Source organism: Rhipicephalus microplus, chromosome 3 (assembly GCF_043290135.1).
Source record: "Rhipicephalus microplus isolate Deutch F79 chromosome 3, USDA_Rmic, whole genome shotgun sequence".
Lineage (NCBI taxonomy): Eukaryota > Metazoa > Arthropoda > Arachnida > Ixodida > Ixodidae > Rhipicephalus > Rhipicephalus microplus.
In genome coordinates this window covers 156057476-156129564 of record NC_134702.1, presented here as the reverse complement: position 1 = coordinate 156129564, position 72089 = coordinate 156057476, and the positions used below count along the sequence as shown (strand labels likewise).

The 72089-nt window shown below is 45.9% G+C and overlaps 1 protein-coding gene across 1 annotated transcript; it reads left to right on the top strand.

Moving 5' to 3' along the window:
* The first annotated feature begins 28348 nt into the window (after positions 1-28348).
* Positions 28349-42784, top strand: LOC142803025 (uncharacterized). Its single transcript, XM_075888125.1, has 5 exons — positions 28349-28755; positions 28813-29457; positions 29640-29772; positions 39898-39985; positions 42585-42784. Exons 1-5 carry the CDS (start codon positions 28349-28351, stop codon positions 42782-42784), a joined length of 1473 nt encoding a protein of 490 aa, XP_075744240.1.
* Positions 42785-72089: the final 29305 nt, after the last annotated feature.

The window sequence follows — 72089 nt, the reverse complement described above, 5'->3', positions numbered from 1 at the left end:
TAAGCATTACATTTGTATTGCTATGATTCAGCTAGCTATATTCAAGTATTGCTCTACCCCGGGGGAGCATGCCAACGAATCCAACGAAAGTTACGTGTGATATTCAGATTGTGACACCATAAAGCACACTTTGTTTTGATGATACCAATTCCTCTGTCACGTGAGTGCTGACGTTATGACGGACCCTAAGTTACTCAGTGTATTCACCAGTAGACAGCAATGTAGGTACCGTATTTTCCGGTGTATAAGACGCGTTTTTTTTCCAAAATTTTCGGAGGTGCGTCTTATACAACGGTGCGTCTTATACGCACTTTTTTTTGGTAGTTTTTTGGGAGAAACTCGTGTTGATGCTCATTAGTCTTTTTTTTAAACCACTGGAGCAGTCCAATGCGAATTATGCATCATAATTATAATAACGAACACTCAACGTGCCGGTACTACAGTTTTAAAACAAAACCAAAGTACATAAAACGAAAAAATTTAAAAAAGTATGTCGTCGTGCGAGTTCTCAGCTCACTGAAGCTGCGCGAGTTTCGGAGGCTGTACTCAGTGAGTGAAATCGGCGTAAGACGGCAATAGGTGCGCGACGGGTTCGGCGGTTTGGTTCGGATTCGGCCGCTACTGCCGCTACCACCGCTACGCTGTCGTTCAGCGAGTTGGACTAGTCGCCATTTGCAACTTCATTCGTTCGGTTGGTCCGCGCCTTTGTTACCTTCACCTGCAGCATGCTGGCTAAACGGAAAAGTTACACGGCGAAGTTTAAGCTTGCTGCTGTGAAGTATGCAGAGGACTACGGAAACCGGGCAGCGGGCCGTCATTTCGACGTCACGGAGAAGATGGTCCGCACATGGCGACAGTCGACTGCTAAGCTTCAGGCCATGAAGAGTGACAAGAAAGCTGACCGCGGCAAGAAAGCACGATGGCCAGACCTTGAGGGACGTCTGCACTCATGGATACTGGAGCAGCGTGCCCAAAGTAGGGCGATGTCAACGGTGCAGCTGCGTCTCAAAGCGCAGGCACTAGCTAAGGAGGTGGGCGCCGTTGATTTTGTTGGCGGGCCGTCCTGGTGCTCCAGATTTATGCGCCGCAAAGCGCTGGCGATGAGGGCCCACACAAGCATGTGCCAGAATCTGCCAGCAGATTTCAAGGACAAGCTTGAAAGATTCCAGGCTTTCGTTAAGAAAGCCATTGAAGACGATGGCATCGGCAACAGCCATATAATAAACATGGACGAGGTGCCACTTACGTTTGACATCCCAATGGAAAGGAGTGTGGCACCGAAAGGTGACAAGTCTGTCACCATCAAAACTACCGGCCACGAAAAAGCGCACTTTACGGTTGTGCTGGCATGTTGCGCCGACGAGCAAAAACTTCCGCCAATGATTATATTCAAGCGGAAGACGATGCCGAAAGAGTCTTTCCCGCCTGGTGTCGTCATAGAAACGAACGTGAAAGGCTGGATGGACGAAGAGATGATGGGCAAGTGGCTTGAAAAATGCTTTTCTAAGCGACCGGACGGTTTCTTTTATGCGAAGAAGGGCCTCCTGGTATTGGATAGCATGCGGGCGCATATAACGGAGCTCACTTTGAAGCGCATCAAGGCAAAAAACTGCACCGCTGTGGTTATCCCAGGCGGGATGACAAAAATGCTTCAGCCGTTGGACATCTCGGTGAACCGCAGTTTCAAGGCTATTCTGCGGCGCCTGTGGGAGTCATGGATGTCCGACGGCGAGCATAGCTATACCGCAACTGGACGCATGAAGCGTGCTTCGTTTTGCGAGGTCGCAAAGTGGGTGCGCGAAGCCTGGTGTGCGGTGTCACAGGCCACCGTAACTGCGGGGTTCCGCAAGGCAGGCCTGCTAGCATCCTCAGCCCCTGGCCTCGACGACGACGACAGCAGCAGCAGCAGCGATTCCGAAGAGGAAACAGAGGAAGTCCCAGCGTCACTGCCGCCAGAGCTCGCTGAACTATTCTAAAGCGCGTCGGAGGACGAGGACTTTGAGGGCTTTGAGGAAAAAAATGTTTTCCTGCAGTCGTGCGGAACGTTTCAGTGGGTGCGCATTATTTTTTCTCACAAGTTCGGTGTAGTATAAGTTTTCTTACGGACTGGCGCTCAGAAACGTAAGTACGGCATTTTACAATGCTCGCTCAACTGCACGTTATGAAGTTTCTTTGCGGAAAGTGAGTGAATGTAGGTGCGTCTTATACACCGGTGCGTCTTATATATTAATTTTTGCATGAAAACTTGCGAAAACTGGGGGGTGCGTCTCATACAAAGGTGCACCTTATACGCCGGAAAATACGGTAGTTGACATTTCTAATAAATGCATGATGTGCACCCAGCTAGTGCCCTTAACGTCCATCCACCTAGTAACACTTGGCTCAAAGCAAAAAAAATACAGCATAGACATTTATTTGCTTGCTAGCTGCTTTGCGTGAAACTGATTTCAATGAAAGGTGGATCTGCTGAATTTTTTGTCAGTGCCATCCTTTGTAGTTTACAGTGCAGCTTGCTGGTGTGAAGCTTTATAACTCAGATTGATTGCAAACATGTGGACTAAGGCCTATGAAACGTTTATCACAGAAGAACAATGGAGTATGCTTGTGCTTTTCCTCATGTTTGCCTCATTTCAAAATGTTTCTTTCTTTTTGAGAGACACTCCTGGGTAATTTTGTTTCTCGCTGTGAGGCACTGTACAGTACTGCATTCATGACATTCAACGTGCACGCTTTGCAGCACTTAGGAAACTGCGTTCGATCACTTGGTCCACTTTGGGCACATTCGGCCTTTGTCTTTGAGGGAGAAAATGGAGACATAGTGCGCCTAGTGTCTGCTGCCCATGGACTGCCACAGCAGATTACTGAGCGCGTCATAATGATTCAGAAGCTGCATCAACTTATGAAAAGCCCTCTCCTCTCTTCCTCCGAGAAAGAACATTGCGAAACTCTTATTGGGTATCAACCACTGAAAAGTGCACTAAATGTGTGTAATGTGACATTGCTGGGAAAAGGAAAAGAGCAAGCTCTTAATTCTCATGAGAGAGAGACACTTATGCACTCTTATGGTATCTGCATAACACAGGTCATAGAGTATGAGCGTTTCATCATGAGGAGACAAGTTTTCAACAGTACCACTTATAAGAGAGCATCAGTCGGACACCACATTTGTCAAGACAGAAAGTGGTTTTTATAAGCGTATTGAACGCATACTGTTTGTAAAAGAAGTAGACATGTGTGTTCTCTTCTGCCGGCCACTAATAATTGCTGATACAGCTGCAGTGCCTCCTCATGTGAAGGAATGCTTCCTGTCACCAGACAGAGCTTTGGAGTCGTTGTTACCAGGAGAAGTGAGTGACTGTTGTCTGTACATAAGTTTTTCGCATGAAGAGAAGACCTTTATTTGCGACCTGCCTAACAAAATTGAAAGAGACTGAAAGACTTCACATGTTTTGCACAGATGTTTAGCCTTTTGAGGAGTGAACGTTATGTCCCACAAAATTTTCTTTTCTTTGACAGTTTAAACAATAATAATTGTTCCAAATTAAGGTTCCAAAACCATAATTTCATTTTTAAAGACACTGTATAGTGAAAGGATCGGGAAATTTTGACCATCCTGTGTTCTTTATGGTGCACCTAAATCAAACTACAGGAGCCTCAAGCCCCTTTGCCTACATTGAATGCAGATGCTGTGGCCGCAATATGACCCCACGACCTGCGAATCAGTAGTCAAGCATCGTAACCACAAGACCAATGTGGCGGGTATTTTTACAGTCTTGTTATTAGTGCCAAGGTCAATCCGGTCTGTGATCGAGGAATTTAAATAGTCTTTAAATTCCAAAGCTTGGCTGCGTAGTCAGTCATGTGCAAAACAATGTAGTACAGCAAAGAGCGCAAATCATCACTAGTTTGTTGAAGATAACCGCTTGGATGGCTACTGCCTCAAGAAACGTGTGAAGTGATAAATGTGTGAAGGCTGTTTTTTTATTTGAACACCACTGGATGATGCAATCACATCATCTCGGTTCTTTGGAAAAATGATGTACCTGTGTACGAAGTTGGTGTGTTTCGATTTTTAAGTGTGTTTGTTGAACACAGCACTACTGTTAGTGTATGTTTGTGTAAAAGTTCTTGGATGTCGTCAAGGTTTCTCAGCAGTCCTCTGATGTTACATTGTAGTATTTGTGTCATTTTAAAGTTGTGTGGTACTCTGTGTACAAGTGTTGCCTTAGGTGACGGGGCCTTTTGGGTGCCCTGTAATGCAGGATTTTTCTTTTTTGGTGCGCTTCAAAGAGCTGTGTCTGTCTTTCGGCGTCTGAGGTGCCGGACGAGTGTGGCTTGTATTCATCACATCTCTGTGAAAGTGCCATCACAGGCACTTTCACAGAGGTTTCGGACCTAACCATAATTGCAGTGTTCCGTGGTCCGGCGGACTCCTAAGTCTGCTAAGCCTGTTAGGCAGAGGGCAGAGTAGCACAAGTTACTCCAGCCTTGGGCGCAGATGGCGCGAATGTGCTCCCACTGATGCGCTAGCCGCAGATGCAGTAAGATGTGGCGCGGTGCCCTGACTCGTCACATTGCTGCTGTGTTAGAAACACTGCAGCACCAGAAAAGTTGTATTTACATGGTTGGTGCAATATGGTTAAGCTCCTGCACTGTAAGAGTAATGTTACCACTATTCGAGAATGCAAGTGCTTCTCTTGTTGCGCTCTGTGTATTGTACAAAGGCAAGCCTAAATTGATTTAAACATTGCTCATGTTTCTGCAAGTGCTACCACAAAAAGAAAATGTATCCCACTGTATGACCCATGTCACAAGGTTTAATGCGTATCAATAAATTCCGTGTGTCTCATGTAACCTTACATGAGAAAGTGAAGGGGTCAGTTACCCTTTTATGGTTCGTCAAAAGAGTTTTTTCCATACATGGATCCAGAATTTTGGCCTGGGCATCGGGCTTCCATCTTAAAAGCAGGAAGGAGTGGCAATCTTCGTTCAATAGCTGTTTAATGGCTTTCTATTCACATGCTGTACGTTTAAAAGACATGCAATAATTTTTTCTGAGGATAGTGCTTACGTAGGTCTACTTTTTTTTTCAGTTGAACGGCAATCTTGCTATCTGGAATATCGGAGTTAAAAGAATGCTTCATAATCCATGTTTGTGCCTCTTTTTTTGTGATGTTGAGGTAACTTTTTCTTGCATAATGCTAGCACATATTTTAATAATTGTTGTATATACTGTAATTTTATTTGTTATACATCTTTCATTGTATGTTGTATATACAGCAATTTCATTGTTATAGAATTATATAATTATATTTTCACTTGTGCTTTCAAGGTGTGTCTAAAATGCAACATTTTGTGTAACATTGTAATGTGTGATATCGTATTTTGTTCACCATGAGAAACATTATCTCACTGCCTACTACTGTTTAAGACATTGTTTTTTATATACCTTCAATGTTCCTAATGAATTTATAACTGCCATGATGGCACAAAAAATGCTAATGAAGTTGGTCATAAAGCTGGACTATGAGGGCTAACATTGACAAGACTTCACTTAACAGGTGAATATTACAAAAGGGAACACATCTTTCTCTTAAATCGTGCCTAGAACTGCAAGAGTTTGTGAGCTGTGACAGAGTTTGAGTGAAATACAGAAATATAAAGCTATTAAACTGCTCCATTATCCAAGTTTGATGATGATGAGTAGTTTTTAGTGGCGCAAGGGCCAATGGATGGCCAAAGAGCGCCATTTCAATTGACTACAGATATGAACAATGATATGGTGCGTGGCTGTAAAGGGGCCTAAAAATTCCTCGCTCTAACGCGGGTTAAAACATGAAAGTAATAAAATCATGACAGTGGCGTGACATATGTGTGGTGATAGCTGATGGCAAAATGTCATGATAATAAAACCATGATGAAGATGTAGTCACCGCAGCCACGACCACTCTATAGAGGTCGTGCTACGGATGACCTCGAAATATCGGGTGATAGCTTTGCACATCTTTTAAAAACGTAAAAAGTGTTTGCAGTTTAAAAAGCCGATCCCTACCGATGAGCATCCCAGGGTGTAGAGGGAGCTGCTGTCAGTAGGGCAGTAAAAAGTGCTTTTTTCTTAGAGAATCTAGCTCATTGCATTGGACGAGAATGTGGAGAACCGTAAGGGGCTCTCCACATCTCTCACAATATGGTGGATCCCCAGTAGACAGAAGAAATGAATGTGTAGAATGTGTGTGTCCTGTTCTAAGCCTTGTATTACTTCCGTGTGTCGTGATTTTGATAGTGGCGGCCAATAACCTAGTTGCGGCTTAATAGCATGGAGTTTATTATCTGTGTGTTTGTCCCACATGCTCTGCCAATACCCCCTGAGCTTTCGTTTTATAAAAGGTTTTAAGTCAAGTGCAGGGACTGGTGTTGATGCATTGGCAGTAGTGACATTGGCGCAAGCAGCCAGATTGTCGGCCAAAACGTTCCCTTGTATTTCACGGTGCCCTGGAACCCAGCAGACAACGACATGCTGTTTTGATGTGTAGAGTGTGCACAGAAGTGAGTAGAGTGACACCAGCACGGGGTTTTTGTGTTTTTTTAAGAGTTTTCAGGGCTTTGACCACGCTTAGGGAATCTGTGTATATTACCGCCTTTTGTAATTTTATCTGTTTAATGTGTTTTACGACCGCCAGTATTGCGTAAGCTTCTCCTGTGAAAATGCTTGCATTACGATGGAGAACGCCGGCCTCGGAAAAGGATTGGCCTATTGCTGCATATGACACAGAAGTGTTTGACTTTGACGCATCGGTAAAAAACTCAGGGCATGTGTATTTATGTTGTAGTTCTAAAAAGTATGTATGTATGTGTGCAAGTGGTGCGTGCTTTGTGACATCAACAAAAGAGACATCACAGTCTATAAGCTGCCACTGCCACGGTGACAGATATGTTGCAGGAGCCATCAAATTGTGTTCAAGAGGCACACCTGTTTCTTCGGCCAGGCTCCTTACACGCAGCGTGTAGGGCTGCCTAAACGAAGGACGGTTCTTGAGCAAGCCAGAACAAGACAAATCATTAATTGTGAAATGGGAAGGGTGTTTCTTGTCTGCCTTCACCTTCAAAAAGTACAAAAAGGACAGGGAACATCTTTGTAGGTGGAGCGACCATTCATTCGAATCCACGTACAGGCTCTCCACAGGGCTGGTGCGGAAAGCACCCGTAGAGAGGCGAATGCCTAGATGGTGGACAGGGTCGAGAATTTTCAAGGCCGATGGTGTTGCCGACTGATAAATTATAGCACCGTAATCTAGGCGTGTGCGTACGAGGCTTTTATATAAGTTAGTTAAAAATTTCCTGTCACTACCCCATGTAGTGTGTGACAACACTTTCAAAATGTTCATTGTTTTTAAGCACCTGTCCCTTAAATACTTGATGTGTGGGATGAAAGTTAGCTTAGTGTCTAATATGAGACCGAGAAACTTGTGCTCGGTCATCACTGACAGAGGTTGACCATGCAGGTCAATGTCGGGGTCAGGATGGAGGCCCCTCTTTCGGCTGAACAAGACACAAGTGCTCTTTTGCGCGTTGAGTATAAAACCATTCTCGTTTGCCCATTGAGATACCTTGTTCAACCCTAGTTGAACTTGATGTTGGCACATTGAGATGTTGCAAGATTTGTAACCAATCTGCACATCATCGACATATATGCAGTAAAAAATATTTCGTGGGAGAGACAGGTGCAAGGAATTCATTTTAACTATGAAAAGTGTACAGCTCAATACACCTCCTTGTGGCACTCCTGTTTCTTGGACAAATACTCGAGATAAGACAGTGCCAACTTGGACACGGAATGTACGGTTGGACAGGTAGCTTTCGATAACTGTCAGCATTCTACCCCGCACACCTAAATGTGACAGGTCTCGCAATATGCCGAAGCGCCATGCAGTGTCATATGCCTTTTCCATATCGAGAAACACAGAAAGAAAAAATTGCTTATGAACAAAAGCGTCGCGAATTTGTGCCTCGATACAGACAAGGTGGTCAGTGATGGACCGAGCCTCTCGAAACCCACACTGGTATGGGTCAAGTAGGCCACTAATTTCAAGGAAGTGCATCAGGCGCCTGTTAATCATTTTTTCAAAGACTTTGCAAATACAGCTGGTTAATGCTATTGGCCTGTAGCTGGTAACTGAGGCCGGGTCCTTGCCTTGTTTTTGGATTGGGATAATGATAGCTTCCTTCCAGGCTGAGGGTAGCTTGCCAGAAGACCATATCGCATTATAATAGAGAGAGAGGAGAGCTTTCTGGGTTTCAGTGGGCAGGTGTTTCAACATTTCATATGCCACACCGTCCGGGCCTGGGGCAGATTTATTGCAGCAGGCAAGTGAGGCCTGCAGTTCAGCAAAACAGAAAGGTTCGTTGTATGCCTCATGTGTTCTGAGCTTGCGCTCTAATCTCTGTGTTTCTATTGCGGTTTTGTATCGTCGGAACGCTTCACTATAGTGTGTTGAGCTGGAGACCTGTTCAAAGTGCGCTCCGAGAGTGTTTGCCTGGTCTTCCAAACTCTCCACTTGTGTGTTCACTAGAGGAAGCGAATGTGATCCTCGTCCTACCACCTTACCAACCATGCTCCAAACTCTCGACTCATCTGTGTATGAGTTAATGCCCGATACGAATTTGTGCCAACTTTCTCTTCTCGCCTGTCGGCGCGTCCTCCTTGCTTGCGACTTGACGTTCTTAAAGTTTACAAGATTCTCGGCTGTGGGCGAGTCTCTAAGCAACCTCCATGCTTTATTTTGTTTTTTTCGAGCATCACGGCACTCATTATTCCACCATGGGACTCGTCGTTTGCTTGACGGTCCACATGTTTGGGGAATACATTTTGCTGCTGCATCAACCAAGAAAGCTGTAAAGTAGCATACAGCAGCCTCTATGTTCAATGCCGCCATGTCACTCCAAGATAATAAAGTCATTTTTTGAAACTTTCCCCAATCAGCTTTGTCGGTGAGCCATTTGGGAACTTGTGCAGGACATGTATTTGTTATTGATGAGCTGATAACGATAGGAAAATGATCACTACCATATGGATCATTGATAACTTCCCATTTAAGTAGAGGCAGGAGTGATGGGGATATTATGCTGAGGTCTATTGCTGAGTACGTATTGTTAGCGATGTTGTAGTATGTTGGCTCTTTCCGATTCAGCAGGCACGCACCGGAAGAAAAAAGTAGCTGTTCAATCAGGCGACCTCGAGCATCACAGCGAGAGTCACCCCATAGATTGCTATGTGCATTGAAATCTCCAAGGAGGATATAAGGTTCTGGAAGTTCCTCTATGAGGGACTCGAATTCAAGACGGTGTTGTGGAGGTATGTAGAGAGAGCAGATGGTGACGAGCTTATTCAAAAGAACTGTTCGAACAGCCACCGCCTCAAGGGATGTTTGTAGTGATAGGTGTGTGCATGCAATCCCTTGATTGACTATAATGGCAACACCACCGGATGGCAAAATGGCATCATTTCGGTCTTTCCGAAAGATAACGTATTGACGTAAAAAGTTGGTGTGTTTAGGTTTCAGGTGTGTCTCTTGTACGCACAGCACCTTAGGTGTATGTTTGTGTAAAAGTTCAAGGATATCGTCGAGGTTTCTCAACAGTCCTCTGACGTTCCACTGTAGAAGTTGTGTTATTTTAATGTAGTGTGGTGCTGTGTGTACAGAGGTGTTGCGTTAGTTTACAGGGCCTTTTGAGGGCCCTGTGATTCGAGGTTTTTCTTTTTTGGCGCGCTCCAAGGAGTTGCGCCTATCCTTCGGCGTCTGAGGCGCCGAAGGAGTGGGACTTGTATCCATCACCTCTTGTGAGGTGGTGGATGGTGCCTGCTGGGCAGGCACATTCACTGAACTTTTGGACCTAACTGCGCCTGCAGTGGTCCCAGGTTCGGCAGACACCGGGGTCTGCCGGCCCTGTTTGTCAGGTGGCGGAGCAGTACAGGCTGCTCCAGCCAGGGGCGCTGGCGGCACGACCGCGGCCACACACTGTGCGACATTCGCGGGTGCCCAGGCATGTGGCGCGGCGCCCCGGCGCGTCACATCTGCAAAGGAGGGATAAGATGGGTTGTGTATTGCAAAACGTTGGCGTGCTTCTTGGAATGTGAGATTGAATTTAACCTTGAGTTCTACTATTTGTTTCTCTTTTTTCCATGCGGGGCATGATCGTGAGTAGGCAGCGTGATCTCCTTCACAGTTCGAACAATGAGTTGTTTCTGAGGTGCAGTTGTCCGATATGTGTTGAATGGATGCGCACTTTGCGCAAGTGGCACGCCCTCTGCAACTCTGCGATCCATGACCGAAACGTTGGCACTTGAAACATCGACGAGGGTTGGGAATGTATGGTCTTACACGAAGCTTACAATAGCCGGTTTCGATTGATTCTGGTAGGTCACTTGTTCCGAAGGTAATTATTACGTGTTTTGTAGGAATCAGTCTGTTGTTGCGCCTTATTGTTATTCGTTGGACTTTGACCACGTTCTGGTCCTGCCAACCTTCGAGCAGCTCACTTTCAGAAAGCTCAGTAAGATCATCATCAGAAATTACGCCACGGACAGTGTTCATGGACCTGTGTGGGCCCACCGAAACAGGGGTTTCCCCAAAGGCTACAAGCTTAGACAGCTTTTCATACTGAGCTTTGTCACGAACCTCCAAAAGAAGATCGCCACTTCCCATCTTTGTCACTTTATAACCTGGGCCTATTGCTTCTGTGAGGGTTTTGGAAACGAGGAAAGGTGAAATGGCTCGGACTGTCTTGTTTTCGTTTTGACTGTGGATTACATGGTACTTTTGGAATGTCGGCTTTGGTGTGTTAAGCAGGAAAGTATCATCGGTGCGCCACCTTTTTAGGGAGCGATCAGGAAGGAGGGGAAAAGCTTTTGCCATAAAAATGCTATAAAGTTCGGCGGCGATGGTGGCCACCCACCACCGAGCCCAACAAGGGGACACTACAAGGTTGACTAATAAACACTTGGAGACGCCAGCCATGCATCGCCGCTATAACCGAATATAACTACCCAAGGTTGGGTAACTACACAGGGTTAACCCTCGCCGCCAGGAAATTCGGAAGTAAACGGAAAAGAGAAGATGACAGGACAGATAAAAAGAGAGAGATAAAGACGAAGATGTAGGAAGAGAGTGATAGGAAAAGGCGACTGCCGATTTCTCCTGGGTGGGTCAGCCCAGGGGTGTCGTCTACGAGAAGCCGGGGCCAAAGGGGTGTGTTGCCGCCGCTGGGGGGCCTTAAAGGTCCAATCACCCAGCATTAGCTCAACCCCCAGGATCCCCTTTTCCTCGGACACGGCAAAGCCACGCACGGCTAGGCATGGGAGGGAGTCGAAACTCCCCCGTTAGCTCGGGTCCGTGGTGTCGCTACACACCAAACGCCTGGTTTCACAGGCGCCCCTGCGGGGTAGCTTTTGTAGATGATTGTTCGCAGTGAAGGACATGGTATTTTGGGAAAGTTTCTCTGTTTTTAGGCCAAAGTAGTAAAGTTGCGTCGGTGCGTACCCTTTTCGAGGCACGATCAGTTAGAGAGGGGGTCGAGGGTCCCATGGGAAAATGTGGATTTTTCGGTAACGGCGCCTACCACCCACCATGGAGTCCAACAAGGGGACGTGGCAGAGCATGTGGGCATGTCTGCGCAACGCCAGCAGTACGCAGTTACTATAACCCAATATGGTTTACCCTGGTTTGGATAGCCACACAAGGTTAACCCTTGCCGCCAGGAAAAATTGGAAGTAAAATGAAGTGAGGAGGAGACAGGAAAGATGTAAAGTGATGATGATGATGATGATGATATATGGTCTTTTTGGCGCAAGACCATTTGATGGCCAAAGAGCGCCAGTTCATGCGACAAGGAATGTGGACAATGATTCTGATTAGCGGCTGTATAAAGGCCATAAAATTCCTCGCATTAAGGCGGGTAAAAACATACAAGTAATAAAATCATGACCATGCCGTGAAAGGTGTCTGTGGTGTGAATAGATAACAAAAGTTGGTGATAATAAAAAAACGATGGTGTATATGTATGGCATTAGCACAAGTGCCTCACTGGTTCATACCCTTGCGTGCAAGGGCCGTGAGGCAAGTGCTTTCTTGTGTAGCCACCGCAGCGAAAACCTCCCTGGAGAGGTCGTGCTACGGGATGCCCGGGTAAATGATATGAAAATTACGAATTTCTTTTAAAAACGCTAACAATGATTTATGACTAAAAAGCGGTTCCCTACCAACGAACATTGCAGGGTGTAAAGGTATATGTTGTCAGTAGGGTAATGGAAAATGCTGTTTTCTTATAGTTTCTAAGTGTTTACACTGGATTAACACGTGAAGGACGGTTAATGGTTCACCACATATGTCACACAATGGTGGATCGCCACCAGACAAAAGATGTGTGTGTCGTGTATATGTGTCCTATCCTGAGTCTTGTTAGTATAACCTCTCTATGACGCGATTTTGATACTGGCAGCCAATGACCAAGGTGTGGCTTAATAATGTGTAGTTTGTTTTGTGTGTGTGTATCCCACTTGCTCTGCCAGTAGTCCCTGATGTTTCGTTTGAGAGACGGCTTAAGATCAAGGGCCGAAATTAATATGAGTGTAGGGCCAGTGCTTTTGTGGACGGATGCAGCAAGCTGGATGCAGCAAGCAAGCACCTAGCACACTACAACATGTTGTTTCAGTGTGTAGAGTGTGCACAAAATGGAGTAAAGTGAGACAAGGACCGGGTTTTTTTGTTTTTTAGGACTGTGCAGAGCCGTTACCACACTGAGGGAGTCTGTATAAATTACTGCTTTTTCTATTTGTAGTTGTTTGATGTGTTTAGCTGCCACAAGTATCGCGTAAGCTTCTGCTGTGAAAATACTTGTGCTTGGATGCAGAGGGCCAGCATCCGAAAAGGATGGGCCGACAGCAGCGTAGGACACAGAGGAGTTGGACTTGGAAGCATCTGTAAAGAACTCAGGACGTGTGTATTTGTGTTGAAGTTCCAGGAAGTATGTTCGGATATGGGCAATAGGCGCATGTTTTGTAACTTCTAGAAAGGACACATCGCAGTCTATAGTCTGCCATTGCCACGGTGGCGGATATGCTACAGGAGCCATTAAACTGTGTTCTAGTGAGACTCCAGTTTTCTCGGCTAGACTTTTCAGTTTGTTAGTTAGTTATGTTGGGTTTAGTGGCGCAAAAGCAACTAAGGCTATGCTGCGCCAGCCACATGGTGAAAAAAAAAAAAAAAAAAAAAAAGGAGAGAAAAAAGAGCAAAAGAAAACGTCACTAGTTAGCTCGGCATACATTGTGCTGTGAAAGTCTGATTGAAAAACTATTTTCTCTGAGGGAGTAAATCCGTCAGTCAGGGGAAATTGTGCTTCGTCGTCCAAGTGATTTTTCCTTTACAATGGTCATGACTATGAATGCGCGGTTAACGATGACTAATGGAATAAAATGAATAATGTTGTGCGGCTGTATAGAGACCTAAAACCAATCGCGTAATGTGTATACTTTTAAAATTATGGACATGGTACATGGTGTGGTCAATGGGTATGGTATGTGCGTGAGGTGATTTTGTCAAAAAATGTAAGGGGATCGCTCCAGCACTCCCGCCTCACCTGTGTCCTTGTGCGCAAGGACCAGGAGGTAAGTGCTGTGTTCAGAAGAAGCTGTCACAGCACTGACCTCTCGCAAGAGGCCGTGCTGTGGCCACACAGGTTCGTGAATCTTGCAGATCTGTACCGTACAAATACGATGGCGTGCTTCTTATAACTTATTTAGAAATTTGGTGTCATCCAGGAAGTTGACAACGTCAGTTAGGGGTATCAGCGCGTCATCTCCTAGAAGGAACATGGGGTGACGTGGAATGCGTAACTTGTACAAGGTGTAAAAATGTTTTCTTCGATGTGCTTCCAAATGTGCGCATGTAAGCAAGATGTGCAACACTGTTAGAGGTTCATCGCATTTATCACATGTTGGCTGTTTTTCTTGTTTTAACAAGTAATTATGAGTGATGTGCGTGTGACCAATTCGAAGACGGCACAGGATTACTTCGATAAAACGTTCTTGGTGGTAGCATGACTTCCATTCACTTAGGAATGGCTTGATTAGTTGAAGTTTGTTGTTGCCTGTCATATTCCATTCCCGTTGCCATTTAGATGTTAGCGCTGTACGGATTGCGCGGATACTATCCCTAACGGGAACATTTACTTGCGAGATACTTAAGTTCTTTGCTGCTGCTGCGCACTGATCTGCCCTTTCATTTCCGGGTATCCCGACGTGACTTGGGACCCAGCAGAACCGGATATTTTGTCCTTCACTTAGACGCGATAATACGCTTAAAATGTCGCCGATGAAGGGTTCGTATTGAGAGCGTATATGGAGGGCCTTCAATGCACTCAAGGAATCCGTAAAAAGTATTGCTTTCTTGTATCTAGCACTTTCAATTCTTTTTACTGCCATCCACAAGGCATAACATTCAGCAGTAAAAACTGAAACAAACCGTGGTAATCTGACTGTTTCTTCCCACGCACCTTGGACGACACTGCTACCGACATAGCTAGCCGCTTTGGAGCCATCAGTGTAAAATTCTTTGTATGTGCTGTACCTTTCTTGAACGATGCGAAATTCTTGCAGTATGTGTTCACGTGGTGTACCTTGTTTTTTGAGATGTGTCAATGAGAGGTCAAGAAATTGCGTAAAGTTTTTCCAGGGAGGCAGCCTTCTTGGCCTTTTAGTAACAGAAAGGGCATCTGTAGGGACGTTACACTCGCGACATTTTTCTTCGAATCTGAGTATAAGTGGCCTTATTGCGTTTGGTTTGTTTGTGTAATGGAGTCGTTTGTCACAGTGTGTGATAATGTTGTAGCATATATGGTTTGGCGATGAGCGAACTCTTAGGACATATGTAAGCATTAGCTGCGTTCGTCTGCTGTCCAGTGCCGGTTCGTTACTCTCGGAGTACAAGCTGGGAAGCGGCGAGGTCCGGTATGCACCGGTTGCCAAGCGTATCCCTTTGTTATGTACGGGGTCGAGTCTCTTGAGGTAGGATTGTCTCGCTGAACCGTAAACTACACTTCCATAATCTAATTTGCTACGCACCAATGAACGATATATGTGCAGAAGGCACTTACGGTCAGCGCCCCACCGCTTCCGCGACAGAACTTTGAGGACATTGAGTGCCCTAGTCGCTTTAATTTTTAGACTGGTAATGTGTGATAGAAAGTTAAGTTTCTTGTCAAATATGACTCCTAGAAACTTGTGCTCTTGTTTAACTGGTAGGACTGTTTCATTCAGTTCAAGAATTGGGTCCGGCTGCAAGCCTCTTTTCTGAGAATACACTACGGCAACTGTCTTTTCCCCGGAGAAACAGAAGCCGTTTTTCTCCGCCCATTGTGTTAGTTTGTTCAACGTGATTTGAATCTGTCGTTGACATGTCACCATGTTAGACGCGCGGCACGCAATCTGGAGGTCATCAACGTACAGAGAATGCATCAGTGTGGATGGTATAACTTTGTTTACAGAGTTCATTTTCACAACAAAAAGTGTAGTGCTCAGAACGCACCCCTGAGGTACACCGTTTTCTTGAGTAAATACACGAGAGAGTGTCACGCCAAGGCGGACCTGGAAGGTTCGGTTGGACAAAAAGTCGAAGAGACAGTTAAGCATTCTGCCGCGGATTCCCAGATCCGCCAAGTCTCGTAAAATACCATACCTCCAAGTAGTGTCGTAGGCTTTTTGAAGATCAAAAAAGACTGCTAGGCAGTGTTGTTTGTGTAAGAAAGCTTCTCGTATTGTGTTTTCAAGCCGAACTAGGTGGTCAATTGTTGAACAACCTTTTTTGTACCCGCATTGATGGATATCTAGTGAGTTTTCTGTTTCGAGGACGTACGTAAGCCTGATGTTAATGACACTCTCGTAGGTTTTTGCAAGACAACTTGTAAGTGCGATTGGCCTATAGCTGTTTGCTAATGTAGAATCTTTTCCCGTTTTTAGGAATGGGATTATAATGGCCTTCTTCCAATCCGTGGGCATTCGACCAGTTTGCCAAATAACGTTGAAGAAAAACAGAAGGGCCTCGACTGTTTTTGGCGACAGGTGGGCAAGCATTGCATAGTGTATTGTGTCAGGACCAGGCGCTGTTTTTTACCTGTGGAGAGTACTGTGTTCAGTTCATGGATGGTTAAAGGCGCATTGTATGGCAAGTCTAAGAAACCTGCTGTAGGAAGCTTTTGTTTTTCTATAGATTGCTTGTGCCTTAGGAACGTTTCTGAATAGTTTGCTGAGCTAGATATGTTGTAAAAGTGAAGCCCTAATAGGTCTGCCTGTTCCTGTAGGGATGTCTGAGTACCTGTTGTTGAAAGAAAGGGGATGGTATAGGCAGCGTAGTTGCCATTAAACTTGCGAACCTGATCCCACATTCTTTTGGATGTGACCGAGCTGTTTATGGATGAAACGTAGTTTTGCCAGGAGATTTTCTCGGCTTGCCTACGAACATATCTAGCTTTCGCTTTCGCCTTTTTGAAGGAGATGAGGTTATCGTACGTCGGGTACCTCCGGAAGATACCCCAGGCTTTATTTTGGAGTTTTTTGGCTTCTGTACATTCGTGCGTCCACCAGGGCTTCAAATTCTTTTTTAAGCAACCAGAAGACTGAGGGATAGCTCTCTTTGCTGCCGCGATTATACACGTTGTAATCCTTTGATTCATTTCATCTACGCTCAGATTATCTAGACTCTCTTTATCCAGACTGGCTTGATCGGTAAAGAGAGCCCAGTCTGCCAAATGAAGTCGCCAGCGGGGTGGTCTGGAGGGTATGGTAGGAAGTGCTGTGGTTAGACTGATGAGTGCAGGCATGTGGTCACTACCGTATGGATTATCTATTACCTTCCATTTAAAATCTGTGAACAGCGCTGGAGAGCATAGCGCAAGGTGGCTAGACTTTTCAGGCGAACTGAGAATGATGATGATATATGGTGTTTTTTGGCGCAAGGGCCATTTGATGGCCAAAGAGCGCCAATTCATGGGACATGGAATGTGGACCATGATTGTGATTAGCGGATGTATAAGGGCCATAAAAATCCTCGCGGTAAGGCGGGTAAAAACATACAAGTAATAAAATGATGACCATGCCGTGAAATGTGTGTGTGGTGTGAATAGATGACAAAAGTTGGTGATAATAAAAGACGATGATGGATATGTGTGGCTTTAGCACAAGTGCCTCACACGTTCATACCCTTGCGTCCAAGGGCCGTGAGGCACGTGCTTTCTTGTGTAATCACCGCAGCAAAAACCTCTCTGGAGAAGTCATGCTACGGGATGCCCGGGTATATGACATGAAAACTATGAATTTCTTTAAAAAACGCTAACAATGATTTGTGACTAAAAAGTGGTTCCCTACCGACGAACATTGCAGGGTGTAAAGGTATATGTTGTCGGTAGGGTAATGGAAAGTGTTGTCTTCTAAGAGTGTCCAATTGTTTACATTGGATTAAAACGTGAAGAACTGTTAATGCCTCACCACATTTATCACACAATGGTGGATCACCACCGGACAAAAGATGTGTGTGTGTCGTGTATGTATGTCCTATCCTGAGTCTCGTTAGTGTTACCTCTGTATGACGCGATTTCGATACGGGCAGCCATTGACCAAGGTGTGGCTTAATAACGTGTAGTTTGTTTTGTGTTTGTGTATCCCACTTGCTCTGCCAGTAGTCCCTGAGGGTTCGTTTAAGAGACGGCTTAAGATCAAGGGCCGGGATTGATATGGATGTAATGGCAGTGTTCTCATGGACGGATGCAGCGAGCTGATCCGCCCTCACGTTGCCTTGGATCTCACGGTGCCCTGGCACCCAGCACACTACAACATGTTGTTTGAGTGTGTAGAGTGTGCACAAAATGGAGTAAAGTGAGACAAGGACCGGGTTTTTTTGTTTTTTAAGACTGTGCAGAGCCGTTACCACACTGAGGGAGTCTGTATAAACTACTGCTTTTTGTATTTGTAATTGTTTGATGTGTTTAGCTGCCACAAGTATCGCGTAAGCTTCCGCTGTGAAGATACTTGTGCATGGATGTAGAGGGCCAGCATCCGAAAAGGATGGGCCGATAGCAGCGTAGGACACAGAGGAGTTAGTCTTGGAGGCATCTGTGAAGAACTCAGGACGTGTGTATTTGTGTTGAAGTTCCAAAAAGTATGTTCGGATGTGGGCAAGAGGTGCATGTTTTGTAACTTCTAGGAAAGACACATCGCAGTCTATAGTCTGCCACTGCCACGGTGGCGGGTATGCTACAGGAGTCATTAAACTGTGTTCAAGTGAGACTCCAGTTTCCTCAGCTAGACTTTTCAGGCGAACTGAGAGGGGCTGCCTCATCGAAGGCCTGTTTTCAAACAGAGTTGAGCTCGACAAATCATTAATTGTAGAGTATGAGGGGTGCTCCTTGTCTGCTTTCACCTTAAGGAAATAAACAAAGGACATGTAAGTTCTCTGCAGATGAAGCGACCACTCATTTGACTCAACATAAAGGCTTTCTACGGGGCTGGTGCGAAAAGCACCCGTAGAAAGGCGGATGCCCAAATGGTGCACGGGGTCCAGCATCTTTAAAGCACTTTGAGTTGCAGACTGATAAACAACGGCCCCATAATCTAAACGGGTGCGAATAAGGCTTCGATACAGATTTATGAGGCATTGCCTATCACTACCCCAAGTAGTACGTGACAGCACTTTTATAACATTCATGGCTTTTAAACATTTTATTTTTAAATTCTTGATGTGCGGAACGAAGGTCAGCTTGTTGTCCAAGATTAAGCCTAAGAATTTATGTTCGGCTTTGACGGACAGACGTTGCCCGTTCAGTCGAATGTCAGGTTCAGAGTGCATGCCTCTCTTTCGAGAGAACAAGACAAACGTGCTTTTTTGTGCGTTAAGTCGAAATCCGTTTTCATCTGCCCATTTGGAGACCTTGTTTAAGCCCAGCTGAACCTGCCGCTCACACATTGCCAAGTTGCATGACTTGAAGCCAAGCTGAACGTCGTTGAGATACGTGCAATAGAACATACTGTGGGGGATGGACAAGTACAAAGAATTCATTTTCATAATAAAAAGTGTGCAACTAAGCACACCACCTTGTGGCACGCCTGTTTCCTGGACAAATGTTTGGGAGAGAACACTGCCCACACGGACACGGAATATCCGGTTTGACAGGTAACTTTCGATTATATGAAACATTCTTCCGCGCACACCAAGGTGGGACAGATCTCTTAGAATTCCAAAACGCCATGTTGCATCATAAGCCTTTTCGATATCGAGGAACACAGAGAGAAAATATTGTTTATGGACGAAGGCGTCTCTGATCTGTGCCTCGATACGAACAAGGTGGTCTGTGGTGGATCTGCTTTCTCGAAACCCGCACTGAAATGGGTCGAGCAAATTGTTTGTTTCAAGGATATGTACAAGTCGGCAGTTTATCATTTTTTCGAAGACTTTGCACAAGCAGCTTGTAAGTGCAATAGGCCTATAACTTGAAGCTAAAGAAGGGTCCTTGCCCTCTTTCAAAATGGGAATAATAATAGCCTCTTTCCAGGAGGTAGGGATAGTGCCAGAAAACCAGATAGCATTGTACAAAGTAAGGTTTTTCGTGTTTCGGCTGATAGGTTTTTTAACATTTCATACACCACACGGTCAGAACCTGGGGCAGAAGTACTGCAGGAGTTTAGAGATGTTCGGAGCTCAGCTAGACTGAAAGCTTGGTTATATGCCTCGCATCTAGTGGATTTGTGTTCTAGTTTCTGCTTTTCTATTCTTCTTCGGTATTTTTGGAAAGTGTCAGTATAGTGGGACGAGCTGGATACCCGTTCAAAGTGTGCACCGAGGAAGTTTGCCTGGTCTTCCAAGGTATCACCCTGAGTGTTTACGAGTGGAAGTGTGTGTACTTGTTTTCCTGCTATCCTACCGACCATGTTCCAGACTTTGGTCTCTTGTGTATATGAATTTATCCCTGATAAAAACTTGTGCCAGCTTTCTCTTCTGGCCTGCCGACGCGTTCTCCTGCCTCGAGATTTTATTTTCTTATAGCTCTCAAGGTTTTCCGCTGTCGGCGAGTTCCGCAGCAATCTCCATGCCCTGTTCTGTTCCTTTCGCGCATTCTGACACTCAGCGTTCCACCACGGGACGTGTCGTTTGCCGGGAAGTCCAGATGTTTGTGGAATGCACTTGGCTGCTGCGTCAGTAAGAAAGGCCGTGAAGTACTGCACAGCTTCATCTATGCCTAATCCGCATATTTCGGTCCAACTTAAGTGAGTAATTTTTTGAAATTGTTCCCAGTCAGCTTTATTTATCAGCCATTTGGGAACATGTGGAGGACATTCATGTATTATTGGTGTACTCAAAACCAAAGGAAAATGGTCACTTTCGTATGGGTTATTTATGACTTTCCACTGAAGTAATGGTACAAGTGAAGGAGATGCGATACTGAGGTCTATGGAGGAGTAAGTATTGTTTGCAAGGTTATAATATGTTGCCTGTTTCCTATTCAACAGACAAGCACCTGATGAAAAGAGGAACTGTTCGATCAGACGACCTCGTGCATCACATCGACAGTCACCCCATAAACCGCTGTGCGCATTCAGGTCCCCTAGAACTAGATAAGGTTCTGGTAACTCGTCTATTAAAGAGTGAAAATCATGTTTTTCCAGGTGGTGTTGCGGCGGTATGTATAGAGAGCAGATGGTGACGAGCTTATTCAATAGAACTGCTCGAACAGCCACTGCCTCTAGGGATGTTAGTAGTGGTAGATGGCTACATGCTACTCCTCGATTAACAATAATGGCTACACCACCAGATGATGCCACAGCATCATCTCTGTCCTTTCGAAAGACAACATATTGACGCAAAAAATTTGTATTCTTGGATTTTAAGTGTGTTTCCTGTACACACAGCACTTTTGGAGAATGTTTGTTTAGAAGTTCTTGAACATCGTCGAGGTTTCGAAGTAGTCCTCTGACGTTCCATTGTATAATTTGTGTCTCCATTATGGGAGTAAAGAAGTGCTGTGTGTACGAAATGAGTGTGGCTGGTGTCTAAAGAGAGAAGTGACTTATCTTACAGAGCCTTTAGAAGGCCCTGTAATTACCGTTTTGTCTTTTTTAGAGCGGTCGAGGGAACCCCGCCGCTCTTTTGGCGCAGTCTGCGCCGGTGCAGTTGATGTGTCCATCGCCTCAGGAGAGGCGACAGATGATGTTTTCGTTGAAGCTTCGTCGTGACAGACGGAGCCTTAAACCCCACCGGGCTGGAGGTCGATGGGACCTCTTTAGTTTGTGTGGTGCCCTGGCTGCTGCCAAGGTTCACAGGAGCCTTCGATGGGGCTGTATTCAAGGAGGGTGGGGCAGCCGAAGCTGCTCCCCCCATGGGGGCTTGTGGCGTTTGCCTCGGCACGCTAGGCGCGGTCCGGGCAACTGCCAAGGGCCTTTGTGGTGCCGCCCCTCGTTGCACCACTTCGGCAAAAGGTGTTTTTAGTGCTAATGATAACGAGACCCGTTGTCTTGCTTCCCTGAATGTGATATTTTCCTTAACTTTTATAGTGATTATTTCTTTTTCTCTTTTCCAGGCTGGGCACGCTCTGGAGTATGCGGGGTGACTACCTTCGCAGTTAGCACAGAGGACCTCGTCATGACTACATTCATCAGCGCTGTGGCCGGTTGTGCCACACTTAGCACACATCAGCTGTCCTCGGCAGCTCTGGGATGCATGACCAAATCGCTGGCATTTGAAACAACGCCTCGGGTTTGGAATGAAAGGTCGGACATGGAGTTTTACATAGCCAGTTTCGAGACTTTCAGGTAAAGTGGTTGAATTGAAGGTGAGTATCAAGTGCTTTGTTGCTATTTCATTGTTGTTACGTCTGATTTTGATGCGCTGGACATGTATCACACCTTGGTCCTTCCATCCATCAAGAAGCTCTTCTTCACTCAGTGTCATCAAGTCTTCGTCCGATACCACGCCCTTCACTGTATTCATAGTACGATGTGCGCTCACCGAGACGGGAATGTTACCAAAGGCTACAAGGTGCGAGAGTTTATTGTACTGTTCTTTGTCTTTTAGTTCGAGAAGCAGATCACCACTTGCCATCTTCGTGGCCTTATAACCGGTTCCAATGGTTTCTCTCAAGCACTTGGCTACAAGGAAGGGTGAGATTGTTCTAGCTTTTGTAGATGATTGTTCGCAGTGGAGAACATGGTATTTTGGAAAAGTTTCTCTGTTTTTGGGCCAAAGTAGTAGAGTTGCGTCGGTGCGTACCCTTTTCGAGGCACGATCAGTTAGAGAGGGGGTCGAGGATCCCATGGGAAAATGTGGATTTTTCGGTAACAGCGCCTACCACCCACCACGGAGTCCAACAAGGGGACGTGGCAGAGCATGTGGGCATGTCTGCGCAACGCCAGCAGTACGCAGTTACTATAACCCAATATGGTTCACCCTAGTTTGGATAGCCACACAAGGTTAACCCTTGCCGCCAGGAAAAATCGGAAGTAAAATGAAGTGAGGAGAAGACAGGAGAGATGTAAAGTGAGAACAAAAGACGAAGATATAGGGAGAGAGAGATAGGAAAAGGCGACTGCCGATTTCCCCTGGGTGGGTCAGCCCAGAGGTGCCGTCTACGTGAAGCCAGGGCCAAAGGGGTGTGTTGCCTCTGCCGGGGGGCCTTTAAGGTCCAATCACCCGGCGTCGGCTCAACCCCCAGGATCCCCTTTTCCCCGGACACGGCTCAACCACGCACGGCTAGGCGTGGGAGGGAGTCAAAACTCCCCCGTTAGCTCGGGTCCGTGGTGTCGCTACACACCAAACGCCTGCTTGCGCAGGCGCCCCTGCGGGGAAAGATGTAAAGTGAGAACAAAAGACAAAGATATAGGGAGAGAGAGATAGGAAAAGGCGACTGCCGATTTCCCCTGGGTGGGTCAGCCCAGAGGTGCCGTCTACGTGAAGCCAGGGCCAAAGGGGTGTGTTGCCTCTGCCGGGGGGCCTTTAAGGTCCAATCACCCGGCGTCGGCTCAACCCCCAGGATCCCCTTTTCCCCGGACACGGCAAAGCCACGCACGGCTAGGCGTGGGAGGGAGTAGAAACGCCCCCGTTACCTCGGGTCCGTGGTGTCGCTACACACCAAACGCCTACTTGTACAGGCGCCCCTGCGGGGAGAAGGGACCACCGAATCTTCCGACAACCCACCCCCTGACGCTTCAGCTGCAATGGAGGTAGTGAAGGAAGTTCTTACCAGTACCGCTACAGGGGGCAACACCCGAAAGGGAGCCCCTTATACGGCGAAAGACTTTCTCCTTGCACCATCAGCGGGGGCCACACCTACCAACCGCAGAAAGAAGGGAAAGAAGAAGCCGACAAAGAAGCAACCCCCGTTACTGCATCGGAGGGCACGGCTGCCAACCTCCCCCAACCTTTCGGCAAGGCCCCCACTGCAGTGGACACCACAAGGAGGCACAGCTGTGCAGCGGGGAATCCCCCAGACACAGAGGGCTTCCAGGTGGTCTCTACCAGAAGTGCCCGACGCAGTGCCAGGGACCTTGCTGCTGCTGCGGCCCTCCCGGCCAACCCTGCCATTGTGGGCACAGTTCTCTTCCGGCCGTCGGCCCCCGGAGGTACCTTCAGTGGATCTCCACGCCTGATCCTCGCACAGGCGCTCTCTGCAAGACCCGGAGTAGCCGCAATTCGCGTAAATCAAAAACGCAACATTGTGCCTGCTGACGCCACCACGCGATAGTGCCTGGAGCAGCTCCTGACCATTAAGGAGCTAAAGGGGATCCCTGTCACTGCCGAGGAACCCGCTGACCACAGGACCAGCACGGGTTTCTTACACGGTGTCGACGGGGAGCCTGCGGCGGACAGCCTTCTGCCTGGGAACCAGTCAGCCGTCTCGGTGCTCTCTGCTGCCTGGGAGGGGCGAAACGTGACGCTCCGCTTCGCCGGCCCTGTGACACCGGAGCACGTGTCACTCTTCTTGTTACGCTTCCCAGTGCGGCCGGCCAGACCCCGCCCCTTGCAGTGCCGGCAATGCAGTCGGTTCGGCCATGTCAAGGACAGCTGCAGCTGGCCAGGCAGCTGCATCAGATGTGGCCGGACCCACCCGAGAGAGAGGTGCAAACAGACCCGGCCGCGTTGTGTCAACTGCGGGGCCCACACTCTGCAGACACCCCGGAGTGCCCCCGGTGGCAGGAGAAGCGGAAGAGAGAGAGAAACAACTTTTATTGAAACGGCAAGTGTTAGAGGAGTTGACTCCCCTCCCTTAGATGGCAGCTAGGAGTCCTTGGGCCCTAGCGGCATCTTCGGCTTGCCTGATGACCTGTAGTTGGTCCTCGATGCTTGAGCTTAGCAGCGCGGTCTCCCACTGCTCCGTATTCATGTATGTGTTTGGCCCCTTCACGATGTTGGGGCAAGCCCAGATAATGTGTTTGAGGTCCGCCCGCTGATTGCAGTGTTTACATCTGTCTGAGTAGAGGTCCGGGTAACAATGATTATAAGCGATTGGGTTTGGGAACGTGTTTGTTTGTAATAGGCGCCACGCTGTCGCCTGCTGCTTATTTAATGAGGAGTGTGGTGGCGGGTAATGCTGCCTCCCTAATCTGTAGTGCTTGGTAATTTCGTTGTAACTGAACATGCGGTCTCTCTCCGCACGCGGGCTCCGCGTCATTCCTGCCCCTGCTCGGCTCGCTAACTCTCGAGCTAGGGTGTGTGCGGTTTCATTGCCCGGGAGGGAGGAGTGGGCGGGCGTCCATATAACATAAACGTCGCGCTCTCCGCGAAAGTTATTTAAGATTCTTAACGCCTCTTTCGAGACCCTTCCGTTAGCGAAGTTATGAATCGCGGTTTTAGAATCACTGATTACGACGCTGGCCCTTGTGGACGCAAGCGTCAGCGCTATGGCCGTTTCTTCAGCGATTTCCGAATTTCCTGTTTTTAATGGTGCCGCTAGCAAGCAGGTGGCCCGCTTGATTTGAAGCGACTATTGCCATGTGTCGACCGTCTGTATATTCGGCTGCATCTACATATACCACGTCCGCGTCATGTTGAAACTTCTTGTGCAGTGCTCTCGCTCTTGCATTCCTCCGCTCCCGGTGATGTTCGGGGTGCATGTTTTTGGGTAACGGAGGTATTATGATGCCCTCTCTGGTTTCTTTTGGGATGTCGTATTTATTGCCGCTTTGGCCAGCGTACGTTATTGCAAGTTTGTGCAGGATGTGTCTTCCCGTGTTGCTTTGCGCGAGTCGTTCATATTGTGCTATCATATGAGCCTCAATAAGTTCGTCTAGCGTGTTATGCATTCCTAACGCTTCGAACTTTTCGTTAGACGTGGTGATCGGTAATCCGAGGGCTTGCTTATATGCTTTTTTAATTATGCATTCTATCTTTTGTTTTTCCGCCACTTGCAACTTGAGGTATGGGGTCACATACACTATGCGGCTGACGACGAAGGCTTGGATGAGCTGCACTAAGTTGTGTTCTTTCACGCCGTAGTTTTTGTTGGCGATTCTTCGAATCATTCGAATGGTTTGTTGGGTGTTGTTATCCAGGAACTTTATTGCTTCCCCGTTATGTCCGTTCTCGGATATTCGGAGTCCCAGAACTCTTATGTGTTGTACCTGAGGTATTGGGTAACCTCCTGCTAAGATTGTGATGTTGTGTCGTTCGTGAATGCGCTTGCGACCTCTGCTTGTAGGTCTGTAGAGTAATAACTCCAATTTTTGAGGAGAGCATTTTAGGCCATTGTTCTCCACGTATCGCTCTACCGTATTTACTGCTTGTTGTAAAATCTCTTCTATGTGACCGTCGCTCCCGCCCGTCACCCATAGGGTGATGTCATCCGCATAGATACTGTGCTGAAGCCCTTCGACGCGTTCCAGCTCTGAGGGTAAACCAAGCATCGCCACGTTGAATAGGAAAGGGGAAAGCACCGAACCTTGTGGTGTTCCCTTGTTGCCTAGAACGAATTCTTCGGATTCCGCTTCCCCGGCCATGATTGTAGCTTTACGGTTGGTGAGAACATCTTTTATGTAATCGTACACTCTCCGACCTACGTGTAGGTTTTGCAAGTTGCGCAATATGGCCTCGTGGGTGACGTTATCAAATGCCTTCTGCAGGTCAAGGCCCAGAATGGCTTTTGTATCCAGGGTGTGCGTTTCGGCGTCTATGATTTGATTCTTTAGCTGCAACATGACGTCTTGCGTCGAGAGTCTTGGTCGAAAGCCGATCATGGTGTGTGGGTATAGCTCGTTGTCGTCCATGTATCTGACGAGACGCGTTAAAATTACTTTTTCCATGAGCTTTCCAATGCAGGACGTCAATGAAATGGGCCTGAGATTTCCGATGAGCGGCTTTTTGCCCGGCTTGGGTATTAATATGATTTTGGCGGTTTTCCATTGCTGGGGTATGGTGCCCTTCTCCCAGCATTCGTTTATGTACTTTGTGAGAGCAGTGACGGATTCGTCATCTAAGTTGCGAAGTGTTTTATTTGTTATACCGCCGGGACCCGGGGCGGACTTGGGATTGAGTCGTCCGAGTTCGTATCGAATCTCTGCCTCTGTTATGGAGGCGTCGAGGTCGACGTTATCCTTCCCTTCGTACTCTGGGAGTCGTGCCTTTGTGGCATCTCATACGTATGTCTGGCGTAGCTCGCGTAAGAGCTCTGCTTCTGTACCTGCGTAGCTGTGTAGTATCCGTTGCAGGTTTTGTCTTTGTGTTGTTTTCGTGCCTTCTGGATCAAGGAGGCCTCGGAGAATGTTCCAAGTTTTGGACATTCCGAACTGCCTGTTCATTAAAGTGCACATGCCTGCCCACTGCTGCTGGGACAGCCTATTTGCGTAGTCTTCTATGTCTCTGTCGAGCGCGACGATTCTCTTTCTTAGACGCCGGTTGTGCTTTCGACCTTTCCAGCGCTCTTGCAGGCTGCGTTTTGCCTCCCACATGTGTAAGAGCTTGCTGTCCATTTCTTCCATTCCTGCCTCTTCGGGAACATGTTTGGTGGCTTTCTGCACGCTACGCTGGAGTGTGTCTGTCCACTTCTGTATATCTTCGATGGTCTCTGTAGCATCGTCCTCTCTTATCTTACGAAAGGTGTCCCACTCGGTTAACATTATTTTTCTACCTTTCTTTTTACGCGGACCTGCTTGTAGAATTGTGCATACAATGTAGTGATCGCTGCCTAGATTTACGTTAGTGTTGGTCCAATGAGGGTTGGATATATTCTTTATGAATGTAAGGTCCGGCGTGGTGTCTCTACTGACGCTGTTTCCCATTCTGGTAGGGTCTTGTGGGTTAGTTATTAGCGTGAGCTCCTCGTGCTGCGCGTCGTTCCACAGGTTGCGGCCTTTAACGTTTTCGATGGTGTAACCCCAGGCGGCGTGTGGTGCGTTAAAGTCGCCCACGACGATCAGTGCTTGTCTGCCCGCTACGTTTAGCACTTTGCGGAAAAGCGAGCCAAACTTTACCTTTTGTCGTGGTGGACTGTACACGTTCAGCACAAACAAGCTTCCCTCCTTTTTTCGAGACGGGAGAATTTCTAGTAGGACGTGGTCTATGTTGCGTACGCCAGTATCGTGTTCTACAGCCGTTATATTACGATGTATCAGTGTGGTTACTGTTGCTTTTTTAGCTAAAGTGCTATATGATTTGTATCCTGATAATTTTGCGGTCCCCCCAGTTTCCTGGAGGGCGATTACATCTGGTGCTTGCTTGGTTTTTACGAATTGCTGCAGGTTACCCCGCTTACGACGAAACCCACGACAATTCCACTGCCAAATCGTGTATTCATTAGGCGGCGCCATGTTGGCGGAAGCGGAAGGTTGCCACTATGATGGTATCTTCCCCAACTATTCTCTCGAGACATGCAGTGGCGGCGGCGGTGCGAGGAGATTCAGGAGGCGCGAACCTTTGCGAGCGTGGTGAAGGGCCACCCTTTGCCGCCCCCCCCCCCTCCAACCAGACCCATCCCGGCGCCTCGCAAATCTCATCGCCAGCCACTCCAGGGACAGCAGTCCACTGCCACTGCTGCCCCTATGGCCCTGCCGGCGGCCACTGCTGTTCCTGAGGCCCCGCCTGCTGCAGCTGCCACCTTGCAGCCCAGCCTGCTGCTATTGTCCCCGGAGGCCGGCCTGCTGTGCCCACGACTCCTGCGGCCCCGCCTGCAGCGACAGTAGCGTTGCCTCCAGCGGACGCGGCCTACCAAATCATCGCCACCCTGCTGCACACCCTGCGGTCTGTGGGAGAGTCACCTCTTCTGGACCACCCCCTTCGAGCCATCTGTTTACAGACGGGAGGCTCTCTGCTCCCCACGGCCAATCATGGCTAGCTCCCTGCCCAAAACGAGCCGAGGCCGCCGCCCAAGCGTTCTTCAGTGGAACATCAACTGGCTGGGGCGGCAGAGAGACGACCTGGCAGAGCACCTTCTGCAGAGCGATTACGACGTGCTTGCACTGCAGGAAGTGTATGCCGGGGTGGAGGACCTTCGCCTGCCGGGGTATGTTGGATACAGCAGCAGGACTGGCTGCACCCTGGCGACCTGCCATGATGCCCCCTGCCTGAACGACGGCCACCAGCAAGGACGTTTCTGGTGTGCTGTCTACGCCAAGCGGGAGCTCCCACAGGCAGAGGTGAAGGTGGCTGACCTGGTTGGAGGACCCTTTGGAAGCTGCGCCGTCCGCATCTACATCAGGGGGCAGGACACCACTGTGGCCAGCATCTACGTTCGGCCGGGCCAGCCTTGAGACCCCAGATGCCTCCGTCAGCTGGCGCATCGCCTGCGCAGGGAGTTCCTGCTTTACGGGGACGTTAATGCCAAACACCCAGCCTGGGGCGGCCGCAGGACTGACGCTCGAGGCAGAGAGGTGCGTGATATCCTCCAGCAGCTGGGGCTGGCGATCGTGAACTCGGATGCCGACACCTTCCTCCGTCGTGGGCACCAGGCCACCAGCACTCCCATAGATCTCAGCGTGACCACGGAGGGTTGCCAGTACGCCTGGTCGCCATTCCCGGACACCTGGGGCTTGGACCACCTGCCCATCCTACTGTCCCCCTTCAGAGGTAGGGCCCCACGGGACCGCGAGTACTGCGTGGTGGATTGGCAGGTCTACCGGCGGCTACTCAAGCAGGACACGAGCAGCAGGGACCTGCTGCAACTAGTGGCCTACAATGCGACGGCAGCTACAGTCACTGCCAAGGTCCAGCAGGGACAGCCCGTCCCGGACATCCGGCACCTGGCTCTGAGGGCGGCACGGGGACGTGCAGAGTGGCAAGCCCTGAACATTGCCCAACTGGAGCTCTGGACGGTCTTCCAGCAAATCGATGCCGTCTGCAGACGCCACGCACGCAGGCGCCGGAACCAGGGCTGGCAGGGCGTGTGCGTCTCAATCAACCGCTCGCGTGATGGGACCAAGGCCTGGCGCCTGCTGAAGTGCCTGCTGATGGCGCCACGGGCCTAGAACCAGGGACTGTCCCTGGTTGTTCACCCGCCATCACGGCTGCGAACCTGGCAGAACGGCTAGCTGATCAGTTTGCTGCCAGAGACATAGCCCCATCGCCTGCTGCACCACCACCTGCTGCCATCATTTGCCCTACCTTCTGCCATCCTCCCAGATGGGTGTCCGCGCAGGTGCGGGAGCTGTGCGAAGAGCCCATAGACGAGCTGGTGGCGGCCCTCGAGAGGACCAAGCAACGAAGTGCTCCAGGAGCCGACGGCATCACCTTCCAAATGCCAACCAAAGTTGCCGTACAACAAACAGCAAGCCTCGTATCTAGTGGATTCGTGTTCGAGTTTCTGCATTTCTATTCTTGTTCTGTATTTTTGGAAAGTGTCAGTATAGTGGGACGAGCTGGATACCCTTTCAAAGTGTGCACCGAGGAAGTTTGCCTGATCTTCCAAGGTATCACCCTGAGTGTTTACGAGTGGGAGTGAATGTACTTGTCTTCCTGCTACCCTACGAACCATGTTCCAGACTTTAGCCTCTTGTGTATATGAATTTATCCCTTATAGAAACTTGTGCCAGCTTTCTTTTCTGGCCTGCCGACGTGTTCTCTTGCCTCGAGATTTTATTTTCTTATAGCTCTCAAGGTTTTCCGCTGTCGGCGAGTTCCGCAGGAAGCTGCATGCCCTGTTCTGTTCCTTTCTTGCATTCTGACACTCAGTGTTCCACCACGGAATGTGTCGTTTGCCGGGCAGTCCAGATCTTTGTGGAATACACTTGGTTGCTGCGTCTGTAAGAAAAGCCGTGAAGTACTGCACAGCTTCATCTATGCCTAATCCGCATATGTCAGTCCAATTTAAGTGAGTAAGCTTTTGAAATTGTTCCCAGTCAGCTTTGTTTACCAGCCATTTGGGAACATGTGGAGGACATTCATTTATTATTGGTGTACTGAAAACTAAAGGGAAATGGTCACTTCCGTATGGATTATTTATGACTTTCCACTGAAGTAATGGTACAAGTGAAGGAGATGCGATACTGAGGTCTATGGAAGAGTAAGTTTTGTTGGCAAGGTTATAGTATGATGTTTCTTTCCTATTCAACAGACAAGCACCCGATGAAATGAGGAATTGTTCAATGAGACGACCTCGTGCATCACACCGAGTCACCCCACAGACCATTATGTGCGTTCAGGTCTCCAAGGACCAGATAAGGTTCAGGTAGTTCCGTCTATTAAAGACTGGAATTGAAGTTTTTCAAGATGGTGGTGCGGAGGTATGTACAAAGAGCAGACTGTGACAAGTTTGTTTAGAATAACTGCTCGGACAGCCACCGCCTGGAGGGAAGTTTGAAAAGGTAATTGTGTACATGCTATACCTTGACTAACTATAACCGCTACACCACCAGATGGTGGCATGGCATCATCTCTATCCTTTCGGAAGATTACGTTGTTACGTAAAAAGTTTGTGTTTGTTTGTTTTAAGTGTGTCTCCTGTACACACAGCACTCTAGGATTGTGTTCATGGAGGAGTTCTTGTAAGTCATCAAGGTTTCATCAAGGCATATTGAAAGAAGAGATGCTGCTGTGTGTACAGAGAGTATCCTGTGTTAGAGTGAGCTTGTCATTTCAGATAGCAGGACGGTCGTCTGGCCCTGTTATTGGTTTTTTATTTTTCTTGGCGCACTCCAAGGAGGCGCGCCGCTCTTTCGGTACCAAGGGTACCGTTGTATCCATTGCCTCCTCAGAGGCACTAGATGTCCGCACATGCGAGCTGGTGGTTCGGATTTTAGGCCTTGCCTGGTGAGGTGAGGCCTTGAGACCAGAGGACCCTGGAGTCTCCGGCCTCAATTTGCTTGGAGGCGGAATAGACTGAACTACTGCCGCCTTGGGGGAAGGCGCCACAGCCGACAGCTGGCTCTGCGCTAGCCGAAGGGGTGGCGAGGGCTGGTGCGGCATTACCCTCTGACGCGCCGCATCAGCATATGTTGCGCCGCAAAATGGCGACACTCTTCGTCTTGCTTCTTTGAATGTGATGTTTTCTTTGACTTTAAGAGTGATTATTTCTTTTTCTTTCTTCCAGTTAGGACACGAACGCGATTACGCGGCATGTTCCCCGTCACAATTCACGCAGTGAGGCGTAGTAAGACAGTTATCAGATGGGTGGCTGTGGCTACCACATCTTGCACAAGTTTCCCGACCCCGGCAGTTCTGCGAGCCATGACCAAATCGTTGACGTTTATAACACCGTCTTGGATTGGGAATGTAGGGACGGGCAGAGATTTTGATGTAGCCTGTGTCTATAGATGAAGGCAGTGTGCTAGATGCGAAAGTGAGTATTAAATGTTTGGTAGGTATTTCTTTGTTGTCGTGTCTGATGACGATTCGTTTCACATCCGTGATATTTTGCTCTTTCCACCCTTCAAGCAGTTCCTGTTCAGACATTTCAAGAAGGTCTGCTTCTGAAACAACTCCACGTGAGGTGTTCATTGATCTATGAGGTGAAACAGATACTGGGATATTACCAAATTCTACGAGACTGTCAAGTTTTTCATAGTGGTGTTTTTCAGGCAGCTCAAGGAGAAGGTCTCCGCTAGCCATCTTTATAAGTTGTATCCTGGGCCAAAGACCTCAGTCAGAGATTTAGCAACAAGAAATGAAGATATGGCTCTAGCTTGTGTTGTTGGGTTTTAGCTGTGCACAACATGGAAATTTGGAAAGCATTGTCTGGGTTGGCTGAAAATTGAAGTCATCGGTGCGTCCTCTCTTAGGCGGAACACGATCTGGGAGACGGGGAAATGCAGGTGTTCCCATAGTAGAGTACTTTTTTTTGGCAGCAATGGCGACCACCCACCATGAAGTCCAACCAGGGGACGCTGAAGCACTTAATAGCATAAGGCTGTAGACGCCAGCCGTACATTGCCACTATAACCAAATATAACTACTCAAGGTTGAGTAATTACACAAGGTTAACCCTTGCCACCAGGAAAAATGGAAGTAAACAGAAGAGAGAAGTAGACAGGACAGACTAAAAAAGAGAGAGATAAAGACGAAGTTGTAGGGGAGAGAGAGAGGAAAAGGCAACTGCCGATTTCCCCTGGGTGGGTCAGCCCAGGGGTGCCGTCTACGTGAAGCCGGGGTTAAAGGGGTGTGTTGCCTCTGCCGGGGGGCCTTAAATGTCCAATCACCCAGCGTCGGCTCAACCCCCAGGATTCCCTTTTCCCCGGACACGGCAAAGCCACGCACGGCTAGGCGTGGGAGGAAGTCAAAACTCCCCTGTTAGCTCGGGTCCGTGGTGTCGCTACACACCAAACGCCTACTTGCGCAGGCGCCCCTGCGGGGCTTTGCCTAGTAAAGGAAGCAGATGTAGGGCTCTCTGTCTATATTGACAGAGAGAGAATGCGGTGAGCATTATCACTTCTTGGTGGCACTGCATGCCTTTTTTTACTCTTTTGGGGTTTTTAACACTGAAGAACGTAAGAAGGCACATAGGCTGCTGACCTTCTTTGAGCATGCCTTTTTAATTCTGTGCCACACCAAGTCGCCCCACATTAAGCACTTGAAATGATAAATTTTTTTCAGGGGCTGTGTGGCACCTGAGTAGTACGTAGTATTTGTAGTTGGTGGCCCTCATGCCTTGGCTACTAAGGAAGCAGATAGAGGGCTCTCTCTCTACATCGGGAGAGTGAGAATACCGAGAGCATCATCACTACTTGACGGCATTACATGTCTTTTTGCCTCTTTTTGAGTGTTTAACATTGAACACCCTAAGAAGGCACATAGGCTGCTGACCTTCTTCGAGCAAGACTTTTGAAATCTGTGCCGCACCAAGGAGGGCGAAAGGTACTTGAAATGATAAATTTTTTCAGGGCTGTATGGCACCTGAGTAGTAGTAGTTGTAGTTAGTGCCCTTTACGCCTTGCCTACTAAAGAAAGCAGATAGAGGGCTCTCTCTCTACATTGACAAAGAGAGTACTGAGAGCATCATCACTACATGGTGGCATTACATGCCTTTTTTGCCTCTTTTGGGGATTTTAACTCTTTCCTTACCATCCCATAGAGCATCGATAACTATGAACCGATGGTTTCAAAAGCCCCGCCGAAAATAGACATGCGTGCTCACGGACACTCAACGCCATCTGGCCGGAAATATAAGAACTACTCTACACTTCTTTTTTGTTTCACTTTATCGACGGGAGCTCCCATGCAAAAAAAAAAGACAGCGATAGAAGTAGCGTCGTATTTCGCAACATGGCTCCAAAAGCGCATCGTCCACCGCTGAAGAAGAAACTTCAGAAACGTGATTTCACTGCCTCTACTGCTCATGATCTTGATTTGAGCTGTAGTGAGGACTCTGTAGAAGAAGTTGGATCATCAGATTTCGACTCAGACAGCGATGATTCATCTCCACAGCCTGGACCTTCAACCCGTGTGTCAATGTAAGTGTAGGTTTGGATGTCGATGTTGTTTTTATACCGTGAGCGTGTTTTGTAAGTGACGACACTTGTTTACGTTTTCTTACTAGGGTGTCAACTACCTATAGAGGCGATATTCTGCCAAATGCACTATGCAGAGTCAAGTTCTTACCTAAACGAACACCTGAAGTAGATCTGGATGTGACGCGCCGGAGCGCGATGCGAAGTTTTATCCATGCACTTGACATGTTTATGATGTTTTTCACTGCTGATTGGTCTCAACTATCTGTCAATACACCAACAAGTACACTTGGATGAAAATTTTCAAAAAACCCAGCTACGCAGAGGCAGATGGCTCTTGGCTTGAGGTCACGCCGCCGGAGATGTTGCAGTTCATTGCACTCCTCATTTACATGGGTATTGTGCAAGTTCCATGCCTTCATATGTACTGGAACACTGGGTCAATATACAATGGTCTCCTTCCATCGCAAATCATGAGTAGGAAGCGTTTCTTTTCTTGCATGTCTCTCATCCGGAGGATCAGAGTACTGCATTAGCCAAAAAACTGAGGAGGGTGTGGCCACTGCTTCAACATATCAGTGAGGTGTCAGCACGATTTTTCCAGCCACGAAAAACCATTACAATAGATGAAAGGATGGTGAAATTGAAAGCAAGATCAGGAATTAGGCAATATATTTGTGATAAGGTGACGAAGTGGGGTAACAAATTGTAGGTTTTAGCTGAATATGAAACAGGGTACACTTTACAGTTCTTTGTCTACACTGGCAAGAGGGAGACACCAGGACCACATGAATTGGCTTTTGATGTTGTCAGTAAACCTTGTGAACAATACTTAGAACAAGGATACAAAATTTACATAGACAAGTTTTATAATTCAAAGCACCTATTCGAACATCTTCTGCAATGCAAAACGCTGGCGTGTAGAACGGCAAAAAAGATCACCGAGGCTTCCCTGGCGATCTGAAAGAAACAAAATGGAAAAGGAAGGCTGAGTGGGGGGACTTTCGGTGGTTCAGGGATGGAAACATCTTGTTTCTCCAGTGGAAAGACCGCAAGGCAGTATATACAATGAGTACAATCCACACAGCGAACGAACACGTTTCGGCAAAGACGTCAAAAAGTGGGGAACCGATGGACTGAGAGAATAATAAGGAAGCCCTTGTTAGCGCATGACTACAATGCAGGCATGTTGGGGGTAGACAAATCTGGCCAGACAATTGACACATACAATGTCTTTCGGAAATGCGAACAATGGTGAAAAACACTGTTCTTTCATTGTATCGTCGTAGCCTGCGTAGTTTTATTCTTTTTTCAAAAGCATCGCAAACAGCATCCCGACATTCCTGAGCTAAATTTGAGTTCCCAATTTGATCAGCTTTCTTTCAGAGAGAAGCTCATCCTGGGAATTTTGAACCTATATGATGACAAACCAGTCAGAGTTTGTTATCTGCCACCCGACTGGATTCGGCACAAGCCGGAAAAGGTTGACAGGAGAAGAAACTGCAAGTTGTGCTACGAAAACACTGAGGAAGTGAAAACCAATGTTCTTTGCAGCACCTGTTACAAACATCTCTGCTTTACCACCACGCGCAACTGCTTCTCCAAGTGGCACATGCGTTATGGGCGCTAAAATGAGAGCCTGCTAAAAATACACTTTTTATATGAGAATGTTCAATTTTGGAAATATTACACCTGATATAATAACCTACTATTTGTATATATCAGTTTTGTTTTAATCTAAATGCTGTAATGTGTAACAGCAATTTTATATCTTCTCTTGTACGTTTTCTATCGCATTCACCGAATTTCTGAAATAAAATATGAAACAATATGAGGTTGTTTGCTTAGAATTTCATTGCATGAGAAAGACACGTGAATAGGCCACATTTTCATATAGAATAAGCCATTGTACACACAACAGTTTCTGATAAAAAAAAATATGTAGACACACATTAAAAAGGCTAGTTTTCTACGGTAAGAAAAGAGTTAATATGGGATACCCTCAGAAGGCACATAACCTACTATTTGTATGTATCAGTTTTGTTTTAATCTAAATGCTGTAATGTGTAACAGCAATTTTATATCTTCTCTTGTACGTTTTCTATCGTATTCCCCGAATTTCTGAAATAAATTATGAAACAATATGAGGTTGTTTGCTTAGAATTTTATTGCATGAGAAAGACACGTGAATAGGCCACATTTTCATATAGAATAAGCCATTGTACACACAACAGTTTCTGATAAAAAAAACATGTAGACACACATTGAAAAGGCCAGTTTTCTACGGTAAGAAAAGAGTTAATATGGGATACCCTCAGAAGGCACATAGGCTGCTGATGTTCTTCGAGCATGCCTTCTTGAATCTGTGCCACACCAAGACCTGCATTAAGGCACTTGAAATGATGATTTTTTCAGTGTCTGTGTAGTACCTGAGTAGTAGTATTTATAGTTAGTGCCTCTTTATTTTAAAAGGATACTGGAACAAATTTTTGCAGTTTTGTCAATGTTTAGGCTAGAGAATCATCAAATCATTCCCATAACAAACTTAGAGACACTCAGTGTACCAAGGCCGCTACAGACATATGTAGCATACCTTCCTCCTTACCTCTGCCTGACCTCCTCAACTCATGAGGCATGCTGGCGATCGTAGAGCTCTCATGAGCGTTTTAAACGATTCGAGCTTTCACTATTTTAGACCTCCAAGATCGCATGCTGACAGGTTGTGCACAGCCTTGGAGGCTGTCACACAGTGCACCCAGCAGCATGCATGTTGTCTGGCAACAAAGAAGATAGCGTCGTGGTTCATATTTGCTTGAACAGGTGCCACCACCCTACCAGCCGATCATTTTCCCGCACACTCTACAGCCCATGACAATTTATCAGATCAGCAGCCACGGTGATGTCAAGTGGCCAGAGCATGTTGCTCTGTTAATGGGTGGTTGAAAATCCGTTTGGCCAAGTCCCAGCAATCTGCACGGATCTGCAGTGATTCTCTGTTTTAGTCAACGTTGATTGTTGAAATACTAATTCAGAAACCTCATTGTTTGAGTTTCCTGCCAAGGAAGTGCTTATTATGAAACAAAATCATGTTTTAGGAGTCTGCATCGGGTCAGCACGCTTTAAATTAGCTGCCTCGAGCAGAATGTCACACATCCCTGTTGCCATGCACAATGTTGCCCGGCTTTACTGCACAGCCGCTGGCACTCGTAGCAGTAGAACGAAAGCAGCGGGAGCCAAAGCAGCAATAACGACCATTGAAGAATTTCCTGCCATTGTCTCAGAGATGACAGACGTCCTTAGTTAAACTCGGTTTTGCACTGTTGAACCAAGTTGAATTTTGGAGAAATTGGGTGTGTAGTGGACAGTACACTTTGTAACCACGAAGGGCACGCAGTCACACATGCTACGCCAGTGAGCATGCGAGCATTAGCGTGCCTGGTGGTGCTGTCGAAAACATTGCGACAGCATTAGGCGGATTGCTGCAACTCGGTGTGCACCAAGGGTAGTCTGGCTTGTTTCATTGAATGCGACTGTACGGACACTTCGCTTACGGCACCTGAAGGCTCATTAAAGTGATGTGCCTTCTCCAGTATACAGAGCATCGAGGATGGTCAATCTACAAGAGATGCATTATCATAGCACAGCCCTTTCCTAGTGCTATTGCACAGTTCAGGCCACCAAGAAAAATGTCACTCAAACAACTTCGTCTGCTCTTCTAAAAATGCTCAAAGCCAGTAGTTTTGATCAATCCTGGCAATGCTCGTACTCTACTTGCCCCACCTAGAGATACGCCGCATGCTCCTATTGTCACTTCAATGGTTCCTGGACACTATAGTTATTTTGGGCTGCAAAAAGCCTCGAAAATACGTTGTAAAAAGCCCGTTATGAAGGCAATGAAGTTTTTCTTGCCTTTATTATTGATGGTCTGCAAATTTCCCAGAGCTCTTTTATGCAGTTGTGGCCTATACAATGCACTATTCATGAAGATTGCAGAGTATCACACTTTGTAGTTAGCCTTTTTGCAGGCCTAGGAAAGCCTCCTCCAGCTAAATTGTTTGACCCACTTGTCAGTGATCTTCAATAGCTTCTTTCACATGGAATTAATGATATATGGTGTTTAATGATAAGCACGCCAGTACACAAGACAAACGATGTGGGCAATGCCACAATGGTTATAATGACTGACTGCAAAGGCACCTGAAATTCCTCGCCCTAAAGGTGCATAAACCATAGAAGTATTAAAATTATGAGACATAAAATGTGTACAGTGAACGAGAGCGCCAAACAATCACAATGATAAAGCTATAGATATGATAGAGCACGAATGTCTCTGCAATGCTCTTTCCCATGGTATTTTTCAAAAGCCCATAATTGACATTTCTTTGTAGTGTTTTGTTTTAGGTACCCCATTATGATCTTTTGCATTTCAAATTAAAGAACACACTGGTTATTCTGCGTGTCTCAAGTGTACATGAGGGTACATACAGAAACGATCGACTCAGCTTCCCAGCTGTATCATCTACTTTGCGTATGAATGATTCTTTCAGGCGTCAGATTGACCCTGATCATCACCCGGGTGTATAAGCATTAACATCACTGCCCATAAACTGTGTAGCCTCTGCATCAGTGAACTATATACACCTGTTATGTTTGAGAGTTACCGTATTTTCTCGCATATACCTCGCATGAAAAATTGAAAAAGATCACCTGAAAAGTGGGGGTGTGGGTTATCTACGAATAATCCAGTAGCAGAAATTGGCTTCACGGCAATGCATGGCCTTTCATGCAGTCCGCATCCCCATCAATCGTCTGGTGCTAAGCCACTAAATGCCCACAAGACCCCCTCATAGCGTGTTCATTCACTTTTGGCGTGCTTTGTTTGATTTGGTCAACAGCGTCACAACGATTTGACGGCATCTGTCTTCGAGTCAGGTGTGGCCAGTTTCCGTCGTTGGACAGCCTTGTCTGATGAGGCATTATGAGCGGGTCTAGATGGAAACCTTTCCCCGTGAAAAAAAAGCCTCACTCTAAAATGCACATAAGGAGAAGCGAGCATTTCGCGGCCCAAAGACTGGTGCAAGCCCCCTTCTTGAGAAGCAGCTTGTCAAATCTATTAAAAAACGAAAGAGTCACGGCCACGCTGTGTCAATGAAGATGGCACAAATGGAAGCGCTGAGCTTGGCCTGCGTCATGAACATCTCACGCGAGTTTCATGCGAGCTGTGAATGGCTCCAACGATTCATGGCCAGGCATAGATTTTCGATGCGGCAACGAACGACTGTGTGCCAGCGGCTTCCCAACGCCTACGAGAATAAGCTGTTGAGCTATCAACGTTACGTAATCGGGCTGCACAAGGAGCACAACTACTTGCTCTTTCAGGTGGGTAATGCTGATCAAACGCCCGTGTACTTGCAGATGCCCATGAACATTACTCTCCAGAAAATGGGCTCAAAGTTTGTAAGCGCAGTGACGGGTGGAAACACCAAACTGTGTAATGTGCGTTTTGGCGGACGATACCAAACTGAGCCTTTACGACATAATCTTCAAGCGCAAAACGCTAACCAGCACTCCACTGCCCCCAGGGATTGTTGCACAAATTGAAGATAATGTGTGGATGAATGGTAACCTCATCTGTGACTGGCTTCGCACGATCTGAGAGAAGGGGCCGCGCGCCATGTTGGCACGGTGGTCGATGCTGGTGTTGGACTCGTTTCAAGGCCGCTGCACTGACGCAATGAAAGCGTGCCTTGCTGACCATTGCACTGACGTCGTGATCGTACCCGATCGCATGACTTCCATGCTACAGCCACTGGACGTGTGCCTCAATAAGCCGTTCAAAGAGCATGTGAAGTGGCTGTATGCAGAGTGGATTGCCGACGTCCGTTACGACCTGACACCGACTGGGTACGTGCGGAGGCCAGACATTGCGCTGCTGTGCCAGTACATCGTAGATGCGTAGGGGCGATTCTGGCTGACATGGTGCGCAAGACCTCAAAAAGTGCGCCATCAGCAATTGCTTGAACGACACCGAACACAAGTGTGCCTTGGAGAGCGGCTATGAAGCCTCGGATGGCAGCAGCGACAGTGGTGAGTCGGGTGATGATTGAAGGAACGGGAATCGGTGCCGGCAACCTTGTGGCAATCGCTTGAAATAATGTTCTTTTTTAAAGGAGATTGTGACTGTGCAGTTGCGACTTCCCAAAACCTTTTTTTTTTCGCTAAGCCTGCGGGTTGCACATGAGGATTTTTTTTTCTTCTTTTGGTGAGTTCATAGTTAGGGGTGCGGGCTGTATGAGTGGGCGGGTTATATACGAGAAAATACAGTACAAAACAGCCCCTGAGTGCTTGGCTAAGTGGTCCTTTAGAGGAAAGTCTTGGGCCTGCAAGGCACAGGCAACTTTCTCACCTTAACATATGTGCCAAAAGAATTTGCTTCAAGAGAAGAAGTATAGTAAAGGCTGGCCGCAGGGAAGCTACAGAATCTAGACTCCTCCTCCTATACAGCAGGCTTCTAATGCAAAGATTTGTGCTAGCTTTTTTTCTTTATAGGAACTTTATGAGACTACATTTTGTGAGATATATTTTTTCAAATGCCCGCCTATTCCAGCAGCACACTGATCATGCAGACTTTTTTCTACAATACTTTGTAAAAGGGTTTGCAAAAGTTTTTGTATGTGATCAGGTTTCCCATACTATTTACTGTTTATTACACCTTGGAAATAATGTAAGCAAGCATGCACCAGTGGACATTTTCAGTACATTTCCACTTGAAAATAATATGTAGTTGCTCAAGCAGCTTCTTAAAAGCCACAATACTCCACTTGCTCAACTCTACAATTGCTTGAAGGAGCAAGACAGATAGGTAGCTGACCTTACAATTAGGTTTTCCAAACAATATTCAGATGCACCCCTTCTACACGCCTGTGTACCACCCTTGTACAAACAGGCCACATTTGATGGCTTCATGCTCAGTGTAGCATAACAACTGCATGATAGATGGCTCTGTCACTATTCTCAACAGTTTTGCACAATTGAGAGGTTTGCAGGTCATTGGCCATGAATTCAAAGTGAAAGAAAAGTTACATGAGAAGCCATTTCTTCTGGCACCATGGACATTCTTGTGTATGTAAGATTGCCAGGTTACGCTGGCACGGCAAATTCGTGGCTATTCCACTGCTGCATGTGGCTTGAGGGGACACTAAAATGAGTAAGAGGATTTGGGTAGATTACCCTTCAACAGTTTTCAGCACTCTTGCTATGAAGAAATGCTTTGTTTTCTTGAAGAGGTACTGACACAAAATTTTCATGCATTGTTTTCTTGCCTCAAATGTTAAGCCAAGCCCTCATGAGCCTAGAAAATTACTTTCACTGCTAGAACTTCTTAAACATGCAGATACGAGCTTCTATTCTCACCGTTGTGTTCACTAAGCTTCAACTTGAACATCCTACTTGATTTAACTGGTGTTCACTTTATGAGTATACTTATTTATTCATGATTACTTATCTGTTCACATGACATTATGGTAATAACCTTTTCATTGTACCTAAAACCTTGTGAGCCCAATCTTGTTAAGCTTTAGAACTTGTTCTTGGGCAATTTGGTGTTTAAATTCGCCAAACATGTTACTCTGTTCTATACATGGTAAAAGCTTCAAAACAAGATTCTAAAACATGGGCATAAAAACTCCCTGTACTCTTTTACATCACTGCACATGATTGGAAGTGTTTTTTTATTATAGCTTATAACATCAATTAAACACTTGGTAATTAGTGCTCCCCTGTCTCCTATTTTGTGTGCACAATTCTTCATGCCCTAATTAGGCATTTCGCCAGAAATAACATACATTTAGAATTTTGATATTTTATTTACAGCGAAATGGTTTTTGTAAAAGACAGCCATCTATTGTGAAGTGGTGGCCATTTTTCAGTGCATCTGCTATTATTTTGTAACTGTTTTCAAATTTTGATATTGAGCAATAGAAATTATTTTGTATATGAGGTAGCATAAACGGGGCTTTTGTAATATTTAGTGCTCAAGTGCATAACCTATCTGGGACCGTTAGAATATTAGGTGTGACTTGTCGTGTTGAACAAGTCGAAACGTGTGTTCAGTGTCATCACTCCCATATCCCTTTCCGACCCCGAGTCCAGTACACTGGACATACAAAAAAAGCGATTACTACAACTAAAAATCGGCCAAAGCGAAACCGAAACCAATTTTCAAGCTTTCCCCAGACCATGAGAAATATCTCAATTAAACTAGTTCCTGCCTTGGCCGCATAGGCTTGAGGGGGCAGCACAGAGTAATGGCGTCTTACAGCGGCAGGCCGCCACTTGTAACGCGCTCAAATAAGTGGTTTTCTAGAAAGAGTCACGTTTGTTTAATTGATGTAGCAAAATTTCGTCTTGTTAAGTAAACTCAACTCGAAATGATGTTATTTAAAGATCGCCTCAAATAAGGGTAGTTTGTGCACAACGCGACAATATTTTTATGTCCAGTGCACTGAACATAAAAATTGAATGCTTGCGTTTCGTTGAAAAATATCCGTGAACGGAGTATTACGTTTGATTTTTAATACGTGACCCAGAAAATAATAGTTTCTAACTTAAAATCGAAACATTTCTAAAATTTATTCTTTTTTCTTGCAAACTAAGTTTGAACACACTTTGGTTGTTTTGTTTGCAGAAAAAGCGCTGACTGATGACGAAATCCAAGAACTATTGTTTGGAGACGAGTCAGATCTTGATGTGGATTCAGACTCGGGGGACGAAGCGGAAAAATTTCAACCGGAGTCCGCGCTTCATAGCGATGAAAGCGACGAAATCGAAGATAGTTCCAGTGAAGATGAAAATGTCAAAAACAAGAAGTTTGAGAAAACACTTTAGAGGAAAGTAGACGCCAAAAAGCTGCACAGTCCTGGAAAGTGCCAGCATTTTCGGCTCCAACTGACATCGAAAAAGCTACAGCTTCATTAGCCTGTCAGGAGCCTCAGACGCCTTTGACATATTTTAAGGAGTACTCTGAGGACGACTTTTGGGAATTTGTAGCGACAAGAACTTGTACTGGGTCCAGACAAATGGAACCACGCTAGGTATGAGAGCTAAGGAGGCCAAAGCTCTCTTCGGCATCCACATCGTAATGGGCAGCCTGAAGTTTCCTCAAGCGCGTATGTATTGGGCAACAGCGACCCGAGTATCATTGATTGCTGATGCCATGCCGCGAGATCGATTCTTCCGACTCAGAAACGCCTTGCACGTCTGCAACAATGACAGCGACCAAGATGACAACAACCGATGCTGGAAGGTTCAGCCGCTTTTAGATCGTGTGAGGAAAGCCTGCCTGAAAATTTCGAGGTCGCATGCAGCCTGTGTGGATGAACAAATGGTTCCGTTTACAGGAAGAACACAACTGCGTCAGTACGTTAGGGGCAAGCCCAACCCGACTGGACTGAAGAACTTTGTGCTTACCGACCGTCTAGGGAGGGTACTGGACTTTGAAATTTACCAGGGTGCCACGACACCAATACCCTCAGAGCACAAGGACCTCGGAATCAGCGGAGGGATTGTCATGCGGCTTGCTGAAACGATGCCTCCTTGGGAGGACTGCGTGTTGTGTTTTGACAGGTTTTTCACGTCGGTGCCGCTAATTGAGCGTCTTCTGAAGCAAGGAACGTTCGGTCACGGTACTGTTATGACAAACCGAATAACGACAACCTTGAAGTCTGATAAAGAGCTGCTTGCTGATGGGCGCGGATCAAGCCACGAGAAGGTGAGCGCTGACGGCAAAATGGTTGTGGTTAAATGGATGGACACGAGGTCAGTTACGCTGCTGTCCTCGTGTTGTGGAACCGAACCAGTGGACACCACAAAGCGATACGACAAGAAGCAAAAAAAATATGTTGAAGTAGAAAGGCCAGCGTGCGTCCGTTTCTACAACAATCACAAGGGTGGAGCAGACCTGAACGACTTCCTGATCAGCCTCTACCGCATAAGAATGAAGACTGAAAAATAGTCTGTTAAGGTCATTTTTCACTTCATTGATCTCGCTTTGGTGAACAGATTGCTCAATTACAAGGAAGACACCAAAGAGGCAGGCTACACAAAGAGCCAAGTGCTGCATCTGCTAGACTTCAGGATGCAGGTAGCAGAAGCTCTTATCAGACGCTCCGAAGAAAGAAAAAGGCCGTGGACGGCCATCTGCGGATGCTAGTGGTCATTCTGAACACCACCACAGGGCTGCCGTCCAAATTCCCGGACCGGACGTTCGTTTTGAACAAGAAGGTCATTGGCCGGATCCGCAAGTAATGACCAACTCTCCTAGGTGCCGGCTTTCCAGTTGCAAGGCCAAGTCGCAAGTTCAATGCTCTAAGTGCAAGGTGTTTCTCTGTCTGAAAGCAGGCAAGAACTGTTTTCGTGATTTCCATCACAAGTGAACGCCAGAATTGACCAAAAGTTTGCATGTTTTCACCAGCAGAAAGACAATGATGCAAGACCTTGCAGCAAATTGCGTGCTTCAAGTACAAATTTTTTTATATGAAGCCGGGCGACAACTATTTTTGTGATTTTTAAAGCGAACTGAGATCCCAAGATTCCCCAAAGCAATATTTTTCGATCAGCATTGTTCGTTACATTCAACTTCCTTTGGAATAAATGAGTCCCAGTGTCCAGTACACTGGACGTGGTTCTCATGGGTAATCTGTTGTACGTGGTGCCTTCATAATTTTTTTGCATGAATTCTGACAGCTTCTAAGCCAGAAAACATCCCCACCAATTTTTTTGGTTGGCCATAAAATTTCGGGATTGAAACGGATATGATGAAGTGTCACTTCCTATTGTCACTTCGCTCTCTTCCGAAAACAATGCTTTTTTAGTCCAAGTAAATTATAGCGACTTTGTTTCTAGTGTTGCCACTTGTCTATAATTTCTGTGCGTTCCACAGTTTGAGAAGAAACGGTGAAAACTACATACATAATTTGTGTCGCTGGGCCCCTTTAAAGCCTTCGACAACTGCCCCCCCTTCCCCTTCTCCCAACAAATAAAAAATATTCCTGGCTACAGGCAATTATGAGGCTTTCAGAGTATTATTTATAGCCAGACATATTCACTAATGCCTACATTTTGAGCAAAAAACAAAGTACTGTCAAACTTAGCAGCACATATAATTGGGAAGCGTAGATATGGGTATTGGTGCAATGGCTGCCACACTTGGCTGCTGTCCCATCATAACAACAGGGCTCATGTATGGTGCCAGGCCAGTTAACCACAAGTACGCATATTTGCATACATACATTTCAGGCTGCCAAAGACATACCGTTTGTTCAAGAAAGGCATTGGCTTGATTTTCATACGTTGTTACCACCCTAGTAGCACAAGATGTTGCTGCAACATTGTAGAAATGTTCTGAATGTTGTGTTTTGCTGCAGGTTAGACAACTTCTACTAACATTGCTGCAACATTGATAATTGTCAAAGCATTGACATTGTTTTTGCCAATGTTGATGAAACGTTACTAAACAATGTTAACGCGATGTTGGTAATAGACAACGCTGCAACACTATCCCATCAACATACCTTCAACATTCACATCGAAACACGCGCCTATAACCTTAGCAAGAATGACATGGACACAAAACTATTGCAAGGTACCTTAAACCACAAGTTATGTCTTGAAAATGCGAAATACGGTTCAAGATTTTTCTGCCGCAATCACAATACTTTCCTCTAGTGCATCGCATGCACCCTTTCTTTAAACTTTCAGCTTTTGCCACCTGCCACTGCTCAAGCATAAACGAAGAATGGATGAGAAAACTATTTGCCAATGTACAGCACCACGATAGCTTGCCAACTTTCCAGATTCGCGGCTCGTGATACGGCACATGATTCAATCCTGACTGTATCTTGACGGTTGTTACTTAAAATAAACAGAAAGGAAATTGTAGGCATGGCTTTTTTTGTATTATAGTTGCCTGTTGTTGATTTCCAAAGTGAAAACACAACTGCCTTTCTAAAGTAGCACGGCCTCCGACATTCGTTTTTGTTATTTAAAGTTTTACTCATTGACAATTAAGCAAACTATCTGCTACGCGTGATGAAACATACATTTTTACAACCCGTTTATTTCAGAATGATTTGTGGTAGGCAACATCATCATACTTTAAAATCAACTTAAATGCATTTTAGAGGCCACTGTTGTGCTGCTTGTGCGCAGCGGAAGTTTGAAACACCATGCACCATCTCATCGATGACAGGAGGCGAAAGTACAGCCGTCTAAAAACAAACTCGCTCATGCCAGCAAATTAGTAAACTTACGGTTATTTTCGCGCAATGCAAGGCCCAGCCGAGCTGTGCGACTCAGATCACCGCCGTCTTCGATGGCTTCAGAAAAAGATGCCTTCAGCTTCGTCGAAGAGAACAAAGAATTTATACAGGTGCCATTGTTAGATAGGAAGAAGACCCACGTACAGCAAACGTAACCACAGTGGATCTTATAGCAGCAGGTCCGGTCTAAAGCCGGCCAACTTATTGTAGCAAAATATGCCGCTCGCTCCCCTGGTCGCTCCTTTTATTAATGAGGTTGGCCATCTTGGCTCGGTGCGAGCGTACACACCTCACATCAGCTCCGTCGATGAAGCCAATTTTCGGAGGACCACTCGACTCCAGGTAGACCGCTACAGTCTATCTGGAGCTGGTCAAGCTGGAAGCGAACGGTACGATCGCTTCCAGCTTGACGCCTGGAACACGCAGATACAAAATTTCATCCGCCCGATTTCGCGGATTTTACAACTAATTTTCGTCAGCCAGCGTAGCGAGACAGCTGAGCCTAACCTATCCGTTAGGCCTAGCGACGGCTTCGGCCGCCTCAGACCGCGCCGTCGACCCCGTCGCGAGCAAAATGACGGCGCCAGACCCCTCACCCATAGGCACCTCCCTACCAGGGGACTTTCAACCGATTCTCGATCGGAGTTCAGGACAAATGGCCATCGCTGTCGCCGGAACTTCAATCGATGAGAAGCCGGACGACATTGCCGGCTGTGTGGTGGCCACCCAGCGCGGCAAGAAGACCTCGAGCAGCGCAGAAACTCCGCTTCAAGTTTCGGCACTGACACCCGGTAAGAGGGCAGCCCCGCCAACCCAGGCACAGATTATCAGGAGAGTCAATGCAAACTTCGCGAAGACGGCATACATGCCTTTCGTGCTGAGATGCGAGTACAAGATCGTGGACAGGCCCCATGGGGGACTACTTGTTGGCAAAATAATGATGCCAGAACTCGTGCGAGCCATAGGGAGTGCGGCAAAGGTGAGCAGCGAAGAAATCCAAAAAGACACGGTCTGCCCGAACGAGGCCTAGAACATTATCGTAATAAGCACGCCAGAACAGGCACGGGTCAGCCAATATGCGAGCATCCGAGCCCTGGGAATGGGCGGGAAGGCGTGTAAGGTGTTCGCTTATGCGGCAGCACCGGAAAACATGAAAAAGAGCATTATTGGAGGCATACCGCTCAGCAAGATGCCCAAAATGATCCGAACGAATGTCGCCAGACTACAACGACACGGAGCTCAAAGTACACCGCAATGGAACCTCACACGCGGTGATCATGCTATTCAACGGTAACAAAGTTGCAGCCTACATAAAGTACTGCGGAGCCTTAATCCAGTGCAAGATCTACCAGCAACACAAGGAAGTGTGTAAAACGTGCGGCCAACTCGGGCACCGCAGGGACGTGTGCCCCCGGCCAAATGTAAAAATATGCTTCGCATGCGGGAAGACGAACCCCAGTGACGACCGCGAGGAGTGCAACCCCCCCTGCAAACTATGCGGCGGATCGCACCCCACGGACACGGGAAACGGTGCGAACAAGTTCAAGACGCCATTCTTGATGCGCAAACGCAAGACGGCGACCGAAAAGATGGGAAAATCTGGCCAGAAAGGACGACTCTCCTGCACTCCCCAAGAGTGCACAGAGGGAGAGGAGTAACAGCCGCAGCGAGAGTAGAAGGAGAGAGCGCAGCCGCGAGCGCTCGGTGAGCCGCAACAGGCAGTGCAGCGTCTCCTGCAATCGCGCGTGGACTGACGTCGTCAAAGGCGGAGCCAAGAGCAAAAAGGACATGAACACGCGCCAATGCTCGCGCACGCCAGCGAGGAAACCGCAGAACAACTCGCTAACAGCCAAGATGTTGCAGCTCGAGAGCACTATCAAGCTGATGCAAGAATCCATGAGGGAGCAGCAAGAGACCATAAGACAATAAGCAGAAGTGATCACGAGACTCACCTCGCAACAGCCCAGGTCGAGCACGCAGTGGAATGTAAGCGTTCCATCAACAGCGACGCTCGACCTATCGGACTCGACGGCCATGCCGCCGCCACCACCGCGGGTGCGAGGGACGGATAAAACCCCCAGGCAAAAGAAAGCCCGTCGCAGCTCGGTGAACGAGTCGGACGAGGAAGAGGACTTGAACATGGACATTGACGCAGACAAAACCGCATCCGTCTCGTCAATCTCAACGCTGCACTCCAGGGCAATAGAAGGCCAGGAAGGACTGAACTGCGGGGCCAGATTCAAGAAAATCTACAACCGACTAAACAGGCAAGACTGTCGCATTAACGAGATCTCCCAAAAGGTCAACAACGTGGCGTCGGCAATGACCAAGTTCGAAGCAAGGGTAGAAGCCCGCATAACCATGGGCTTTGAAGAGATGAAACTCTTCATGGTTCAACTACTCAAAGAAAAGCTGAACTCCCTCGGCCTCAGTAATCACAACACACCTGGATCCTCGCCCAACCATGGACAAAACAACTAATCAAGCCAAACTCAAAGTATAGCACTGGAACGCCAACGACCTCCGGTGTGGCAAGGCAATACTGCAACAGCATATACAACTCATGGCCGCGCGCTCGGACGTGATTATTGTCGAAGAAACGCACATGGAAGAGATCCGGAAACTCCCGGGGTATCACGTTCACGCCTCGCCTCCCAGCGCATGCACCAGCGACGTCGGTGCGGCGTAGGGGGCCTGCACCTTCGTCCGCAATAGTCTCACCCTCATCAAGCTCGACCGCTTCCTCGACTGAAACACAGACCTAGAGCTGTACGAAGTCGAGGTCGAGATCGGAAGGAAGAAGTAGGAATCCGTCTTCCTGGTAAACGCCTACAGCAACCCACAACATTGCGACCAGCGCTTCAAGATGCTGTTTCACAAAGGCAGGCAAAAAGTCGTCGACGTACCGGTGCTCGTGGCGGGAGACTTCAACTCTTCACAAGCAACTGGGCTGCCCAGCACGACTGCTAAGGGACGAAGTCTGCTCAAAGAGGCTGAAGAGGCGGAGTTCGAGCTCCTCTCCAACCCGCAACAACCGTCGCGCATCGGCACCTCGATCACTAGGGACAGCACCCCGAACCTCGTCTTCGCACACCTGCTCGACGACAGACCGGTGAGCTGGCGCAAGACAGGACACAACCTGGGCAGTGACCATTATATCATAGAAGTGGAAATCCCGCTGAAGATTCGGAGCAAACTACCCCCGACTCGGAAACACAAGCTCATGAACTGGAACACATTCCACCAGCAAGAGATCGCGCCCACCATCAAAGACCTCGAAAAGTGGACGCGAAGCCTGGTAGACGCCGCAGAACGTGCGAGCACAGAAATAGAGACAGATGACATGACCTCACCCATGGACCCCAAGTTGGCACACCTGATCCGACGTGCGCCAATCGCTTCAACGCCAATAGAAACGAATGCGTCACAGCAGGACGCTGCGAAAACGCATCGCCCACCTAGGCAGGGAAATCGAAAAGTACAGTCGACTGCTCTGCGCGCAGCAGTGGCACGCCATCTGCAACGAGGCGGACGGCAAACTCCACAGCAGCTGCATGTGGAAGCTGCTACGACACTTGCGCGATGAGACGCAGAGTAAATCATACCAGCAACATAGGCTGGCGCAGATCCTGCTCGCAGCGATCAAGAAAAACAGAGAAGACAAGGCGGGCAGACGCCTCAACGACCAATACTTCCCAACCAGCGCGCAGACCCGACACCCGCATTACGCGGGACCGGGAAATGCCACACTTGACGCGGCCAAAGAGTGGGAGGTCCGCCACGCAGTGCAGGTATTCAACTGCAAGTCTGCGGCGGGACCGGACCTGATACACAACAAGGCCCTGCTCAATCCCACCGACACGGCTAACACGGCCCTTGCTGAATAATACAAGTGCTGGCATTCAGACACCCTGCCAAAGCAGTGGCGCACGGCCCGCACAATACTGATCCCCAAGCCGAACAAGCGGCCCGGCATCAAGAACTTCCGCCAGATCTCCCTCACGTCGTGCGCGGGCAAGGTACAATGTAGACCGCTTATAACGTAAGTCAAGGAAGTTGTAAAAATCCGCGCTATAAGCGGTACTGTGTTATAACCAAAGCATGCTTTTTTCGGCCTTTGCTTATGTCAAAAGGGCAACCCACCTTTCAAAAGCAATTTACTACACTTTTCACTCGCAGACACAATCAACACAATCACAACACCGCACGGAAACAAAGTTCTCCTGTCCGGCATCAGCGGAAGAACGCCGTTATTTTCGTCTGGCCATGCTTGCGAACAGCGCTGCGAACAATTTCGTCCTCCACAAAGCTTAAACACTGAAGCGATTTCTCGCTCAAACTGTTTTTCGCGCAGTACGTTTTCACTTTAGCGAGGTATTCCAATGCGTCTTTCCATAGAAAATCTGGTTCTGGCGTCGGGTCGACATCGTCTTCGCCGTACGACTCGTCGTCCGTTGCAACTTCCGCACTACCGCGCACCGCTGCGACAATCGCGTCATCTGTGCTCGCTTCCTCGCAGACAGAAAGCTTCGACTCCCCGACATTGACAAATTCTTGGAAAATGTCGGTGGTGGTTACAAAGTTGCTGTCAACGAGGCAGGACCACACGTCGTCAGTGTTGAGGGTCTCATCGGCGAGCGACGTGTCCCTCTGCTCATCGTCTTCCAGAGCCTCTGCATTGCGCACGAAGCCTGCCTTCTTGAAACACTTGCTAATGGTATCGGCCTTTACCTGCCACATTAAAGCGACCACCATGTCAATCGCGCCTCTTAAGTTCACTTTAAGAGGCTGCTGCTGCTGCATGCTCAGGAAAACTCTCTCGAAAATGCGCTTTTTGTATAGCGCCTTTACGGTTGCGATGACACCCTGGTCGAGAGGTTGACTTTTTGCTGTAGTGTTGGCAGGTAAAAACTTTAGGTTGACTGCCGTCAACTTCGGATTGACGTTGTGGGCCATGCAGTTGTCGAGGATAAGCATGACCCGCCACTTCTCTGCCACCATATCCTCATCAAACTTGCAAAGCCAGCTGGTGAACAAATCCTGCGTCATCGACGCCTTTTTATTGGCTTTGTAGGTCACTGGCAGGCACTCTCTCTTTTTAAAGCAACGTGGCTTTGCCGATTTAGCTATGACAAAGAGGCAGCGCTTGTCGCTCCCGTCCAAATTGGCGCAAAACAATACAGTTATGCGCTCCTTTGAGACCTTGCAGCTGGAGCAGGCTTCCCCTTTCAGCCCAAGCGTGCGGTTGGGCAAAAGGTTATAAAATAAACCAGCTTCATCGGCATTTTAAATGTCTCTGTCAGTATAGGTTGACAGCATACTCTCCAAGTTCAAGCGAAGCCAGACTTCGATAGACTCGTCGTCGACAGCACCGCCTTCTCCGCACACCCCTTTGCAGCTGATGCCATGGCGATCTTTGAAACACTGAATGCACCCGTTGAGTGGATTGAAGTCGTCGTGGCCCAAAAGAGCTCCAAGACACTTGGCCTTTTGTTGGAGCATGGGGCCACTTACTGGGATGCTCTGAGCCCCGACTTTGCGGAACTACCTAAACAGCGCTGCGTCCACGTCTTCGTATTTTGACGTACGTATTCTCTTCCGTGACAGGGAAGACGAATCTTGCTGCAGTTGCTGAATAAGTGTTGGAAGAGTGGGACTATCCCACGTCAATAGAAGACTGCTCAGGTCATTATGATTCCAAAGCCGGGTAAGAAAGCACATTTGGATAACCTTAGACCAATTTCACTGACTTTATGTATAGGCAAACTCATGGAACACGTCATCCTTACGCATCTAACTACCTACATGGAGGAGAACGGACTCTTCCCACATACCATGATCGATTTCAGACCTAAACTATCAACGCAGGACATCATGTTACAGATTAAGCATCAAATACTCGACGTGGGGACCAGATCTTTAGACTCTAAGGCTATCCTTGGCCTTGATCTCACTAAGGCCTTCGATACCATCACACACAGAGCCATATTAAAGAATCTTCGGGGACTGGGGATAAGACAGCGCACCTACGCATATGTGAGAGACTTCCTATCCGACCACACTGCAAGAATTGCTGTCGGAGAGGCAAGGTCTGAAGAGATTGAATTGGGCAGTAGGGGGACACCACAGGGTTCGGTGCTGTCTCCCCTGTTATTTAATGTGGCGATGATTGGCCTAACCACAAAACTTGACCAGATTGAGGGCCTCAGACATAGCATATACGCAGACGACATCACCTTCTGGGTGACGGGTGGGAGTGACGGCGACATTGAACACATATTACAAGAAGCTGTTGACACTGTAGAGAGATATGTAGAAGGTAAGGGGCTAAAATGTTCTCCCGAAAAGTCGGAATTACTCATTTATAGGCCCACATGCAGGGGACGCAAAAGCATACAGGAAAGGCCAGACATCACGATTTTTGCAGGTGGAAATAAAATACTTACGGTAGCGAACCTACGAGTTCTCGGCCTCCGTATATCTGAGAATGGGCACAATGAAGAAACTATTAGGCTATTAGAGAATAGCGTCCATCAAACAAGCAGGCTGATCAAACGAATAGCCAACAAAAACTATGGTATGAAGGAACACAACTTAGTTCATTTAGTCCAGGCTTTTGTCGTCAGCCACATCCTGTACGTTGCCCCATATCTTAAACTACACGCAGCCGAACAGAGCAAAATAGATTGCATCATTAGGAAAGCATATAAACAAGCAATAGGTCTACCATTAAATACGTCGAATGACAAGTTCTTGGCTCTAGGGCTACATAACATGCTCTCGGAGCTAATAGAGGCCCACACGATAGCACAGGATGATCGGTTAACCCAGAGCCCTACGGGCAGGCATATTTTGGACACAATTGGCGTCATGTACAATGTGCAACATGGGGTAAAAAAGCGCATTCCCCGGGAGGCAAGGGGGCATATTGTGGTGCTTCCATTACCTAGAAATATGCATCCTGAGCACCACCACGCTAGGAGGATAGAAAGGGCGAAAAGCCTACATAAAAAGTTCGGCAACGTCCGGGACGTGGTCTATGTAAATGCAGCATATTACGAGAATGGCCGAAGCATGGTAATTGTAATTTGTTCATATTGTATGGGCACCTGCTCACTCCTCCCTCCCCGGAAACGAAATCGCGCACGACCTGGCTCGAGAACTGGTCGGCCAAACAGGCGCAGCGCGAAGTCCGGGGGCCGAGAGGGACCGCATGATTAGTTATGAAGAGATCACAAAACACTATAGGCTAGGAAGGGTCTGATTCCCCCCGGCATATACCTCGCTCAACAAGCAGCAGGCGACGGCATGGCACCTCTTACAAACCAACACGTTCCCAAACCCAGTAACTTTTCACTACATCTACCCAGAGATATACTCAGATTTGTGTAAGTTCTGCAATCAAAGGGCGGATCTTAATAATATAGTGTCGGCTTGCCCCTCAGTGACAGGGCAATATAAAAAATACAGCAATGGACAGCAGTGGAAGACTGCACTGCTAAGCGCAGACCCAGAAGTGCAACTCAACATCCTTCGGCAAGCCGAGGATGCCGCCAGAGCTCAAGGACTCATGGCTGCCGCATAGGGCAAGGAGACAAATCTTCCACATCTTGCCGCTTTTTTTTCTTTAATAAAGTTATTTCCTCCTCCAACTTGCCCATCAAAAGGTTCTTTCCGAGTAGGATATTACAACTGACTTGCAGAACTGCCAAAAATGTCATCGCATAGATAGGCTATATGTTATACACTTGAATGCTGTTCCTAATGTAAATGTACGATTTTTGGAAAAAATTGACCAATATGCCTAAATTAGTGCTTCTTATTAAATCAAATTATGAACCTTCTTTATATTCAGTATGCATCAGTGCATATTAAAAAGCATTTGCCCCCCCCCCTTCTTTCTTCTTTAGTCGAGTAAGTTTGCAGCTTAACATAGATGTTAGCTATTACTGGTTCGATCTAACTGTGCCATCATTTTTTATTGTATACTCACTGTTAGCTCTCAACTGAAAATTATTGCTAAGTAATATTTCATAAAATTTAAGAAAGCAAACAGTTATTTATTGTAGATGGTTACTCACAACATGATCTAGTGGGGCTTGACTGCTGACCTGGAGACCGCGAAATCGAATTCCGGCAATGGTGGCCATATTTCAATGAAGGGGAAATGCTAGAGACCTCTTATACAAATGCCAATTAAAAAATCCCAGATGTTCAACATTTCTGGTGTCCTTATCTATACCATACCTGAATCATATCATTGGCTTGCGGGCATAAAAGGTCGAACAATTGTATTGAATTTATATGGTCATACAGGAGTGAGTTTCAATTGTGTGCAGACAAATTATTACTTCACAAGTGGCAGCGTAGTTGCAAATGATATGTGAAAGTTTCAACTCTCAATGAAGCTATAATTGTTTTTTTCCCCTCTGGGACCGGCAGGCTATGTACACTCACTCCTTCAGGAAGTCCTGGACCCTTGCTCTAACTACAGCAGCTACAAGGAGGCACTTGAGGCCAGTGGGATTGGTGAATCTGTTCCCCCATGTGTTTCTGCTGGACAGGACAGGCCTTCCAAAGATGACCTGATTGCTGTGCATTGCTCCCACTTTAACCAGCCAGGCTGACCAGATGTGAGGGCTAGCTTGAGGAGCATAGGCAGCAATTTTTTTTTTTGGGGGGGGGGGGGGCATCAACTTGATTTGAATGTTGAGCCAGGCAGGCAGATGTGGTCAAGTGTCATATGCTATGTATTCCTTTAGGAATTTGGGGGGGTAAGCACACACTCAGTGTGCCACCCCCCTGGCTACGCCGCTGCCTAGACTGCATGGCATGTTTGCTTATTAGTTCTTTTTTCACTCTCGGGCAAACTTCTTTTGGCTGTGCGCCTACTATTGGCATCACTTCAAAACTGGCACCCAACCACCATTACGGGAACGCCTGATGCATATCTCCTGCAGAATATTGGGTAAATAATGATCAAGTTGACAATATGCTCAGATGCAATGTTTTTTGACCATCTTTGCAAAGGATGGTCCTGTGTGGCCTACCAACGGCTCAACAAGATCGCTCGCAATGATGTGTATTCAATGCTGCAAATCGATGACACAATGGCCTGCAAGGAGCAGAATTCATCTCTGTGTTTGGAGTACTAGAAAGTACCGATGGCTGATGATGCTCGACCAAAGACAGCTTTTGCCACGCTTGACAGCTCGCGCGAGTTCGTTATGCTGTTCGGACTGTGTGATGTGCCCATGACCGTCAAATGCATGATGAATACCCTTCTGCGTAACCTGAAATGCTACACTGACTTGTGCTTCCAGGGCGACGTCGTTTTCACTCTCGACTGATCCATGCATCTTTAAGTGTGCGATATGTTTTCACGCATTTTACCTACGGCACCCAGATTTGCAGCAGAACAGCTGACGAGCAGAACAGCTGACGAGCAGAACAGCTGATGGGCTAAGTCGTGTCCGAGGGCATCCTTCGGGCCTTGGACAGGTTTCCCAAACCTACTTCCGTCAAAAAACTATGCAGTTTTGTAGGAGCATGTATGTACTTTCGGCACTTCATACAAAACTTTGCCACCATCATATCGCCACTGAAAAATCTCCATGGAAAAGGCAGAGTTCGTTCTTTTGTTCCAAAAAGTGTAACCCTCCTGCTGAATTCCCTTGATGAAAACAGATAATCTATTTCAATAATCAATATACATGCTTCTAAGAGGTTGTTCGTTACATAATGTACATAATCTTGAAGTCAGCTCACAGTTCTGAAATCTGTGATGAAATGCTTCTACCTGCCCAAGCCCATGCATCGTGTAGAGGGAAAGAGCTAATCCAGCAAATGGACACAGAGTACAACACGCAATGCGAAGGTGCATAGAGTTTCCTGTTTGAAATACCGTGTAATGCACCAAATGAAAATAACCGGTATGAAGCTGACCAATAGGTATGCTATCGTATGCTTTCATTAGAGCGTAAACAATGCAGCATGAAATATTTTTATGGTAAGGAACTGCTTGATTATGCAAGGACTCCGAAGTAGTAACGAATTGATTCTTCGCTTCAGGCATTGTCATTTTGTCTTAATTCCTGTTTGGTGGTTATATAAGAAAACTTAAGAGGCCATCACTTGGTAAAGATTATGCACAGGAAATACCTACAACGAATATCCACTATCTGGTTGCCAACACACCTTCACCATAATCGCTTGAGCGTTGTCCTAGAGATGTTTTACTGACCATCACTTTCTGAACTTTTATGCAATGCCCTGCTAGCACATGCAATCGCGAGCGTCTCAGGTGAACATGACGCTGCTCAAGTCAAGCATATGCGGGCAGCTTGTTCGAAATCACAACACTGCTGCCACGCTCAACAAATCCCGAGGCTGATTGATTGATTGATTTTGGGGTTTAACGTCCCAAAACCACCATTTGATTATGAGAGACGCCGTAGTGGAGGGCTCCGGAAATTTTGACCACCTGGGGCTCTTTAACGTGCACCCATATCTGAGTACACAGGCCTACAACATTTCCGCCTCCATCAGAAAGGCAGCCGCCGCAGCCAGGAATCGAACCCGCGACCTGCGGGTCAGCAGCCGAGTACCTTAGCCACTAGACCACCATGGCGGGGCGACAACAAATCCCGAGGCAGCACGGTGCTTAAGATACATTACTCAGTTAAAGAAATTTCGCGCGGGCACAATATTCTCTTTTGATTTCGGCTCAGTATTGCATTGTACGGATGCCAGGAGGCACTGCTCTCGCATTCATGTTAAAATTCATGTTTTACCCATGCGATGCGCATGGGTAAAAGACGGATCACTTGGCAGCAGGGACAGCATACGACGGGGACGCTTATTGCTGTTGTTTTCCCAGGTGTTCGAGGCGTACCGTGGCTGACTATCGGCGTTGATAGCGGAGCGTGCTGCATCCAGCGCCTTGCGGGAGTACCGCGCTGACCGACCGGCTACGTTTTTGCGCCCGGCACCACACCACGTGGCATCGGCCTCCCCTGGCCCTTCAAAAAGACAGCGGCAACGCCTCCCTCGATCACTTGGCAGCAGGGACAGCATAGGACGGGGACGCTTATTGCTGTTGTTTTCCCAGGTTAGGCATTTGCCCTCCTGTTTTGTATAGTTCATTCGCTATCCTAGCGCTGTCTGTGTTGCCTATTTTTCAAAGTTAGTACTTGTTTTGCCCACTGTTGAATCTGTAACTTGGCCTTTAATCATCGGTACTAAGTTCGCGGACTTCAAACGCGACATTCGGAAAGAAATCAGAGAGTTAAACAAAAGCCTGGAATACATGAACAAAGACTGCGAAAATATAAAACAGGGGTGCGCTGAAATTAGAAAGGAAAACGCCGCTCTCAGGACGTCCCAAGAGGCAATGCAATGTGAGATAGACCGTTTGAGAAAGTTGGTGCACGAAAATTCCACGCGCCTAACTGCTCAGGATCAATACTCTCGAAACAAAAATACATAAATTAAAGGGATCCCGTGTACCCCTAATGAAAACCTTGTGCAATTGCTTGCCAAAGTTGGTGATGCCTTGGGGGAGCCAATAAGTGAACAAGACATAGAAATATGCCACCGTTTGCCAGCGAGGATAGCCGCTTCGCAAAGTAACACGGCACCAGACCCAGGTGTTGCTAAGAACAACGAGGTATGCCCTCATGCAAGCGCTGTTTCCGATTGGGGTAGCAAAGCTGGCAGTGATGCCCCCCTGAACGAAAACATCGTAATTGTTTTCAATCGCCGAGCTAAGAGGGATGTCATTGTTAAGAAAGCAAGGAGAACTCGATTCACAGCTGAGGAACTGGGATTCACAACTAAACAGTCTGTTTTCGTAAATGAGCATCTTTGTCCTTAACTGAAAAAATTGCTGGATATAACGATTGCTCAGAAACGGGAAATGAAGTGGCGCTTCGCGTGGGTAAGTGGTGGCAAAATATCTGCGCGTGAAACGGAAACATCTCGTGCAGTTCAAATCACATGTGAAGCCGACTTGCACAAGATGCACGCGGCCACTTCAAGCAGCCGCGGGGCATCTAGCATGCCGTACGCTTATCTGATTAGCGCTTTTCGTTTTTCGGCGCAACCTTTTTTTTCTTTTGCTTTTTTTCCTTTTGTTAAGATGGTGATATTACCACGTGATGTTAATATACCTTACACTAGTGGATATTGCAGTATCATGCACTTAAATGCTCGCTCAGCTCGCAACAAGCACGATGATATAACTATGTTTCTCGACGAATTCTCATTTACATTCGACATCATCATGATTTCTGAAACTTGGTACACGTGCAATGACGAGGTACTATGCTTGCCAACGTATAAATCGTTCTTTCTAAACAGGCCCTCTCGTAGAGGGGGAGATGTGTTGCAACTAATTGCTGACCATTTAGTTTGCAGCCTTCTCTCACACTTTTCAGCGATTACACCAGACTATGAGGCATTATCACTAGCATGTCACAAGTATAAATATGTGGTAGCTTATCGTCCACCTGACGGAAAAACAGAAGCGTTTTTTCAATTTCTTGAAAATCTGCTTACGTATGCGTACACTAACAAGTTGCACATTATCATAGGGGGCGGCTGCAACATAAACCTTTTACAGCAAACTGAAACCTCTGGTAACTTCCAACAACTACTTGATTCCTTTGCGTGTGCTAATATTATTACTGAACCTACACGTGTCAATTCAGATACTGAAAGTTTTATCGACTTACTTATTACAAATGACATAAGTGATTCAACCGTATCTGGAACTGTTATTGCCGATATTAGTGATCACTACCCTATATACATGTTTCAAAATTGCAACGAGTATCTTAATCGTGCAAAAGTATCAACTCCAGAATCATACAAAATACAGGAAATTAGTAACAAAACATTAGACACTTTTAGGCGTGAAATTGCGCAGATTTGTTGGGATCCTGCCTATAAATCAGTTAACGCTAATGAGGTGTATGAAATATTCATGTGCCTGTTAAGAAAAACTTACCATAAGTGTTTTAAATATAAAACTGTCGAAACACTAAAGAAAGGTCGGAAACAATGGATGACGCGAGAATGTCTGGAAATGATTAAGAAGAAAAATCTACTGTACGCGAAATTCGTGAAAACAAGACACTGTAACGATCTTTCGGAATTCAAGCGGTATAGAAATTTTGTAACGAAGCACCTGAGAAAAACTAAGGATGCGTACTATGAAGCTCTCTTTAAGAGGGTTAGCACTCGTGGCGACGTGCTTTGGCGAGAAATAAATAACCTTCTAAATAGAAGTTGCTCTCGAGACAACGCGCTTGAGTTAAACATAAATAACAAGATAGTAAAAGGTCAAGAACTTGCTAATAAATTTAACATGCATTTCACAGCGCTGGTGTCCTCTGATTTATCAAACCCTTCTCGTGCCACAGGGACTTTCTAGGTGTGCCAAACAAGTGCACTGGATATTTTTTAAACACAACTCCTGAAGAAATATTGTCTGTATTTATGTCACTAAAAAACACTACTGCTCGGGACATAGATGAGCTACAAATTAAGCCTATTAAAGCAGTACTTGATCTTTTGTTACCTGTTCTTACCCATCTGTTTAATATCTGCTTATCTACGGGAGTTTTCCCAGAAAGAATGAAGCATGCGAGAGTTAGTGTCTTATACAAATCTGGTGACCGAAATATCTTTTCTAATTATCGTCCGATCTCCATACTTCCTGTTATACCTAAGGGCTAGAGAAAATCATATATCAACGTGTCATGTCTTTTTGTGAAAAGTACTCTATATTATCACCGCATCAATTTGGCTTCCGACGGGGCATGTCCACGGAACTGGCTCTTCTCACACAAAAAGAACTCATACTTAACTCATTTGAAAAGAAACTGTTAACACTGGGTGTTTTTATTGACTATTCCAAAGCGTTCGATAGAATCAACCACGAAGTACTCTATCCAAAATTGCGTCATTATGGTTTTCGGGGAACCCCACTTGACTTTCTGAAATCTTATCACAAAGAAAGCAATCTGTAGTTATAAATGACAGCCAATCCTCCCTACTAACCATAATGTCAGGTGTACCTCAGGGCAGCATATTAGGGCCCCTACTGTTTAATATTTATATAAACGACATAACGAGTGTCAGCAAATATGTGGACTTTATAATTTATGCAGATGACACTAGTATATTTTTTCATGGTAATGATTTAGGTAAGCTTGCAGACTCAGCCAACAACATTCTTAACGACATCTTCATATGGAGTACTGTAAATTATTTATTGATCAACACAAAAAAATCCAAAGCTGTGGTATTCGCACCGGTTCCGAAGGCTGTCTGTCGTGGTTTGGATATATATCTCGGGCCCGAAAAAATTGAGGTTGTCAAAGAAGTTTCACCAATAGGAGTAATTTTTAATGAAAATCTTAATTGGGACGAACACGTTAATAAAGTAACTAGAAATATAGCTAGGACGTGTGGTGCTCTCTCTAAATTTCGACAGATACTTCCAGCAAACATTAAACTTTTACTCTATAATACGTTGTTTTCATCTCACATGAACTATTGTAGTCTAGTGTGGGCAGATACATCTAAAGCAAATCGAAACAAAATATTTTTACTGCAGAAAAAAGCAATTCGTCATACTGCAAACGTACCATACGACACACATACAAGTAATTTATTCAGAGAATATAAGATTTTACCCATCGATCACATACACAGCTTCAACCTTATTATGAATAACAAACAAAGCTTGCTATCAAACAACGCTTGTTTTCTTAAACTGTGTAACCTCAGAAAAAATACACAATCCTATTATGACAGCTTCGTTCCTTGTTCGCGAACTAATCACGGTTTGAGAAGACTTGAACACTGTATTCCAGCTTGTTTTAACGTGTTTGAAAATAAAAACACCGACGTCTTTAATATACATAGAAAACAACTTGAGAACCTTCTCATCCAAAATGGCGGCCTGTAGTTTAGCTTCTTCTAGTTGTCCGGCTACAATACTATATGTAAAAGAAACACCCTATAATAGTGCTTGTGTGTAACATGGTATCCTATGATGTTTGCTTTCTTTGACATTTTTTTTCGTTGCTTTTTTTACGAGTAAAACATGCAACATTTCACTCGTCAGTGTTTCCCTTGCGCATTCAAACTTGTGCTTTTCGCATACCCAGTGTTGTAATCGTTGTATAATCATTTTGTAATACTTTGGTAGCCGTTTAGAAACGTGTGCGTTGTTTCATGATTGACTGCACGGTTTTCTTTTGTTTTTTGTTGTTTTTCTCTCTTTGTGGTTTGTTTATTTTATGTAAACCTGGAACTGATGTAATTTTGATGCATTTTCTTTTTATTTCTTAATTTCTTGAAGTTTTGAAAATCGATGTCAAATTGTTTTTCCATGTTTTGTGCTCTGCAGATTTTTGTAATGCCAAGTGAAAAGGGGTAGGAGCCTCGTCAAGCTGCTAACATAGCAGCTTTTTGCTCTTATCTTTGCGTTTTCTTTTTTGCAAATCTGTGAAGAAAATGCTCAATAAAAACTGAAACTGAAATAAAGCATTGTGTGAAGAGTACTCGTTATGTGTGGACGTTCATCCTTTCCTTCTGCGCTTCGCGCCAACCCGCGTGTCCGGACTAGACGGCGTTCCCACCGGTTGCATTAGTCACAGCTGGTCTACACCTACTGCTGCACTCGAGACTTCCAGCTCACAACACAGCACACACGACCAGTGGAACCTTCATGCTCTGAAGCCTTCCCTATTTTTTGTACTAGTCGTTGTCCTGCCACTGCAGAACAATCCAATCATTTTCTGACCTTAAAGGTAAGAGCGTATGAGTATATAAAAGCTTAAAAGGGACCTTAAAGGTATAACCAGTCACAAAGAGAAAAAAAATCCTGAATTTAACTTTCAAGACTGTCGTGGCCAGTCATACGACAACATGACAAATGTGGCTCAAAAATACTCTGGTATGCACGCTCATTTGAAGAAAATCAATCCACAAGCCAATTTCATCCCTTGCACTACTCACTCTCAATCTGGTCGGGGCGCATGCAGTAGATTCTTGTGGGCAAACCATTTGACGTTACGTGTATACGTTTTCTTTGCTGCGTCTACTCATGGCTGGGCTGTACTACAGGCTCATTTGAAACAAAACCCCACTGCTGTGATCCGAAAGGAAATCTCAGACACGCAATGCTCAGCGCGAGAGGATGCAACGAGGGCTCTTGTGGCAGGTTCTAAGGAAATCGAAACCGCCTTGAATAAACTAGTTAAAGAACCTGAAGAACGAGCAGAAATGAAGCACAAGGCAAAATTTTGGCTGAAGGCAATAACAACATTTGAAACCACGCTGATGGCAAAGTTTTGGAATAGAGTTTTGCAGTGCTTCAACGCCACCACTTCAAATTCCCACACTTTAATTGAATGCTGCCGTCAACCTGATGAAATTATAGTGTAACTATATATCAGGCCAAAGAGAGAGGTTTGATAAAATTGAAAAGATTGCGAAGTAAGCGTCCGCCAAAGCTTTGTACAAAACAAGCTCGCAGAGAAAGCGAAAGAAATCTACACAGTACGATAGCACTGCAGGCATAAGCGCACCAGAGCCACAAGATCCTGCCACAAAATTTCGCTGTGAGACCTCCTTTGTCATGATTGACAATCTCGTACATGCTCGCACATACCGCTTAAATGCTCACACCGAGGTCTGCTCAAGCTGCTATTACAGACTGGAACTGTCTTTCACCAGCACATAGATGCCTGTATGTACAACGGACAACCGCATGGCTCTCTTGCTGCAATCTAAGGGCTTCTCAGAAGCATCTCAAGATATAGCATGCACTGATTTGCAGCAGCAATGAAAAGTACTACGTGGAAATGCGATCAAGGGAAGCTCTGTACTGTACAAGGTATTAGTTGGAGGAGTGTCAGAGAAGGTAGACGAAGTGCACCAAAACTAGCAAGGCCACCAGAGCACCGACTGAATCCGCGGACAAAAGCAGAGCAAGAAGCTGCACAAGAAAGACTTCGCCGCAGGATGCTCAACAGAGATACCAATAATGCATTTGCCAAAGGGATTTCACTGACACCTGGGCAACCACATAAAGAAGCAAAATACAGCTTGGCCACAGCCTTGTCACCACTGTCCTAGTAGCAGGCACTGCTGCCTCATGGGTTTAGTGCCCAGCTGTCCGGCATTACATTGGCGTCACTTGCTTTCACCCAGCTAGTGCCGACTCCAGACCTCTTCAAGGTCGTTGAGCTTTGGCTTCGAGCTGCTCACCAAACAAGCTCTGAAATTCTTGAGGTATGCCTCTGTAATTTCTTGCAGACAATACTGAGACCCATTAAGCTGTAATTTCTTCAATAGGTGTTTATGTTTGTCACGCTGTGCCCTAATCCGTGTCTTTTGCATGCACTATTTGATAGGTGAGCATGTAGCAAGGTGCGGCATTGGGCTAGTTGCCATACCATATTTATAACTGCTCAGTGCAAAGGTAGACAGGGCTTGTCTTCATCTCAGAGGTGTTGCTGTGTCTACTTCTTCATGTTGAGCAGTTTTCAGCGAGTAAATTGACAATATGTTTAAAGGGACACAAAAAAGAAACAATCAATTGGTTTAGATTGATAAGTTGTGTTGTGACAACTGTAGTGTTCTTTGATTCACCATCATAGGTTTTTTACTAGAAAAAAAATTCAAGTTCAAAGTTTCATTTTTCAATTCCGCACCAAATGTGGTGGGCGACATCAATGAGTTCAATGCATTTATTGTATTTTGGCGCCATTGGCTTACCAAAATTCAATCAAATTTTGTATGTTAAATCCGTGGCACCCTCAGAGGGTGCTGTACTCCATTTTCACTGTAGGCCCTGGTAAGCACCGTCAAAATTTGTGATGTCAAGGCAAATGGTGCGAAAATTTCAAGGTGGCGTCGCCCCCTGCATTTTGTTTTTGCATGTTTTCTCACTTATTAAGGGTCTTCTCGCTTCAAACTTCGTGTTGTTTTAGGTATCATGGAAAACTACTTTACTAATGCAAGAAAAATTGTTTTGCTGTTTAGTGTCCCTTTGTAGCTCTAGCTACAGAAGAGACAAGTTAATGGACATACAATCAGGGATGCTACATTCCAAGGAGCAGTTTACAGTATTAAGTTTCTTACAAGCATGCTCACTGCCACTATTTTGTTTTCTCTGAATCTCACAGAAAGTGAGAACAGCCCTGATGTCATCTTTGGCACTGGAACGTGACACATGGCAGCAGTCACGCAGCACAACATGGTAAGACGAGCGGGCGCTGAGGCTGATGGCATCTAACTTTGGTGTTGTTCTTACGAGTCAGCAGTGGTCTATAAAAGGCCTGCAAGCAATCACAGCTAGCAGAGACCTCTTGAGGCTACCTCCTATCAGGTGCACGAGTTGCTTGGAATATTTTTTTCACTGAAAGAGCATGAACATAGTTCTTTGAGAGACACACAAACAGAAAGGTGTCGAGATCCCCCTCATTGCAGTGAAATTTGAATGAAATGGAATGTTTTTCTCAAATATAAGTAATGAAATTAGGTGCTTTCTTCTGAATAAATAGAGAGGCCCTGTAACTCTTTTTTGTATGTATACTGCAGGGTTAGAGTGTGTGTAATACTGAATGGTGAGATGAATGCAAAAATAATGATCGAAATCGATGAACCATAATGTAAGTTATTCGCCTTCAAACTTCGAAAGCACAGCAGATGACGAGAACAGGTGTCATTTTTCGCTTTTCGCTCTCCCACTCATGTCAGCGACCAGATTCAATCTCTGCGCACCTCTTGCAGAGACTTACTGGACGACTCACCAAGTGGTGGCCATTTTGCAGTGCTTCTGCTGTTATTTTGTAACTGTTTTCAAATTTTGATATTGAGCAATAGAAATTATTTTGTATATGAGGTAGCATAAATGGGGCTTTTGTAATTTTTAGTGCTCAAGTGCATAACCTATCCGGGACCATTAGAATATTAGGTGTGACTTGTCGGGTTGAACTAGTCAAAACGGGTGTTCAGTGTCATCACTCCCATGTGATGAAGTGTCACTTCCTATTGTCTCTTCGCTCTCTTCCGAAAACAATGCTGTTTTTTAGTCCAAGTAAATTATAGCGGTTTTCTTTCTAGTGTTGCCACTTGTCTATAATGTCGGTGCATTCCACAGTTTAAGAAGAAACGGTGAAAACTACATACATAATTTTTGTCGCTGGGCCCCTTTAAAGCCTTCGACAACTGCCCCCCCTTCCCCTTCTCCCAACAAATAAAAAATATTCCTGGCTACAAGCCTTTATGAGGCTTTCAGAGTATTAATTTATAGCCAGACATATTCACTAATGCCCACATTTTGAGCAAAAAACAAATACTGTCAAAGTTAGCAGCACATATAATTGGGAAGCGTAAATATGGGTATTGGTGCAATGGGTGCCACACTTGGCTGCTGTCACATCATAACAGCAGGGCTTATGTATGGTGCCAGGCCAGTTAACCACAAGTATGCATATTTGCATACATACATTTCAGGCTGCCAAAGATATGCAGTATGTTCAAGAAAGGCATTGGCCTGATTTTCATACGTTGTTAGCATCCTAGTAGCACAAGATGTTGCTGCAACATTGTAGAAATGTTCCGAATGTTGTGTTTTGCTGCACGTTAGACAACTTCTACTAACATTGCTGCAACATTGATAATTGTCAAAGCATTGACATTGTTTTTGCCCAATGTTGATGAAACGTTACTAAACAATGTTAACGCAATGTTGGTAATAGACAACGCTGCAACACTATCCCGTCAACATACCTTCAACATTCCCATCGAAACACGTGCCTATGACCTTAGCAAGAATGACATGGACACAAAACTATTGCAAGGTACCTTAAACCACAAGTTGTGTCTTGAAATTGCGAAATACGGTTCAAGATTTCTCTGTCGCAATCACAATACTTTCTTCAAGTGCATCCCATGCACCCTTTCTTTAAACTTTCAGCTTTTGCCACTTGCCACTGCTCAAGCATAAGCGAAGAATGGATGAGAAAACTTTTTGCCAAATTACAGCACCACCAGTTAGCTTGCCGACTTTCCAGATTCGTGGCTTGTGATACGGCACAAGATTCAATCCTGACTGTATCTTGACGATTGTTACTTAAAATAAACAGAAAGGAAATTGTAGGTAGGGCTTTTTTATATTATTGTTGCCTGTTGTTGATTTGCAAAGTGAAAACACAACTGCCTCTCTAAAGTAGCACGGCCTCCGACATTCGTTTTTGTAATTTAAAGTTTTACTCATTGACAACCAAGCAAACTATTTGCTACGTGTGATGAAACATACATTTTTATAACCCGTTGATTTCAGAATTATTTGTGGTAGGCAACGTGCTCATTCTTTAAAATCAACTTGAGGGCATCTTAGAGGCCATTGTTGTGCTGTTTGCACGCAACCAGACACCTTGCACCATCTCGTAGAAGATGAGAAGGCAAAAGCGCAGCTGACTAAAAACAAACTGCCCCATGCCAGCAAATTTTCGCGCGAAGCAAGGCCGAGCCGAGCTGTGTGACTCAGATAGCCGCCGTCTTTGATGGCTTTAGAAAAAGATGCCTTCACGCTGAATGATGAGAACAAAGACTTTATATAGGTGCCGTTGTTAGATAGGAAGGAGACCCACGTACAGCAAATGTGACCTCAGTGGATCCTACAGCAGCAGGGCCTGTGTAAAGCCGGCCAGCTTATTGTAGCAAAAGATGTCGATCGCTCCTTTCATCCCTTGTTTTCCCCAGATCACAGCCCGTCACCTGCGGTCATTGACTAACCACCTATGGACATTGAAACATCCTTGGACATCCGGACAAAATCCGAGCATATATGTATATATACCTCGTCTCACATCGTATACTTTGGATTTCGTATCTGTTTAGTTTGGTATATAGCCATATCAGTCGCAATAGAATCTCTCGTGTATATGTCTGCATCAACAATTGTACATTTTTATTTCACAATATATGAAACTTTTGTGGCGGTTATTACCGCAGTTGTTCACTTGTTTGTTTGCAATTGCGCTTGCGTGTACTTTCAGTAGAAGTTTCAAATTTAGCGTGTTTAAAGTTTTACATTTTTTTCTTTTTAAAAATCAAATTATTACATGCTTTACGTATTTATATAGTTTATATAAAAATATTTTTTCACATATTTTAATGTTATATACAGATTTTTAGCCAGTATTAAGAAATTATGATGCGCAAATGTAATGTGCGTCTGCACCGCTGTAGCCATTTTGGCCATGATTTGGCGTGCCACCCGCTGCTCTACCGACGACCGCCTCTTGAAGGGTTGTGTTTGAGTAGATTTCTCTTGTGTGTGAAGTGTGCTTGCGTTACGTGTTCTTGTTTAGTGTTCTGCAAGTGCTGCTGATTATGAAGATGCGCTATACTCAAGCGAGGACGCGTGGCTTCGTATCATGGAGCACTCCCCAGGTATGTAGTACACCACATTGCTCTGTTATCACCGCGTTATCACATTCTGTTCATGGCTCTGTTATAGCTCTGCTACCAACGTGTTCACCACGTTTTCAGTACCATGTGCATGATAAGCGAGCTTTTGTGTATGTGACGAGCCTGTTTGTCTCTAGCATTTCATCAGTATAGTGGCAAATTTGTGAGAACTTAAGCACTGACGAGTTTTTCTTTTGTATGGAGAGTGGAGCAGGGAGCGCATGGACGCGCAGCAGATTGGCGGCAGATTTAAACAGAGTTAAGGCGACACCCGCATCTGTGGTGTTGGAGGGGGCCCTGCTCGCGAGTGACCACTATTTTTGTTTATTATTTCTGGTGGGTTTGTTAGCTGTAGGCGTTGATCAGGGCTAGGGCACGTAAGCCCATCATATTTATTGTGCGCAATTGAAGTGAATGTGTCTACGGCAGTTTGATATGCTGTACGTTACATTTTGAACAGCTACGGTATTGTTATTCATTATGACTACTATCAGAGACGTTTTGTCCTTGCGAGGGGTCGAATGTACGCTGGTGTATGCATTCGCGCCGGCACCCATCTTTCTATAAAACTGCCATGACACTCAAGTTGATGCATGTTTGTGAGCAGCATGTTACATCATCATAGGTAGGTATCGCAAACGTTGCCTTACGCTTAGGTGTTCATGCAGCTCGTTTGGTAAAATTTAAACTTGCGGTATACACATGCAACATAAATTGCCAAATGTGGCCGGAACTCGAGCATTTTATGCCATTCGTTAAACGTGAACTGTATTTTCAAACGAATATTTCATGGCTAATTGCGACCGAATCGCTATACCTTACTGTGCGGGCACCAATTCGGTCATTCTTCTGCTTTCTTCCGCAGTAGGAACCATAGCTCGCTTAAAATATTTTCTTCTAGTTAACACTAAAATTTTGCTTTACAATGCTTCAGTTTTTTATTCTACAATACTGCAACCTTGTCTGGGGCACGACTACAAAGAAATCCCTAACAAAATTGTACTTACTCCAAAAAAGAGCTATGTCCTTCATTGCCAATGTTCCACGCTTATTTTCTACGAAAGATCTGTTCATAAAGTTTGATACTCAACCTGTATTCTTTTTATATGATTATTGCTTAATTTTAACCTACAAGTCATACCTAAAGTCCAATTATTCTATTATGCTTTAGCTGGCTGATTTGGATGTAAATCGCAGTATTCCAGTATTCCTCATACTAGGCATAAGAAAAAATGGCATGTCCCTACACCTCGAAACAAATATGATGAACAATCGTTGGAACATACTGTGCCAGTCATGCTTAATAAGCTTACAAAGGCCGATTTTGATCCCCTGTGCAAGTCTAATCAAGAAATAAGACTATTTTGTCCGTCATACCACAGAGATTTCTAACATTGTACATAATATATTTATTTTGCTTTCTTTCCTTATCCTCATGTTTAAGTTGTGTGGAACATGGTACCAAAAAGCATATACATGTGCCTATAGGGACCAGTTTACATATACTTGTGTATGTGGCATGAAAATGTATATTCTCGAAATCCGCATTTCCAGTCATAGGCACAGATTTTCTTTTGTGTACAAATATAAATATATATTGATGCATACAAAGTTTCTGTTTCTTTATTGCAAATGTATTGCTATCGCATATTACTTTGTTTTTAATGTGTTGCGCCTATTCTTTCTTTGCAATGTGTTGCTGTCATTTGTAAAGGGGGCAGGACCTCTGTCAAGCTGTAGTAGCTTGTTGTCCGGTCCCCTCGCTTTAAAGTGTGAAGAGAAATAAAAATTGAATTAGTCCAAGCGTTTGAGCACCATTGATTTTACTGTGCTTGTTATCACTATGTTTAAATTTTGTTTTCGTTTATTAACTATTCTACGCACCTCGCACAACCTTCATGTTGAAACCTTTTCATATTTCACTTTTTTTCAAACATAAACATATTTCCGCTTTTTTTTTTTCCGTTAGACAGCCTGTGATGCTCAAGTGAGGAGTAATGCATTTTTAGCCAACCAGAATCATTGATACTAATGGCCATAGTTTAGCAGTACACAATAGTAATTTAGTGACAATAGTTTCTGACATTTTAGATATAATCATTCCAATGTGAGCAGACTGAAGAAAGCTACATTAGTTGCATTTGATATCAAATTTATATTTTAATTTTATTTTTTACAAAGCACCATGCATGAGCACAATTCAAGCATGGTTTTGACACAACTACGATGTGGAAATTGTATATTATTTCATAAGGTTGCAACTGTGTTCGTCAAGATTATCAAAAAAGTTTTTCTTGTAACATCTCTAGTTTGTGTACATCCGGCTAGTGTAACGTCCCTGTCACACGGGCACCCGCGAAGACCAATAACTCCCTCGTCCTAAGGACAACGAAGATGCGGTCCGTGTCACACGGGCACTCTTACACAAATGAAGGTAAACGGAGCATTTAGCAAAGGATGTTCAGCGATCTCCCTTCGCAGTGAAATGAGGTACTCTCGTCCCCAGCAGTCTCGAGGTCAGACAAAAATTTCGAGCACTAAAGTGGCCACAGTGAACACTGATGCCCTACACACCGTGCCTCACGAGTCGCGCCGGCGGGCGCCATTGAAAAATATTTCGTCCAAGTGTGTGGTTGTGATTGTCGCCGTGTTGATGTTTAAGAAATGACCGACAACGCTGCAACATCATCATCTGCCTCGACGGCTGCAGAAATGAGTAATGGGACCCCACCAAATCTAAGAGTAACCTGGAGCGAAAATGACACTTGGGTGTTGATTAGAATCTGGGAGGACCACCTTCCTGAGCGTCGAGGAGAAAAACACAACGCCAGAGTGTATGACGCCATTGTCGCCGCTCTTGCACAAATGGGTATTTTGAGAACGCACCGACAAGTGCAAAACAAAATTGACATCCTCACGCAGAAGTACAGGTGAGTTCGCAGACTGCTGAATGCATACAGCAGAAAAGCACGTGTGTTCCTAACAGCTGGTGTGTGGTCGTGTGCTAACCCGTGTAAGTTTTTGTTGGCACTTCTCATTGGTGCTGTTGCACGAAGCACATTTCGTTACAAGGAGTTATTTTGAGGGGCTAATTCTGTGTAGATATTCTATCGTTGTGTTGCGTGATTTCTGCGTGTCAATGCTCAACTTTGTTTATCTGGAATGAGGCAATAGCAAGTACAGCTCGTGCGCATTATCTGGCTTAAAAAAAAATGTGCATTCGAGTCACCATGAACATCGAAGTATTCGACTGATTACCTGCGTACGCATCCTATCTTATCTTTTAGGACTGCCAGTATATGTGAGCATTGGTAAGCAACCTACGAAATGAGCTATATGATTGAGTGAAATTGCATGCACAAGCTACTAGTCTTTATTCAGGTCTTCATTCTGAAACATCAAAAATAGCTTGCGGTTGCCTTGCAAACATTGTTCACTGTTTTCATTTTTTGCATGATGCAACAGCACAGGCTTGCATGTCTACACAAAAAAATAAAAAAACAAAAGTTGCTAACCGTGACGTGGAGCTTGACACGAATGTATAATGCAGCCCACCCACCTGCTAGGAAATGAACGGAAAGTTACATAGCAAGTCCGGAGAGAATGTGGTTATACATTACATCACTGCTTTTCTAATGGTAAATTGTGTTATCAGGAAAGAAGCCCGGGAGAAAACTACCGGATCAGCACCCAGTGCCTGGTCGTTTTTCGTGGAACTACACAAGTTTCTGGGCACACTGCCCGTAAACGACCGCTCTCTCGTGCAAGAGAGTTGTCCTTCACCAAGGGGAAATGTCGATGAGGTATGTAAATCATTTGTATAAGATAATGTCATTACGATAATAACTAAAAATTGTCGGTGCCACGACAAATTGGCGATTGCAGAATGCAACCTAGCAATTCAACACTCCAAACTTTGCTCTAAATTGTAATGTCAATTGTGATTATAGACTCCACTCAAGGGCATTTATTATCTACAAGCAATGAAAACAATAAAAACACAGCATGGGATGAAACTATTGCACTAATGGGCCCTCAAAGAACAAGATTTTTGTCGCAACTATTTAAGCTTGGAGTAGGTCTCTCTGAGGTTAATCGATATGATTAGTTCATTTTTTTACGTTCTACATTCTTGCGACACTTCAAGAGTGTGCAACATCATAAATGCCACATTAGGCTGAAAGCAGCTTGATGTTGTGGAACACACTAACAGATTTTTGTCTTTCAGATTATTCGGAGTATATCGGCGGGGTCAAGTGTGTCTGCAGATGAAAACGGGGCTACTGAAAGTTGCTCCACGACAAATGCCTGCAGGAGTGCTTTGGACCTGCAGCGGGAACCCCAGCCTAGCACCAGCCAGGCTGGCACCAGCA

What these genes read in the sequence shown, in the direction of transcription:
- LOC142803025 (XM_075888125.1), top strand. Translation starts at nt 28,349, where the DNA reads ATGGCTAGCTCCCTGCCCAAAACGAGCCGAGGCCGCCGCCCAAGCGTT. An exon ending in GTGGCCAGCATCTACGTTCG is followed by an intron (nt 28,756 to 28,812) that starts GCCGGGCCAGCC and finishes TCGCCTGCGCAG; the next exon opens with GGAGTTCCTGCTTTACGGGG. An exon ending in AAGGCCTGGCGCCTGCTGAA is followed by an intron (nt 29,458 to 29,639) that starts GTGCCTGCTGAT and finishes CCATCCTCCCAG; the next exon opens with ATGGGTGTCCGCGCAGGTGC.